Raw genomic sequence first — 72,089 nt, 5'->3', positions numbered from 1 at the left:
TCTGGAGCAGGGATTCCTACAATTAGGAATCAATCCTCAAACTATAGCTGCTAAAAGCAACAAAGCCAGATTCAGAACTTTCTCTGATCTACTACAATACCAACCACAAGACCAGAACAACACACATCCTCTGGTTCTCACCTACAGCCCCCAGCTGTAGGTGGGGTACATCATTATGACCTTGGGCACCTTGGCCACATCATTAATAACCTCCAAGCCCTCCTGGAAAATGACAAGCATCTAAAAGTATCCATGGGGGCAGAGCCAACCCTATGTGTGTGTGGGTCCCGGGGCATATCAGCCTGTGCGGCAGGGGGGTGGTGATGGTGAGCAACTGAAGAGAGGAGAAAGCGGTGTGCGGAGTGGTGGCGTTCTCGGCACATGCCTGTACAGCACTGTCCGTGAGGCCCCCCAAAGTGCGGGGCCCAGGGCAGTTGCCCCAATTTATCCCCCCCAAGGGATGACTCTGTATGGGGGACAAACCCGTCCTGGCTTACAGTAAGCTCCCCCAACATCAAATGGCAGCTCTCAAACAAAAGACTAACTAAGATCTATTCTCACAGAGGTGCCAAACCTTTCAATGGACTCAGATGCAAGATGTGCCTCCTCATCAATACAAATTTCATCATCACTGGACCAAATAACACAGATTATAATACCCAAGATTAATTCATCTACACCTCTATCATCATCATATATGCCATCATCTGCTTAAAATGTCTCCCTGCTGTCTATATTGAACAGATCCCTGCATGTAAGAATGAATACATTGCTTGCAAAGTTCTTAGGCATAGCTTGCCCACTTAGCTTGCAGCAAAGCAAGCCTTTGTAGCTGTTACATAAGTATTGGTGAAATGGTATAGAGAAAAAAAATGGAAAGCAAACACCAGACATGATCACAGCAACAGTGTAACAGAGATGCCATTAGAATCACATTTGATTAATGTAACCTACCAGTTAGTCACTGCTTATATGTCAGTGTCCCTGTCACAAATAGGATCTTTTAAGAAATTAATTAGAAAGCAAAATGTGTTACAACCTAACCCATATGAACTTACCATTTTTTTCCCATAAGCAGTAATGATTTAAACCAACAGCTGTCCTGTGTTTGCTGTAACTGACCAAAACAATTATTTCTTCAAACACTTGAATGTGTATTTTTTCCCCTTAGGTTGTTCCAGTCACAGCCTCAACAAATTGCATTTACTGTTAATCTAGTGTAAATAATTAAAACAGTCATTTAATGCAGTGAAATCAAACTTAGCAGCCCACGGCTGCTTATCTGTCCATGCTACTCAAGAAAGTTTGGTATGAAAGGCTGGGGACTTTAATGCAGAGCAAGAGAAGGGGACTAAACTGGGCTCTAAAGGAGTAATCTAAATAAAAGTGGAGAAAAACAAGAGGCAGCAAACATAACTCAGTTTCCCTCTTCTGGTTTGGCTAAATTAATAATTAGCTGGGGAGGGAGTCTAAGTCTTCTATGAACAGGGTGACCTTCTGTAGTCCAGTCCTGGCTGGTTAGTCAAATGTCACAGAGCAGAGTCCATCAGGGACAGGAAGCAGCATGGTGCACAAGACAGGTGGGCAGGCAGGCACTACTGCTGCTGGGTAGGAGCAAGGGAGACAGACTACACTTGCTCAGTCCATCCACCTTGCTTCTGCCCACAAGCAGCAGTGTCTGCCCACCCACCTGCCTGGTACACCATGCAACTTCATGTCCCTACTGGACTCTGCACTGGGATTTTTGATCAAGCAGTTGGGACCAGACTACAAAAGCTGGGCCTGTGCTGGTTTGCTCAGGATGTACAGTCACCCTATTTATGAATGATCTGCCACAATCAGATCTGTGGCACAAACACATGCTAGTAGTGCACTCAGTGACATGACTAACTTCTATCATTCAAATCTCATCCTCTTTCATCCTGTTGCCAGGAAAAGAGCTGCCTGTGCAATGTAGCATTCATTGATTTTTAAGCTTTTTGCTATTGTAGTTTTACAATGTACACTCTCTATTTTTTCTTCATTCATAAAGGCAGGCTAAAAGACACGTGCCTTGCAGTTGGAGCAGACCATGGTGAAGTTTATGATGGACTTCAGCTCCCATGGACATTTTTCATCCATTCTCCAGTTATTGATTGGGCCCAATTTTCTGTAAAAAAATTTCTTGAATACAATTTCTTTAAATGTTTGGGATCCAAAAATACTTGATTTTCCTTCTCAAGTAATTATAGCTGTTCTGAACAACTCGATCCAAGCACTAACTAACAAAGCAGTCTAGCTATGATTAGTCAGATGACATCATGTGAAATTGTTCCTATTCCAATTGGTCAAGCATACAAGCATTCTTGGTGAAAACACTCAAATTACAAGTGTTCCTGGAAATCAAACTGTAAATGCAACAATGAACTGTGATTTATCCAAATCACTCTGCTAGAAATTTAATTATACAAATGTTCATGAAAAGCCAAGACAAAAAAAAGTTATGAATATGACTGAAAAAAATTCAAGAAGGTATTAACTGGCAGTCCAGTTTGATTAAGTCCAAATGTTAAAAGGCTGATGCCCAAACTATATTTTATGGCTACTTATATATGCTTACTAAAGAACTGGATCCAATGCTCATTCAAATCAGTGGAAAAGCTCCCAGTGACCTCAGAGATGTTGTATATGCTCCCAATAGCAAAAGCTGGAAGGAGGAAAAAAATAGGGATGATCTTAATATAAAGTTATCCATGCTCACTAAAGTATGTGTCCATGACTGAGCAAAGGATCTCCCAATGGTGTTATTCTCTGGAAATAAGACAAAGGCAAGGGCCCAAGAAAAAATCCTCACAAATGCAGAGAGATCACATGCTGATTGAACAGGTATCAGGCAATGTTGTAGGAGACTGGGATTCAGCTGCTGAATTGCTACAAGGCATTAGGAAAGTTTTTGCATCTCCATTTATCTTTCCCTCTCATACTTGCCTGCCTTTCTCTCAAGGCAGGAATAGTTTGTACATCACCTACCGCAACTGAGATCCAGTCTTAACTGGAGACCTTTAGGTATTACTTTAATATGGGGAATGATAGCAATGTTGATTTCTCTCTTACATCTCTTAGGTATTTTCCTTCTGCAAAAGCCATGATAGTGCATTACTCAGTTTCTCCCCTCTGATTACTTTGTTGCTCTTGTATAAGCCACATAGAAAAGGCATCCTACAGCTCTTAAACAGACTAAGAAGCCATGACCATTCAGAAGAAAACAAGGTTTGCATTGTAACCTTAAATTCTCTTCTGCATCCATGTACCACATGGCACATGTGAGATTCTTGTAGACAGTGTTAAAAAAAATAAAAAAAAATGAGATGCAGCAGAAGCCCCAGGGGGAGAGGAGGAAGGGTTTCGTGCTGAAATTGCAACACAGTTTCATACTCTGACGTCTTAACTTGCTTTGTGTGTGACTTCAAGAATGCAGCCTTTCCCAGCTAAATAAAACATTACAGGCCAGCATGGGAGAGGATGTTGGTAGTGTCATCATGAATCATGGAATAGATGTAGTATGTGTTCATTAAACTTCCATATAACAATCCAAGGGGAGATGGATATCATCACCCTTGCTCTTACCAGGTAGTACACTGATAGCCAGCATTCTTGGCTTCAGATGAGATTACTCAAAGAGCCTGGTGTTACTCAGCTAGAGCAGGATGGCAGAGTCAGATACCTCAACCCTTTGTTTAAACACATTCAGCTAAAAGGAGAGATGTTCTTTTACAGAAGGCAATGCTAGTTGATCAGGATTCAGTTCCTGGATTTGCCATATGGCTTCTTCTATGACCTTTGGCCAGTTACAGAACCTTTCTGAACCTCAGTTCCCCTTTTTGTAATCTAGGATTAATGATCCTCCCCCCCAGACTTTTTTTTTATCTCATCTACTTATGCCTAGTTCATACACACAATTTTTATTCCTGTACAACTAGTTTGGTCAGGATTAGGACTTGAACCAGGATAGTTGAAGTGGTACAATCCATAATATGGATGCTGACTTACTGACATAAGAGTGCCCAGTTTCACTGGGGCTCAGAGCCTTACTATAACACAAAAATCTGGTCATCATTCGCAAAGGAGGCTGGTCCTTGAAAAATGGCCTACTCAATTAAAAAAGACGCTTGTTTATGAAAATATAGGCACCCCCGGGGGTTACAAGAAATAATGGCCACAAGCTAGCAGAGAGCAGATTTAGACTGGACATTAGGAAGAACTTCTTCACAGTTCGAGTGGCCAGGGTCTGGAACGGGCTCCCAAGGGAGGTGGTGCTCTTCCCTACCCTGGGGGTCTTCAAGAGGAGGTTAGATGAGTATCTAGCTTCCTGCTTATGCAGGGGGTTGGACTCGATGATCTATTGAGGTCCCTTCCGACCCTAACATCTATGAATCTATGAATCTATACATTTTGTGAAAATAAATGTTAAGAGAATCTAAAAATGTAACAAGTAAAAAAATGACTTTTTAAAGTTTCAGTTTCCTGAGAAAAGCTCTAGCGGTGCTTATTGGTGATCTCAGTTGGTGGAATCCATTTTGCAGAATGCAGGAATTGGCAAGGTTGACATGTGTCCAACCACATATTCTGTCTGGTCTCCCTTAAGAATTCACTAATTTGGTAAGCACACCTGGGAATATTTAATAGCCTTTCCAAAAGAAAGAAAAAACCAAAACCAAAACAAAGCACGACAAAAAAAAGAGTTATAATTTTTTTTCTTCCTCCTTTGGCAGAACTGAATGGGGAAAAAATAGCAGTCTATTACAGTGCCTAACTAGCCTCATAGTTAGAAAGTTCTTCCTAAAATACAACCTAAATTTGCCTTTTTGAAATTTCATCCCGTCCTCTGTGGATGTTGATCACCTTTGTTCCCCTTTTGATCACCTTTGTTATTTCCCTTATAAATAAGCCTTTTTTCTATGTGATGTTTTCTTTTCTAAATCTTCCCTTCTCTAGAATAAATAACCCCATTTCCTCCAGCCTTTCCTCATTGTTCATGTTTTCTAAAACTCTGATAATTTTGTTTATGGCCCTCTGGGTTCTTTCTGATTTGTCCATATTTTTTAAAGTGTGGCATAAAAAAAACTGAACACACAGCTCCAGGTAAGTTTTCAACAGTGCTGAAAAGAATTAACTAATTTTCCATGGCTTGCATAACACACTCCTGTAACATCTCATGTTTCCAGTTTTATCAAAGTGATTTTGAACCAAAATTTCATTCTGTAAAGTGCATTTCAGTGGTTCTCAATCAGGGCGCCATAGCACCTTGGGTACCGTGAAATCCTTTCAAGGGTGCCATGGTGTGCCACACGGTGGTAGCACTGTTAGTTTTACAAACATGGTTCAAAGGATAAACTCAGAGATTTCAAATATCCATCTATAGTTGTGGTCTTTCTGAGATCTTTGCAAAAAACAATTGCTTTATTATCTTTCTGTAGGCAAACAAAAAAGAAAAAGAAAAAGAAAGCGTTAATACTAAGAGCTGGCATTTTTCAAGGGGTCCCTCGAGTCTGTCCAGAGATGTCTTGAGTCTAAGAAGGTTGTGAACCACTGGTTTATACCATTCCCACCCATCTTATGGTCTTCTGAAAATTTAATAATTCCTTCTCCAAGTCATTAATGAAAATATATTCAACATCCTTGACCCTAGAGAGACTCCTGTAGAAACACACTTGACACCTCCTTTCAGTCTGCCATTGAGCCACTGATGCTCTTTGAGCACAATTATCCAACTGTTCTTGTGCCCACCTTATAGTAGTTTCACTGGGACTATGTTTTCTTAGCTATGGAAACTTTGTTACAGAAAAAAGTCAGAGTGGTTAGGCATGATTTACTCTTGAGTAGGCCTGGTCAATTATTTCAGCTAGAGAGCAACTTAATGAATTTTGGTAAGCTGCTGAGGGCTGCACAAATAAAATCTTTTAGAAAATATCAACCATAGATAAAAACAAATCATACACTAAAAATCAAACATCTACTATAACGTATTTTAATTTTATTAAAAATAATTTCTGTTCTGATTTATATTTTTTTAGTAGTGTATATAAAGGTGATTGCATAATAGCTACAATAAAATCTTACCCTTGTACATTGTTTGTAAGGGTGTGTGGGGACTAGAGGGTGTATAGGGTATACGTGTGGAGGGCATTGGTGAGTTGTGTGTGGTTGGGGGGGGCTGTAGGTGTGGAGGTATGGGAGTTGGGGGCGGTGATTTGGGTGTGTGTGCATGTGCTAGGTTCTGGAAGCCAGGTGGAGAAGGGAAAAGGAAGGGAGGTGTCAGTTGGTGTGTGCAGCAGAGCTTGACCAAGTAGTTCAGGTGCAGGTACAGTCTGCACCCCCCCCCTTCTGGCCTTTGGATACCCCTGTGGTATTCTGCGTGCAGTCAAACCCAACCCACTCCCACAGCAAGCTTCTTCTGCTGTCAGTCGTCCTCCATCCACACAGACCTTGTGGAAGAACTCTCCCTGGGCTTGTAGATGTTATGCAGCACACAGGCTGCAACAATGACCCAGGGGATGTTGGACTCTGTGACTTCAAGGCAGGCAGTGAGGGTGTGCTAGTGTCTCTTAAGCATGCCTTGCAGGGGTCCAGTTGACTGGTATAGGGCTGCATGAGCCAGGGGAAGAGTGGGAAGATGGGGTGCCCAATGAGCAGGGGCAGGACTGCCACCACATCCAGCTAGAGGTAAAGCATCCCAGGTCCAAAGTGCCCATTCTGTACCAGGGCTGGCAGGGCAGAGTTACAGAACACATGGGCATTGTGGACACTACTTGCCCAGCCAGCACTTACATTGGCGAATGTGCTGCAGTGGTCAATGACAGCCTGGAGCACGATGAAGTGGAAGCCCCATTGGCTACAGAAGGGACGGTTGCCATGGGATGGGCAGGTGATGGGGATGTGGGTCATGTCAAGAGCCCCATCCAGGGTGCAGAACCCTGCCACCACCTCCACAGGGCCATGCACCCAAAGTACAGTGGGCCCCAGCCTGTCCTGGAGGATTCCACAGAACTCCAAGATGGCCTCCTCAGAGGTTGCCTTACCCAGGCCGAAGAGGTGGCTGACATAGCGGAGACTGCCAGGCATGGTCAGCTTGAGCAGGGTGATGTGTGCCCATGGGGAGGGGCTGCTGCAGGGTGGTGACTTGCCACTCCAGATGTGGGCACAGCTGCTTGAGGAGCTCCTGGAAGGTGGCCTAGTTTATCTAGAATTACTCCAGCCACTGCTCATTGTCCCAAGTTCTCTGGACAATGTGCAGCCACCAGTCCTGGCTGGCCCGTTGCAGCCAGAGGCAGTGTGGCTGGAGGCCCAGGAGTGCATGGACAGCACTGGTAGTGGCATCCAGTTGTGCATTGATGATGTCCCTTTAGGAGTCCATGCAGCAGGATAAAGTCCAGGTGGCAGCAGTGCAGTGGCAGGGGGCCTGAGACACTGCAGTGAGCCTGGCTAGATAGCTGGGTGGTGCAGGGTGGGGGCAAGGGCTGAGACTGACCTAAGCTAGGCAGCGGTCGCTGCAGCAGCACAGCACGGTGAACAAGATGGCCAGCAGGAACCCAAGGTGCTGGACATTGCTCCTGAGGGTGGAACAGCCATGGCATGGTGCACACAGGCATTGATGAAAGAGCCACACCATGGTTGCACAGAGCTCTGCAGGGTGCTCTGGGCCAGGAAAGCTGATGGGCAGGGAGCAGGGAGTGGGGCTGCCTTTTAAAGATGGCTGCCAACCACAGGCAGGTGTGGCTGAAGCCTCCAGCTGCCCCTGGCTGCTGCAGGGAAAAGTGCAGGACTGGAAGGGGTGGAGGGGAGAAGAAGACTGTGGCCATAAGCAGGAAGTCTGCTCCCAAATCTCCGCACATGTAGACACCTGCCCAGCATGGGTTTACTCCAGAGTAAATCCATCCCACAGCATTTGCATATGTGGACACATTCCCTATTTGCAACTTTACTCGCTGATGGTAAATTCTTGATTTTTAAAGAACTTGACAAGGAAACAGTGAATTTAATCAAATTAAGTTATCCAATTCTGATGGATCATGCGGGGGTGTCCGAATTCTGTGTATGATCTGTTTCCCCTTGTCTCTTGTGAAAATCTACTTTTTTTTCTTCAAGTTTCTCTCTTCTTAAGAGTCTAACTGTATTTGTAGTAACTTGGCTTTGGTAGTGACTTTACATACAGTTTGATTAATTAAACAGGGAAGCAGCACGTAGTGGGTGAATCATGATTTGATTCTATCCTAGAAAAACTTCAGAGACTACATTTTCTTATCTTAACTTGCTTTGCAGAAATATATCCATTATTAAGTAAATGATTGGAATAAACCTCCAAATACCACAGGAAAAGCTTTTGGGCTTCCCTGTTTAGTCTTTTATGTAGATTAAAATGAGTTGGTGCATTTGTAACATAGTTCTTTTTATTCCATATTTTATCATCTAGTTGGTAGCAGAAAGATAAAGACCTAGATCCTGCAGAGCCTTTTTTTTTTTTAAATGGACCTAGTTTCATGTTCATTTACAGAAAATGTATTACCTTTCTAGTTAAAACCCCCCCACAAATAAAAACAAATTCATTATTATACAAATTAATTAATTGCATGAAAAATAGAAGAGGAATATAGGGGTTATTTAGCTATGAAGAATTTGCTTTGTATAGTAATTCACATGGCACCGATTTTCAGTATCTCCCATATTTTACTTTGCATTACTTCCTGAAATACTAATAATTTAAAACACTGGGTGTTCATAATTTCATAACTTAACACTTAACTGAAATTCATTTTGCATTGGACAGAATAATGTACACAATGAAATACCAGAGGGGGTGATTCTGCCTTATCCTTTTTTAGTACAAAATAAATAAAATATTTAATGAAATGGGAATTGAGAGGCACAGGAAACTGTCCACAGAGGCACAGGAAATTCTGCTATCCTTTTTTTCCCTAAAGAATTCTAGTCTGTGCTTGTTGTTAGTATTATTGCTTATTCTTATTAATCTAATATAGAAAAAACTGCAAAGAAGATTAGGATCTCAATGTGGTAGGAGGTGCATAAACATACGAGAGAGACATTCCTAGTTATTTAAATAACCTGGACATCTTTATGTAAATGGGGCCCGATGCATTCCAGAGTACTCCTGGAATTGGCTGGGGTAACTGCAAAACCCTTTACATTTTAAGAAAAAGGTCAGATGAGGTTCCAGAGGATCAGAAAAGGGAAAATCTATTGCCTTTCTTTTGAAAAAGTAAACAAAAATGACCAAGGGAATTATAGATCAGGCAACTGCAGGCATAAGTTTTTGGAAAGATAGTGGAGTATATCAGGAAACACTTGATTTGCAAACACTTAGAAGAAAACAATCATGGGTAGGTGCTATAGAGCCTGGGCCCACTTTGGGCTGATGTCTTCCCTGCGTATTCCATCTGGCTAAGAAGGAGCTGACATTACTGCCCACCATTTTCTTGCCCACCACAACTTGGATTTTTCTGTTATGGGGTTGGTTCCATGGGGAGATCACAAAGAAATTCTTCCTATAGGCCTAGAGCGGAGCTCTACCTTGCTTACACGCCACCCTTACTACATCCTGGATGTTGGTTCCGATCAATTTCTTCTGGGGACAGACCCCGTCGCTCTAGCCAATTAAGAGCCGTGAAAGGAGAGTTCATGTTTTAATGTCCCCAAAACTGAGGCCCAGGGTCAGTCTCAAAGACAAATAAGTATTCTGTTGGGCCACTTTGCCCTACCTGCCCCTTCAAGTCAGGGCCTTTACTGTCCCTGCCATAAAAATCTGGAAGTCAAATTAAATCCTAAACGAGAGAAATGGAAACAAACAAACAAACAAAAGAAACAGTCCCTTCAAGGCCCTATAACCCCGCTTGCAGTCTTCAAAGGATCAACCCTCTGAATCCCCCTACACCTCCCTGGTACCTACTTGGTGGTGGCTCCAACTGGCTTAAAGATGAACAATCCCCATGTTCCAGCAGCAGTGCTCCCCTGTGTGGTGGCCCTCTGACCACCACCTCTTGCCAAGCTCCTTTGTACTGCTGATGGCTGCAGGCAGGTGCTGGCAGGAGAGTCCTATGGTGTCTCTGCTTCCCACACTCAGCTCTCTCATCAGCTGCTCCTTTCTGAGACTGGAAGTATCCTTCTGTGCTTGCCAGCCACCAATCCTGAGGGAGCATTTGCTTTGGAAACACGGCGCACTGCTCTGTGCTCCAGCAGAGATCCTTCCATCTCATGTGGCGAGTACAGGGAAATTATTCCTCTCCCTAGGTTCCCCTTCAGCCCCAATTTGTTCCTCTTCACAATAACGAAGTGATAAGGAACATCAAACATGGATTTCTCAAAAGCAGGGGTGGGCAAAATATGGCACAGTGGCCAGACCTGACCTGCCAACTGACTGAATCGAGCCCATGGGTGGATGTCTGCTAATTGATTGCATGTGGCTAATGGCTGACCTATGGCACTCCATATGGGGCTGAGCCCTGCCCAATTCCACCTAGGGCAGCCTGTGCCACACTCCAGCCCATACCTGTTGGCCCAGCCAGCATGCAGAGCTTCCTGGAAGGGTTGTCCTCAGTGCAGCTGCAGCCACCTGCGTAGTGCTCAGCTCCCCCTACCTCCAGTGGCTCCTTCTCCTCCTCCAGCCCCTGCTGCAGCACTCTGGGTCATGGGAGAGCTGTGTCTAGGTGGCACCTGACCCAGTACATGGGGCTCCAGCTCCATCTCTCAGCCACCTTCCAACCACTCCATCCACAGGTGGCTGCTCATCACAGGACGGAAGTGGCTGTGGAAGTGTGAAGCAAACTGCTCTATTGCAGCAGAGGATGGCTGACAGTGGGAGGAGGCCTGTGCAGTAAAGCATCTTGTGTAGACATGCCTTGGGTGGATAATTTAACAAGAGTTACTAAGAAACATTTAAAAATTGTTGTAGAGCAGTTGCTTACATTTATATCTAAATAGTGTTCATGGGGTCTACTCAGAATAAAATTAAATATCCACAACTTAATATATTAACAGAGTTGTTCAAAGATTTTCCTTAAAAACATTGTTCCCATAGAACAGAAGTGTATTGCAACAAGTGTCTAGTATTTTCCATAGACAAGTTCTACTTTTCAACATAACTCCAAAACAACAAACTATAATGCACTGATCTGAAAATGTCACAGTGAGACTGCATTTCACATTCTTCATACATGCAGTTCACTTCTATGGGGTAAATTTCCTACAATGTGCCATATCCAGGCACTTCTCTGATGTTCTGTGCTGTCTCAGAAAGCAGGAGACCAGGGGACAGCATGGAAGATGTAACCCAGTCGTCAAATATGGGCTATAGAGGAGAAAATAGGCATGAGACTCCCAAGCTGCCACTTCCATTAAGCACTGTATAAACGTCCAGGCATTTCCTTTTTAAAAAAAAGAGCTTAAAGTTTTTTGGCAGAATCGTCATTACGAGACGAGGAATGAGAACTAAGAAAGTTAATTCTTAAAAATGAACTCTATAATAACATTTTAGAAAACAAAAATTCCACCTTCAGCAACTAGAGGGGACAAGAAGAAAAGTGGATCATCAGTAACCTTACTATAAGATCAACCTCTATTTGTTTCCAACATCATTAATTTTTCCTTTCAGGTAAGCTTCACCCACTGAATCTTTCATTTTCCATTTTCTTCACTCTTGTATTTTCCTTCCTTTTCTGCTTTTTCTTCCCCTTTCTCTTTTTGCCCAAGCCCCTCTCCCCCCCTCCCCCAGAGTTAACTAAGCAGCATGGCTGAAATTATCTCCTCGCCTCTGCTACCTGGGCTTCCTTAAGTGATCCTTTCATTTGATCTCCTTTCTTTCATCTGACTGAAGATAGCCTTACTGGCAGGTAATTTCCTGGGCTTATCTTTGCTAATGGAATTATATTAGCCATTTTTCAGGATGTTAGTTCTTTCTTGAACTAGTGCTCCAATTACTCTCTGGATTTGAGGCCCGATACAAAACCAACTGAACTTAGAGAGCCTGGCATCATTCCCCTCAATCATTGGGAGCCTCACTAAAGAATCAGTGAATTATTTTTTCTTATTTAAAGGTAAGAAAGCAAATCAGGGATTTGAACTTGAAAGTCTCACTTCTCAAATGAATGCCCTAAACACCAAGTTACTGGCAAATCTAGGGTGGGTATGTCTCTCTCTTACCTCTATCTTGCATTTTGACTAGAAATTCCGTCCAGAACTTAGAAATTTACTTTAAGAACAAATTATCAAAGCGTATACATTCCTACAAAAAAGTTCTAGTCAGAAAATTCTGAAACAAACTTAACTAAAAAATTTCAAATTAGTTTTACTGAGACCACCACTTTTAGAGATTCAGATATTCCTTGGCCCTGTGAGAGTCCTCTACCTGAATTGTCTCCCATGCCTGTGACACATTTTGCAAGCCATATCATGGCGAGGGCCAAAACCCAAAAATCAATAGCATGAAGTGCAAGCTGGTTATTTCCCTTTAAATACATGCTCTATGCTCCATTCCTGGATCATATTTGCTATAATTGGTGCTTGTGGATCAGATATTTTAGCTCTGCAGCAACAACATTTTTCCATTAACCCTCCCCACACCCCCCAAAAAAAAATTAGAAAAAACTTCCCAGGGCAATCAATCATTCACTATCAACATTATTGAATAATGATTTGTTTGTGTAAATAATTACACCATGCTAAATGATCACTAGTCATTAGGGACACAGTGCGAGCCATTTAAATAGCATGAGGGAGAGGCAAAAAAACCCCAAACCAAAACAAAAAACGGCAGCATAAAGGTATCAGAATTAGTTCTAATATTTAAACACATATTGAAAAAATAATAGTCACATTAGGGCACCACCCTTCTGGCTTCTTTAAATCTTGTAACTTGGGTCCCTCTAACAATAGTGTATTTCAGTGGGTAAACACACCTCTAAATACCATTCCTTTTAACTGCTAAGTCTCTAGTTACACAGAATTCTCTTTTCCTTGTTTTGTACACTAGCACTGTTAGGACTATCTTAAAAGTCTCTCCAGCAGGTTATGGCATGTCTGCTGTCTGTATTTTCTGCAGAACGTATGGCTGTTTGCATGACTGTGCTGCTCCTTAAAATAAATGAGAGACCCTCTGTCAAGGAAGATAAGATTAAAGTGATATTATAGATATGACAGGAATCAAAATAAATGGTGGCATTCCCCTAAAAAAGCTTTGCTGTTAAAACCTGTCAAGAAGCATAATAAGTATAGTGAAAGTAAATTAATACAACCTTGTAAAAATGTTATATTTTGATAACAGAAAGGTTGGCAAAACCACCAGCCACCAACCACCATTTATCATCACCTGCCTACCTGCTTGTTTCTGAAGCATCTCACAAAGCAGCGCTCAGTGTGCAAGAGTTCCTTCTTTCTAAACTGCATTCTGTGAAAGAAAATTCTGCAAATAACTGGAAAGATAAACCTATTATAAGGCATTAGCAAATAGATGGCTGAATATACATTTTTTCCACTTTGTAAAGTCTCATTATTTATATGAATCTACAGTGTGAGCTTAATTTATTCCTAGATATGAAAAAGAATAGACTAAAAAGAGGTAAACATGTCCATTCCTATATTTGCTAGATAGTTTCAACACATGCACACATCTTTCAGTGGCCTATTTGGGACTTATGCTAGACCAGATTCTCTATTCTGATGAAGCAGAATTGCATTATTGACTTTTGAGTTTTTTGCTTTGGGCCAGATTCTAAACAAATAAATCTATAGTGGGCTACTGAAGTGCACAGATCTCTAAGAGTTCATGGACTGAACACTGAAACAAATGCAGAGATGACATAAATGGCAACCTCAGTTACTCAAAGGGAAATGACCATGAGAAGGTACACATATACCTAGTTTTATTTTCCTTCATTTACTCTTCTACTGGTTGTTTTGCAAGCTATGATTCAGAAAGGAAAGTGCTTCCATCTGCATGTTGACTCCTATACTCCTGTGAACTATGCTAACATTTAAGAACACACACCTAACTTTCAGCTGGAACTTCCGTGTTCCTATTCAGCCTACACTTACTATAACAAGGGGCCTTCCTGAGGCCCATCTACCGACAGCTCTGCCCACCTATTCTGGGCCGACTGCCTGCCTTCTTGCCAGCCACACCTTGTTGTTAATTAATTAATGATCTTAATTAGGTGGCAGGTTGCCCATTTCTTGCCCTGATGCCTGGGGGCACTATCTGTGGCTCCATTCCTCCCCTACACAGCAGCCCAAGCCTCACAGATGGCATCCACAGTTGTTAACATCACTGGCCCCACTGTGGGCCCCGGAATCCTCCAGTCTGAATTCTAACTGGATCCCTCCACTCAGGTGGCTTGCTCCACTTTCATTCTAGACTACCTAGCTCCCTGAGCTGTTTCCCCTCACGGGTGTGGTCCCTTTGGGACCTTTGGCTACACTGGCCCTGGCCTCACCTCTAGGCCAGCCAGAACCCCAGGCCCTCAGCTCTGGGTGCCCCTCATGGTGGGCCCCTGGCCCTTTGACCTTTCCAGCCCTGGCCCCAGAGCTGACCAGTCAGGGGATTTCAAGACAGGTTTCCAAGTCTATAACCCCAATTTCTGTCTGGGGTCTACCCTCCAGACCCTACTAGGGGGTAACCCACCCAGTTGTGGGAGCTGGGGTTATTAAGGCACCCCAACCCACCTTTCACCAGGGTGGTAACTGGCCTGGCATTTCCTGGAAGCTCCCATGCCATTGGGAGTCCCACCAGGCCACTCACTCCCAGCAGGGTGCAATTTTAAGTCATGCCCAGGACCAGGATCCCCCAAGCCATCCCCTACAGCTCCTCCCTTACCTCCAGGATGTTCCAAATAGCCTTGCAGCCAGGCAATGTAGTGCCTAACCTGCTAGCAGCGAACCAATCTGTTTATATAGGCAGCCAGGGATCTAAAATGGCTGGCACAATCAAGTATCTGCTGGCTGCTTGGCTGGGCCCTTAAAGTGGCAGGCACAAACAGTGTCCTGCCACACTTACATTAAGAGTCAATTAGGCATGGAATTAAGAACTTTGCTAAATAAGGATGGATTTAAGCAAATCCTTAAAAAGTTAAGGATGCACAGAGTTTGAGAAAGTCTAGCTATGGTTTGTTCCTATAAATACTCAATCACTTTAATTTGAGTTTGTGTCCCCAATGTGTTTATTTTGTGCAAATGACCTGCAGAATTAATTCTACAAGTGGAATGCCTACGGAGCCTGGTAATAGAATTTCTTATGTTCACATTAATCTGAACTTGATTAGATTATCAGCCAAATCAGAATTTTATTTTCAGGCCCATAGAAGGAGGCATGTGAGGGCATAGGCTGTAACAGGACTTTTTGGCCGCATCCAGATAAGCACAGCTGTGTGGTATGTGGTGCCATAGACACATCTGTGGTGCCACACACCACACATTAAGGTGTTCTCTGCACTGCAAAGTAGCAGCATGGGGGTGGTGGGGGGAGAGGGGTTGACCCTGGGAGATCCTGGGGTCTAAAAAAACACACAGAAAAAGGGGGGGGGGCAGTGCATGTGAGGGCAGCACATGTGGCACCCAAAACCAAAGCATAGCCAGTTAGAGCCATGTTCCAGCTGCTGGCCAGGTTCTGAGCAGCAGGATTGCCATGGCTGCAGCTCCCTGAGGCCTCCAGGACCCCAACTAAGGCTGCTGGGACTAGTGCAGTGCTGGCCCTAGCTTCGCTTACACCACCTGGGATAATATGTTGTGCTCCAGAGAGCAAGTTCTCCTTGTCCCTGGGGAAACAAAAATCCAGGCTTGTGTGGACATGTCCCATGTGGTTATCTAGTTGATGTTTGTCAGAGCATAAAACATGCAAACCACTGGCTTCCTTGAGAAATGCAGTTACTAACTACTAAGCTATCTTATATTTCATTTTCTTAGACCTACTCCATGGGCTGCTATCATGTAAATCATATAATCTGAGCTAATTATGTCATTATATTCAGAATATATTCTAATATTTTAAAATCCTAAATCTGTCTCTGTCTGGCTGTCTGGCCATTATGCTTTATTCATGCTCTGATTGGCTGACAAACAACCAATCAGAGTGTGAACAAGTGTTTCAACAGGAGCTGGAATTGTGCTGGAGTGCCACCATGATGGTAGGGACACAAGGGATGGAGGAGGCGGGGGCAACAGAGCAGATGGAATATGGAAGGTGAGGCCAGCAGTGCTAGCCTCACCTCTCCTGCCCTGCTCCCTGCAGGTGGCAAGGATGCAGCATGAGGGAGCAAGGCCACCAGAGCTGGCCTTGCCCCCATCCTTACTCCTTGCAGGTGACAGCAATGGTGGCATAGCAGGGGACAGGCCATGGCTTTGACCTCAGCCTGCCTCTCCCCCCTTCCATCATCACTGCCTGCAGGACCCACCACAGGATGATGCAGCAGCGGTGGAGGGACGAGTGGGCCCAACGTGGGTTGGGGAAATAGGTGCACCAGGGTGGCAGTGGGAGAGGAGGAGTGGACCCGGGCCCCACGTGGGGTGGGGGGAGGAGGACTGAGCCCAAATCGCAGTAGAAGCCAGCCCCCTACAGAGTGGGGACTAGTGGGCCCAGGCCAACCTGGAGGTGATGGGGGAATGGGAGGAGCGAGCTCAAAGCCGACAGGGGGGAAACAGGTGGGGTGGGGAAGGAGTGGCCCTGGGCCTGAGGGGGGGAAAAGACTACTGCCACTGCCACATTGGGCTGTTGCCGCATCAGACCAGGCCTGCTGCTACCCCCTAACACTGAGGTGGGCTGGCTTCTACCCTGACTTGGGCTCAGGCCACCTCCCCTCTCAGGCCTGGGCCCACTCCTCCACCACCCCTCCTCCTCCCCCGCATCAGCTACAAGCCCACTCCTCCCATTCCCCTGCTGCCGCTGGGTCAGCCCAGGCCTGATGCTCCCCCCACTGTGGCAAGCCAGTTTCTTCCTACCCTTGGGCCCAGTCCTCCCCCGCATTGGGCCCAGGGCTACTCGTCCCCTACTCATGCCTCTGTGGTGGGCAGGGGGGGAGTGGGCCCAGACCCCAAGCAGCAAGAGGTAAAGGGGAAGTGGGCCCAGACAGGGGTGGGGCATGGGGCTCCATTCCAGCATGATTCCCCTCCCCCCGCCGCCATCATTCCTGACAGGCAATTGGCTAGTTTATATATAAATGTCCTTTTGGCATCTACTATTCAGTTACTGAAATGATTCTAAGTTTTGTGGATTCTGCTAATAGTTACTAAGCACATCAGCTAAGAGTGGTACCATAGTGTAACAGGGTCTCAGAAAAGAACCCTGTTACTTAGAACGTTGGGTCAAGCTGACCCAACGGTGAACCCAGCTAGGTTGGGGGAGTTACACACCTGGAACATGACGAGGGTGATTAGCCTGCTGAGGGAGGCATAAAACAGGTGGTGGAAGATAGCCTGATTGCCTTCGGGCACCAGAAGAAGATATGAGGAGCGATGAGGTTCTACAGAGAAAGAAGAAAGACTTACCAATGATCTGGGATGGACGCCAGAAGGAGTGAAGCCCTGAGGTATGCAGAAAGTGGTGGTGAGGAGGATCATCCTGCCAGGAATCCTGTTGGGCAGTGGACCCCTGAGAGATACAGCAGGGCAGTAGCAAAAGAGTTTTGCTTACCGGTAACTCCTCTGTGTTGGTGAGTGCGGGCAAAAGTGCAGCCACCAGGCAGTGGATCCAGTAGGACTTCTAAGAAGAAATGATCATGCCCCTTAGTGAAGGAACAGGGGTAACTGGGGTCATCCCCAGGTCTGAGGACCATTAGGATTGAGAAAAACTCAGGACAATATAACAAATTGTGAGAGAGAGCAGTTAGAGGCTGCTCTTGGGGTCGTGCACTCGTGGAGAAAGAGGAGCACAGAGAGCGTTTTGCTGCTAATGAGGTCATTAGCGGTGAAGAACCTTTATTACGCATCAGGGCTGAGCATTTCCTGCCTGTAACTTTGATTAACTTAGTCAGTAAAATAATTGGCAAAGACGTTGTCATTTCCCCACTGTTAAGTTAGAAATAAACGTATGCTGTGAGCAATTGACATTAGGGTGACATTATTCTGTCCCAGAACCATGAAAAATCCATAACGTCCTTTCTTTTCTCTTTCATCCAAGTCATGGCAAGCGAGTCTAAAGGAGAGATGGGGATAAGATTGACTATCCTGCTCACAAAGTGGTGCATTGGCCAGGAAGGCTGTCCACTGTCCCGGGGATAAACTTCAACCAATATTGGCAGCATGGAATCCATGGATATTCAAGTGCCAACTGACTGGCAGCAGGCACACAATATTACCTTGTGAATTTTACAAGGACAACAAGCTTAGTTAGAGAAGACGGTGCGAGTATGTACCCAAGAAGCAGAAGCATGGATTCAAGTCTTCTCCCACCTGCAAGACTGATGTAAGACAATTGAGGTACAACAGACAGCTCTTGGGAGAGAATGTGATGGAGCTAGGTTACCTCTCATGTCTCCAGACGATGATGTGGAAGCCTATATAGAGGCATTTGAAAGAACGGCAATAGCTGCGAAATGGGACCCAGGAAGCTGGGCAGCACAGATAGGACCTCTTCTTATAGGTCCAGCACAAGCTGCATATAGAGCCCTTATCAGGGTGAAAGCCAGGGATTACCGAAAGGTAAAGGCCACGATACTCTACTGATCAGAAATTTAATCTGAAACATACTGGCAAAGTTTTAGGCTTGTAAGGGTCCTTCCTGAAGGGGCCTGGCCACGTCTACTAGCCCAGATGCTAAGAGACCTCGCTGAATGATGGCTACAACCTGAGACTCGGACCCTCCAAAAAGTAATCGATCTGATAGTTCTAGAACAATTTCTGACAGATCTAAACAGCAGCTCCCAGAGATGGGTATGACACCATCAGCCTAAGGCTGTGGAAGAGGCCCTACGACTCGTTGAAGACTATGCTGCGGCAGAAGGGGAAGGAGAAGCTCCCAAGAGAGACTGACCAGGATGTCTGGCACTGGGAACTCTGCAAGGAACACCCAGTCGAGGCAGGGTGAGAATATTCAAAATCACGAAGAGAACTGCAGACCTGGGACTCCAAAGAAGTGGCGTGCTATAGATGCGTGGAAAAAGGACACATCCCCCGATTTTGTCCATGGAGAAACCAGACTGAAACCCCAACTGATACTACACATGATGAGAAAATGGATTGCGGTTTTGGAAAACATAGGGGCCCAGGCCATCAAAATAAACCGGTAGTCAAGGTAAAAATTGGAGATACCATCATACCAGCAGTAGTTGATACTGGTTGCTCACAGTCAGTGGTTTGGGCAGGCCTTTTTCCCTCTCATCTAGGGAGTCTGGAGAGTCCAGTGAGTATAGTCTGTATCCATGGAGCTTCATATACCTACGAATGCAAGAGTCCAGCTTGCCATACTCGGTTGCATCGACAAGATTGTGGCGGGTGTAGCTGAAATCTTGCCCTGCCTCATGCTGCTGGGAGTAGATTGGTCTTATCTTGAGGAAGTCATTGCTCAAGTCATTACCAAGAAAGGGGGAGAGTGGGACTGAGTCTCTGGAATGGTCTGCTTTGGGGATCCAATAGAAGGGGAGCAAGATAACCTAGATGTGGAACAACTCATAGGCAAGGGATATATTTGGGATGAGCAAAGACAAGAACCCCTGTTTCAGAATATCTGGCAGTCTCAACTGGCAAGAGATGAAGCAAAGGTAGTGGATCTCCGAAAGCCAGACAAAGTCCGAGGTAAGGATATGAGGTAAGGAGAGGTATCCCCTATCGGGTAGAGAACTGAGAAGATGGGGAGGAGAGAAGTCAAATATTTGTCCCCCATAAGTATTGGGAGACCCTGCAATAAGTCACCCATACGCTTCCCATGGGAGGGCATCTAGGACGGGATTAGACGGAGGCACATCTGAAATGTTGTGTCTTCTGGCCCGGCTTGTCTAAAATGGTAGAGAAATTCTGTGCAGAATGCCCAGAAGATGGGGGGGGGGGGTGTGAATCCAGGAAAGCTACCCCTGATATCAATGCCGCTGGCAGGACACCCCTTTGATCAGATTGCCCTGGATGTGGCAGGACCGTTTCCCTGAAGCAGAACAGGGTATCAATTTATTTTAGTAATTATTGATTATGCTACCTGCTTCCCTCAAGCAATACCACTGAGATCAGTAATGGCTATGGCCATAGTCAGGGCTCTCCTGAAGTGGATCGCATGGGTGGGCATTCCCTGTGAAATCCCTATGGAACAAGGAAAGAATTTTATGTCCAAAATCTTAAAAGGGGTCTGCTGAGTTTTAAAGATTAAACAACTGCATACCTCCACCTACCACCCCCAAACTGATGGCCTCGTGGAGCGATTTAATCGCACCTTGAAAGGGATGATTCGGGCCTGCATTCAGGGAGATCCTCAGGCGTGGGATGTCCTGATACCTCCACTGCTTTTCTCAATAAGGGAAGCCCCACAAGCCTCCATGGGGTATGCCCCATTTGAATTAATTTATGGTCATAGCCCGTGGGGGCTTCTTGACCTTATATGAGACAGATGGAAAGGAGGGGATGATGATCCGACTTTACCACAAGTAGTGATTGATTTTTGGGAACAATTGTGAAGGGCCCAGGAGATAGCCCAACAAAACTTGAGCCAATGCCAGGAAAAACAAAAACAGCATTATGACACTCAGACCACTGAGAGGGAACTCCAATTTGGAGACTGGGTGTCAGTATTATTACCGGATAACTCCCACAAGATCTTGGCTTGATGGCAAGGACCCTTTCAGGTCACAAGACAAACAGGTCCAGTCAATAATGAAGTACTCCAGACCACACCCACTCGGAGAAGGTAGATATACCATGTCAACCTACTCCTGAATTGGCGCCAGCAATACGGATGGCTGATGAGAGAGGTGAATGAAATAGATGATGGGGAAATAGAGATACCTCAGAGCCCCACAGGGTTGCACAGAGAGCCAGAAATTGATAACCAATTAGACATCAAGCAATGAGAAGATCTGAAGGCCCTGATTCTAGAATTCCAGGAGGTGTTCTGAGAGGCACCTGGCATAGCAAAGGGTATCAATCACCAGATCTTGACATCACCGGGGCGGGTGATACACGATTACTGGAGGAGGTTACCCCGTCATCTCTGGCTGGCAGTAAAACAAGAGATCTATCAGATGAAGAAATTAGAAATTTACTGAAGAATCCCGAAGCCCGTGGAGAAGCCCAAAACGGGAAAAGCCCATGGTGGTAGTGCCAAAAATGGATAGTTCTATATGCTTATGTATTGACTACCACAAGATAAACAAAATTGCAACTTTCGATGCCTTTCCACTGCCACAAGTCAATGATATGTTGGAGAAAGTTGGTCAAGCCCAATACATATCCACCCTAGATCTGACCAAGGGCTATTGGCAGATCCCTATGGCAGCTGCAGATAAAGAAAAAACAGCCTTTGGCACTCCATGGGGCTTATTCCAGTTTAAATGGATGCCATTTGGGCTCCATTGGGGCAGCTGCTTCATTCCAGTGATTAATGGACGGGATATTAACATCACATCAGGGGTATGCAGCAGCCTATATTGATGATATTATCATTTTCTCACAAGATTGGGGGAGACATTGTCAACACCTGAGTCAAATACTGATGGAACTGAAACAAGCTGGACTCACGGCCAATCCCAGGAAGTGCACACTCAGGAAAAGGGAGACTCAATAGCTAGGCTTTCTAGTTGGTCAAGGTATCATAAAACCGGTGGCAGATAAAATGATAGCCATACAACAACATCCTTTGCCGAAAACACTTAAACAACTATGCTCGTTCCTGGGATTCACTAATTATTATTGAAGATTTATCCCTGGGTTCTCAGAAAAGGCAGCTCCTTTAACAGACTTAACCAAGGGTCATCAGAACCCGATACAGTGGAACACAGAAGCACTTTGCACCTTTGAACAAATTAAAGAAGCCTTGTGTCAACATTCATTACTATATACCCCAGATTTTCAGAAGAAGTTCCATCTATAGACAGGCATGTCATGAATAGCCCTAGGGGTGATCCTCTTCCAAAAAGAGGCGGATAAGAAAAGACCCATAGGTTTTGCCAGTAAGCAACTCAGTCCCATGGAGACTCACTACTCTACAATTGAGCGAGAGTGTTTAACTATTCGATGGGGAATAGAATTATTCCATTATTATCTCCTGGGGAGGGAATTTGTATTGATCACTGATCATGCCCCGCTATGCTGGTTAAGGACGGCTAGGCTGGATAATGCCATGCTAATTAATGGACCTTGGCCTTACAACCATTTTATTTTACAGTAAGACATCGTGCAAGGAGACGAAGTGAGAATGTTGACTTCCTCTCCTGCCCAGACGACAAATTAAACTGCACCAAGACTTACCTGCAGGAAGTTGCACAAAGACACCGGCTTCTGAAGGAATCTTTTCTTTTCTTGTCTGTTTATTTTTTTCTCTTCTTCTTGTTTTTGTAGTTTTGGTTACGTTGAGTGTTACTCTTATGAATACCTATCCTAACGGGGGATTATTGAATTTAGGGGGGAGGTCTGTAACAGGGTCTCAGACAAGAGCCCTGTTACTTAGAAGATCGGGTCAAGCTGACCCAACGGTGAACCCGGCCAGGTGGGGGGGGAGTTACACACCTGGAACATAATGAGGGTGATTAGCCTGCTGAGGGAAGCATAAAACAGGCAGCAGGAGGCAGCCTGATTGCCTTCAGGCACCAGAAGAAGACGTGAGGAGCAATGAAGTTCCACGGAGAAAGAAGAAAGACTTACTGATGATCTGGGACAAATGCCAGGAAGAGTGAAGCCCTGAGGTATGTGGCAAGTTGGTGGTGAGGAGGATCACCCTGCCAGGAATCCTGTTGGGTGGTAGATCCCTGAGAGATACAGCATGGCAGTAGCAAAAGTGTTTTGCTTACCGGTAACTCTGCTGTGCTGGTGAGTGAGGGGAAAAGCAGCGGATCCGCCAGGACTTCTAAAAAAAAGGATCGTGCCCCCTAGTGGAGGAATGGGGGTAATTGGGGCCATCCCCAGGTCTGAGGACTATTAGGATTGAGGAAAACTCAGGACAATATAACAAATTGTTAGAGAGAGCAGTTAGAGGCTGCTCTTGGGGTCGTGCACTCATGGAAAATGGGGAGCACAGAGACCGTTTTGCCGCTAATGAGATAATTAGCGGTGAAGAACCCTTATTAAGCATCAGGGCTGAGCATTTCCTGCTTGTAACTTTGATTAACTTAGCCAATAAAGTAATTGACGAAGACGTTGTCATTTCACCAGTGTTAAGTTAGAAATAAACGTATGCTGTGAGCAATTGACATCAGGGTGACATTATTCTGTCCCAGAACCATGAAAAAACCATAATGTCCTTTCTTTTCTCTTTCATCCAAGTTATGGCAGGCAAGTCTAAAGGAGAGATGGGGATAAGATTGAGTATCCCACTCACACACACGTTCAACTTAACACTCAGGGCCTTATCCCATCTTTACCAGCAACAGTTGCAAATCATTGGAATGTAGTGATCTATTAAAGTTAGTATGTGTTAGAAGATTACCTTCACCTGAAAGGGAACAATTTTGGAATACCACAAGGCCACTTACCTTGTATTAAAATACTTAAATGCACCTCTGCTTGTGTTTTTAAGTGAACTTAATAAGCAGCGAGTTGAATGTGTGACACCACCCTTACTTAGTGTAGTTACAAAGGTAAGATGAAACATTTTGGGCATTTATACATGTGCTCTGGGAGTGGAGGGAGCACTTTAAATAGATCAGCTCCAAGAGTCACTCTAATTAAAGCACCCAGAGCCTCATGTGTATCGCCATCCCCACATTGAAAAATGGTGGTGGCGGCACTTTAACTAAAGCTTGTCGAATGAGCTTTAGTAAAAGTGTCCCCACCACCATTTTTCAGCATGGGGATGCTGATACACATGACACTGGAGTCTGCTGGAGCATAGTAATTATCGTGCTTCAGCAGGCTCGATTTAATTGAGTCTTCTCCAATGTACTGTAATTATAGCACATTGGACCAACCTTGCTGCATGTGTATAGGCACTTTTCAGATGCTTACTTAATCTGAATCTTTATTATTATGGTTTATTTGAAAGTTAATTTGTCATCAGCCTACATACACACTTTGTGGATCTTCCCTTCTATTTTAAAGGCATTTACATTTTTCTGAATTGGATGTAAAATTTGAAATGTCTACAGCACTGGCAAAAGACAGAAATTGTGAGACATTACACAAAGAGAAAAAGAGAAGCAAGGCAGGACACATGCTGGAAGAATTATTCTGGGAATGAGATTTATTGATTTTCTCTGTTATGAAATAATACAAAAATGTCAGTCATAAGTATCAGGCCATTTTTCACACAAGACAAGAAGTAGCGTGCATCCTAGTCAGCAGTTCCTTCCATGAGTGTTTAGTCAGTGTCAGGTCATCAGGAGACCCTTTGTTGTTATTCTAGCTAACAAAGACTGCCAAGTACAGTCTAGGAGTTAGAGAGCCAGGAAGAATTACTTGCGCCCAGTAGCTTGAATGAAAAAAACTGTTATAATCATTAAAGTGGACACCTCCTTACCATAGGAATATTACTGAAGAAGATGGCTTAAAAAGTGGGTTAGATCCACTTCTGATATGTAGATGTTTCTTCAAGAACACAGCGAGTCTGAGAAATTGAATAGGCATGTGTTTAGATGGAAATGCCCAATAAGATAACTGCGCTTAGGATACAATTCTATGTGGAGACTTTCAAAGACTATCCCTGGCTTTGGCATAAACTACAGGTATCTGTCTTCTAATCCCCTTGGGTCCACATGTCATACATGCTACATCAGGCAAGCCACAGGCCACTGGGCTAAACAGATGCTCTACTCCTCCATTGGTCCACGTATTCCACTACTGCACTGGCACCTCCTCCCCAGCTGCACCATGTGAGCATGATTCCCTCCTTCTGCTGCTACATGCATCTTCACAAGCACCACCTCTATGCTGCTGCACTGGGTACTTCCTCTCTCACTGTTGCCCCATGTGGGCTTGATCTCTGCCCCTTGCCATGACCCTGTCCTCCCCCCTCCACCCCCCAGCCTGGACACACCCTTAGCTCCCTACACTGTATCACATTGCCTGATCCCCCAGATCAAGGGTAGGAAACAGAAGGTGGAGGAGGGAGGGAAAGCCTTGACTCTGCCTGCTGTTGCAGCTAGAGCAATGGGGGAACAGTGACCAGATAAAATCCCAGGGAGCACAACGTAACCTCTCACAGGCCACATACAGCACATGACCCACTAGTTGAACATCCCTAGTATAGCTGTATGGAAATCTATGGCAGCCCAACACAATGACTGATCCAGGCAAATTCTTCTCTAGGCCCTTCAGAAATGTGCAGAGCTTCTCTAAATTGTAACCATGGGCATAGGGATTGAAATTAGATCCTGACTGCTCAGCCCTACTTGGTTTCTTAACACATATAAGGGTTTTATGTAGAACGTAAGAGCTTCCTGTGTGTCAATGGAAGAAACATATTTTCCATTGAGACCTAAATCACCTTTGAATTTATACACAGAATGAAGATTTTTCTTTCAATAAGGAAACACAGGATCCCTTGTTATGCAGGTTACATTAGCTTCTGGAAAAAAAAACCCTCATGATTTAATGGATTATTTAATAAAATAAAAACTCCAACAAATCAGTACTCTGTTAGAAAGAGGTTCTTTAGGAAGATCTGGATTACAGAAGAAAGGTCATAAATCCAGCATTTCCTAAGGCATCTAGGTTTAGTAGAATTTTGTTAACACTTGTCTCATAAGATAAACTGTGCAATCATGACTGAAAAGCTCATGCACTCTGGGTCATAAATTAAGATTCTGTGGTTTTCTAAGTCTCATGATGATACTCAGTCATGCAAATTAATGGTATCCTTTATTAAGGAGAAATAACAGCTTGATAAAGAATATATTTGAAAAGTTGTAAGTCAAAGAAAGTGAGAAAAATATCAACAGAACTTGGGAAAACTTGAAAAAAAGGTGCTGAAGCTGCAGTGAAAGCCTTGGGGAAAAAAGCAAAGGAAGAAGACATTTATTTAACAATATAAACAAGAAAGTTCTAGAGAACAGGAAAGCAATAAAGGAAAAATGGCTTGTTAATCAAGAGAAATATTGACAATATGGTGAGAGTTGTGAAACTGAGAAATACCAAAATTATCCATAATCATAAAATCATAGCACCATGTCTTCGAGGTAGGCCTTGCCAACAGTTGATGGACATCCTAAGAAGATAGCTGAAGATTCTTAAAGTAGGACAGGATTGGAATGAGGTCACTCATGCTAGATGAGAATAGAGGTGCATCATCAAGGAGGCCAAAGCACAAGTGCTGGTCAGCCACTGAAAGTAAGAAAGAACGGGATTAACTATATTAAATACATTAAAATGGGAGTAATCTTTTTCCTCAAGTACCTATGCAACATTTGGGATTCATACAAATCCCATTCTAGAAGCACTAAACAGTTAACAGAAGGACCAAGATCTTTAAAATTGCAATGCCTACAGTTAGCCAAATACTCCTAAGTGAGCAGCCTGATTTTTAACAAGGACCTGGTAGCTCACGGGTTGGCCAGAATTAGGTGCATCTTGTTCACAGCCAGATCAGGGGTATTATAGCCAGAGCTATTTGCAATGCCTTTAGGTAACATAGACTAACCACTTTCTATTATAAATTTCCTAATTTGTTATTTATGGCTTTGCCATTTTTACTGTCTGGGGTAAGTTTTCCATTTTCATGTTCTTCCTGCAGTTCAGCTTTTACTGAGAATGAGTTTATGGAAAAATAGCAGTTGCATTTGGGAACTCTAGCATCACCAGTACTCAGATTAGGAAACTGCAAATTGGTTGGTGGAGAGGTTTGGAGTTGAAGATGTCCTGTTTGATATCTCTATGTAAATATATTTGTATACATTTAAAACTTTTGAAAAAATACTTTGGAAGCATAAGTTTCAAATTTAGACATTCAATTGCCTTTTTATGTAAATTTATATGGTTAGTTATTTGTGTTTTTTAAAGCTTCCAGGACCCCATTGTGCTGGGTGCTGTACACATACAGTAAAAAAAAAGTATGGTCCCCATCCTAAAAAGCTTACAATCCAAGCATAAGGCAAGAGGCAATGGATAGACACAGATTTGCAGTAGGCTACAAATTCAGACACAAAACTACTGAAGCAGGCTAGGCAGTGGTTCAGAGCACGAAAGATTAGCTACTGTAAAACTTTTTCTAGCCATCATAGCAAAAAGTGTTTTAATTATGGATCAGAAAGAAAACAGTGTAACATGTTTGCAAAATGCCTCTGCAGATCTTCAAGTGGAAGGAGGCATGAAAGTGATTTTTCTGAAGTTTTAGCAAGAAGGAAGTATCAAGTGGCATCTTTAGGCTGTTCGTAAACAAGAATCCACCTCTTGGTAATAATGAAGAAATTATAGGTTAATTGGGAGTAAATCCTAAAAAGCCTTAAAGAAAAGGCCAGCTGACAATGTATAAAATACTGTAAAAGAGTGAACTAATTAAAGGGTGGAAAGAGTAAAATGCTATGGTGAAAGTGACAGATTAGGGATACAAATAGATACCAACAAAAAGAACAAAACTGCATTTGTTAAGGCCAGGGGAAAGGATGCTATAGTAATCAAAAGGTGAGATGACAGAAGCCCGGACAAGAGGTTTAGCTGTGTGGACTGATGGAAGAGATGACATTTTAGAAATTTTTGTGGACCAAATCAAGATTTAAGTGTAGCTATTTGACCCAAAAAGCAGATGCCTACAATTCTCATGCCTTGTAACCACTGAATGCCACCCCCGAAAAGCCAGTTTGATAGCATGACTTTGTTTTCAATACTGACTTGCTTTGAGCCTCTACATTTTAAATGAAATATCTTAAAAGTCTGTCTTCACTCACTGAAAAATAAGAAATTAATTGATTTTTTGGTGATCAAACTGAATGCTAAAATATGTACCAACCACTTTCAAAGAAGGATTAAGTGTTCATTAAACTAATTGGGTTTAATATGTTTTGGAACATGAAGGTTAATGATTAGTTCAAAGATATAATGGGTAATAAAATATGTTTATTAAATATCTCACACTGAGGAGGATCCATATGTTATGGAGCTGATAGAGGGAGAACCCCTGCCAGAAACAAACATCAAAGGGTGACATTTCCTCTTAGCTTATTTCCCTTCCTCATGATTTGCCCAGGGCTACCTACTTGATAAAATTAATTTGGGAAAAATCATGCTGAATTGCTGAGAGGATAGGTAAATTCACCTCTCAAATATTGGTGTAAAAATGAGCATCCTCCATTCATTTGGGTCATCAGAACTTGTGAATTCATGTTCTTACCTCCTTCTCCTCTCTTCAGCTTTTGCTTCCCTCAGAAACCCTGATAACAGCTCCTCTTTTGTTATCAAGCTGCTACCACTGGGTCACAAATAAAAAAAAAAAAAAATGTTAAGGTGACATCAACCAAGAGTTGCAGCAACTGCCAACCCAGACTTCTTACTCTAAACTGGGGCGGGCAATTATTATGGGCGAAAGACTGCTTACCAAGTTTTGGCAAGCTGTCCCTTTGCCCCTGGAAGTACTCCTTTGGGGAAAAGGGTTTGCCATCTTAGGGGGGGAAAAAAAAAATTATATACTAAAAATCAAACACCCATAATAATATATTTTAAATAATATAAAAAGTATTTTTGTCCTGATTTGTGGGCATTTGTGGTGTATATGCAGAAGTGATTGCATATGGGGGTTTGTGGGGATGTGTGGATGTGTGTGTATGGGTATGGATGTGGCTATGGGAGCTATGTAGTGCAGAGTGGCCAGGTAGAAAAGTGGGGAAAGTGGCAGGGGGGAGTGGAAGTGTGCAAGAGTGTGGGGCCTGCACCAATGTCCCAGGGCCAGCGCTGGTGGGGCCCAGAGCAGGGAGGTAGGAGTGCGGGGCATGGGCTGGCAGGGGTCTCTGTAGCCAGACTGGGCTGCACCAGCAGGGAGAGGTGGCAGCTGGCTTGTCTCCATAGAGACCCTGCCGGACAGGACCCCGCTCTCCTGCCACCCTGCCCCCCGTCCTCACGCCGCCGTCCCGGGGGCCCTGCTGGTGCTGGCCCCAGGACACCGGCACAGGCTCTGCACTCCCACCCGGCTGCTGCTGGCTCCTGCACATCCATTCACTCCCAGTGCCCAACCCCAGCCCCACGGTACAGGTGGGGAGCAGCATGCACAACCCTGACCCGACGCTCGCCTGCAATGAGCTAGTGCTCAGTGCGGGGGATAAGCTCCCCACCCTGTGGCCTGCATCCCATGCTGCAGCCACTTGCAACTCATGCAGGGCTGTTCTGCCTCTCTGCTGATCACCAGATCATTCCCCGCCACCACTCCCAGCCTGGGCCCTGTGACAGCTCTGGTTTCACCCATTGAGGCTGAGGCGCAGCAGCACAGAGGCTGCTCCATTGTTGCTGCACTGGGCAGCACAGAGGTGGTGGTGAAGCAGCTGCACAACAGCTTATCACAGCATGGGCTCCAGGCACACTGCCCAGCAGTAACGAGTGAGGGAGGAGGGCGCTTTTCTCTGCACCAAGCAGCAGCTTCTGGGCAACAAGCTGGTTCTCAGCATGGGGGAAGAGCAGCCATTCCCCTTCCCTGTGGCTGCTGCCCTGTGCTGCAGCTACTCAGAGCCCGCACAGGGCTTCCTGTGCCTGCTCTCCATTGCCACCACTGCCCCACGGGGTGGTGGTGATGCGGCAGATAGGCCCGACAGCCCCGTGCAGGCTGCAAGTGGCTGAATCAGGAAGCACTGGCCACAAAGCAGGGGAGGCCATCTTTCCCCCCATGCTGAGCACCAGCTCATTCCCTGCAGGCAAGTGTGAGGTCAGGGCTGTGCACTGCTCCCTGTCTGTACCACGTGCCTGGGATAGGGGCACTGGGAGTGAATGGGCATGTGGGAACCAGTGGCAGCCAGGCAGAAGCATGGGGCCCATGCCGGTGTCCCAGGGCCAGTGCTGGCAGGGCCCAGAGCAGGGTGGCAGGAGTTCATGGTCCTGGCCAGCATGGGCTCCATGAAGCTGGGTTAGCACCTCCCCTCCCTGGTGGTGCAGCCAATTCCAGCTCCACAGATGCCAACCAGCCTGTGTCCTGAGCTCCTACCACCCTGCTCTGGGACCTGCTGGCACTGGCCCCAAGACACCGGCACAGGCCCCACGCTCCTGCTTGCTTCCACTCCCCTCTGACCCCTGCCCCCACTTTCCTGCATGCCTACCAGCTCCTGGCTACATGGCTGGACTGTGGGGCTCAGCAGGAGCTGGCTCAGCCCTAAGGACTGGGGCGATCCCCATGGTCCTCCCCTGTTTCCCCCTACCCCCCTTCTTACCTGAATTCCCATGCTGCTGCTGCCATGAACAGCCCCATGGTCCCAAGCTAGAAGCCCCTCGGGGCTTCCAGCTGGGGGGGCGGGGCCAGGAAGGCCCTGGTGTTGCAGGAGCCTGCTGGGGCTTCCCCTGGGTCCTACTGTTCATGGCTCTTGTCATCTGTAACAGGAACCAGTGGCAGATAAATATTAAATTTTCTACTTTTTTAGGGTCCCCGCAGGCCAGATAAGCATGGCCTGATGGGCTGGAAGCAGCCTGCAGGCCGTATTTTGCTGACCCCTGGAAGTCAAGTGAGAGAAGCAGTGCCAGTTCACACGGTACCTCCCATGCAAGCTCATTGGCAGTACTTTGATAAAATAAGCAAGCCTATGACCACAAGGAGTCTGAGACTAGAATGCCTCTCCCCTGAGGAACAGCTGAAATGATCAAGTGTAGTTACATAAACCAAGTTGGAGATGGTGCAAACTTGTAGCCAATTAGACACTCCATGGCAGGTCGCTTCCTGGTTGTACCCTACACCAAATGAGAGGTAGCCTACCCTGCTTTCATTAAGGGACAAGCTTACTTGCATTTGCCCTGAAATAACTATGTAAATTGATACTTAATGCTTAGCAGCTGTAACCTTATAAATTCACCTCTTAGCTCACCTCAGAGTAACCTGTGCCATGTAAACTATCCCTATGGGTAGAAACATCCTTTTAATGGGAGCACAAATGTCAAGCAAATAGATGTAACTACCTTTGGTCACATCACATCACTAGTGCAACAAAAATAAATTGTGTTGATATGGAGCAACAAGGAATCCAGAGGACACATTGCCTCTTGTCTCACATTGGGCAGGGGACCTGATGCAGGACAAAGGACAAGGTTTGTGTTGCCCAATAAAGCAAATCAAGTGTGGTGGAATATCAGCAAATCTGCTTAGGTTGGGTGATGTTTGTTTTCTACTCCAAGTATAGTCATTAGGGCTGTGCAAAATTTCACCACCTGTTTCAATTCAACAGTTTTGATTCATTTGCAGCTCAAAACAGTGAAACTGAATTGAAACAAAGGGTGTTGAAACAGCCTCAAAACAAAATGAGGCTATTTGAAATGATTCAAAAGTTTTTAAACGTTTTGAGTTTTGAAGCAGCCAGTAGCCAGGTGGTGGGAGGCAGGAGAATCAGGGCTGTCCTCCCAGCAGCTCTGCAACCCCATGTAGCTCAGCCTGGAGCACAGCCCTGGCTCTCCTCGCCTCCTGCAGCAGGGTCGCCAGAAGCTGATCACAGTACAGGGGAAGGGAAGCCGGGTCCTACCACCTGGAACCTGGGAGCTGGGAAAGGGAATTGAGCCCAATCGCTCAGTTCCCCTCCCCAGCCCTACGATCAGGCTGGGGAAGACCACTCAGCCCAGTTGAGCTGAGTTCCTTTCCCCAGCCCGATCGTAGCATTGGGGAGGGGAACTGAGTGATTGGGCTCAATTCCTATCCCTAGTCTCAGGCAGCAGGACCTATCTTCCCTCCCACATCTGGCATGCAAATCGGGGGGCCCCACAGCCCCAGGAGGACTGGCATAGCCCCCGCAGCCCTCCCAGGGTTGCGGACCCCCATCTGCCTGCTGGATGCGAGAGGCTGTTTCAAGCTTCCCCATTATACTGTATGCGTGAAACTTTGAAACAGCATTGAAACAGCATCACTGTTTCAACTAAATGAAATGGAACAGCAGTTTCAAATCAAAATTAAATTCAAAATGAAACGCTGTTCCATTGAAACCTCAAAACTCAAGTGGAAATGGAATGGTGCTGTTTCGCACAGCCCTAATAGCTATGTGAATGATAAGTGCTATTCACAGATACCTGAGCTAACCATGACTGAGCTAGCACAGGTATCAGGACCCATATAGCTAACCAGAGTGCAGTACTACATTAATGTAATTTAGCCCTGCTGAGAAAGTCTGTTAGCATGGCCAAAGTGCCATGCTGTATGTTTATACTACTTCCAGTAACCAAACCGATCTACTCATAGGTCACTCAGGTGACCCTGTTTTCTGTAGACATATCCTTGGTGCAAATTACAGCCTCCTAGCATAGGAATACAAATCTACACTAAGAAAAAAGGGCACAGCAGTTAGCATCACAATTGGTGAGACCAGAACTCAATCACCTGTTTTTCAACTTGACATACTTTCCTTTAAACTGCAAGGTATTTTGGGGGGAACAAGTCTCTCAAACTAAATCCATGAGATTTTTCAGATAGGTGTCACTCAAGAAACCCTTTGCAGTCAAACTCTTCTTTTGAGTCTTGCATCACCTTCCAAAAACCTACCAAGCCAACTATAACTTACTGCTTCCTACTCCCCACTTCACAAGATCACAGGACACTCATCAATAAATTATGGATAGTGCTATTAGTGAGGACACGTAATCTTTAAAATTTCTGAGTAAGTTCTGCCAGGCAGGTTTGAGTCTAGCCATTCACGCATAAAATGGAGGATTTGCTTTATATCAGCCTGACTCTTTATATAATTGCATGAGACACATGAGAATAGGGCTAGGTAATATTGATGATATTCTGCATAGCAGCAGACAAGAGTTTAGAACTAACCTTAGAAAGAAATCTCTTTTTGTTATCCTTTGGCATTTGCTCAGCTCAGTTAATTTCAGTGCATTAGCTAGTTTCACTTATTTAAAAACAAAATGAAAGCCTATGGGACATCAGAAAGAAGGAAATTCATAAAAGGGATTATGGAGTCTTGCACTTCTCAGTCATTGACACAAATCAACAGCGGAGCAAATAATCTGTAGACAATAACTCACTCTATGAATTTTTTGCCTCAGTAATTTTTTCTATGAACAGTTAGGTTTTATTACATTTATTTACTATTCACTTGCATTCACCCAATATTTTCAGTGAACAAATCTAGACCTATATGCAAGCAGGTTTCCATGAACAGTTAAAACATACACAGATTAGGATATGTTAGTTAATTCTGACTGGGTGCATTACTTCTTCATTGGATGTGCACAGTACCTAGGTTGCATGTTTATGGTCTCAAAATTTGCTGTTCTGCATATTCTCTAATAGAATTTACTTCTTGTTTGGTTTCCATGAACATTCCCCACAGCAAATGCCTTTGCTATTGTATTATGGAAAGGGGCACAAGCGCAAAAGAAGCCAATTCCTTTTTATTTGATTATTTGTGGTTGTTATGTCGAGCTTTTCACTCAGCTTCATCCCAAGATAGCAGTGAAAGTTATGACCCAATGGCTGTACAGTGATGTGTGGAATAAATCAGTGTTTTCAGAATCGTTTCTGACAGAGAAGAGCTCACACTGCTGACCAATTGGTACATTATATGCTGAAGTCCTTCCAAAAAATGCTGAAATCTTTTTTCTAATTTTCTTCTCTCTTCTCTTTGTTCAAGGCGTACTTCTTTTACCCTACTGATTTTTTGCCTTTTCTTTCCACTTCTGCCCCCATATGCTCATTATGCCCTGCTCTGTGTTCATCTACTAAGTACCCCTATTGAAGTCTTGAAGTCACCTCTTCAATTAATGTCTCCTCCATACTCTGCATCAATAATCCTCCCCCACCTACCTATTCTGACCTGCTGCCATCTGTTTGTCTCTGAGTATAAGCTCCCTGGCCAGTAAGTACATCTTTCTATAAACTAAACAGCATCTCATCTTACACAGCTGCTCGGGGGAAGAGTTGGATGACTATGTAATAAGACTTTCCTTTTGACCTTCACACATAGGCACTTTAGATCTTTGATTCTCTACCGTAAGGCCAAACAGATGCCCTGTACCTGTAAATACCCACCTCACAAAGCACATGGCTAGGTAACGGATAGCTACCTTTGCTTCGGGCTTTTAAAGTGATGGCATGATTAATAGCAGCGGACCAGTGCCAATCCAAGGAGCAAAGGTACATCTCAGACACAGTCTTTTACTGCTTCTTGATTAATGCAGTTGTAGACACCACACTCTTCCACACACAGAACATATGTTAAAACAACATTATAGTCTTGTATGTATAAATGTACAGTTCTATATCTATACTGTCTAACAGAAAAAAATGATGATAGGATAGGGGGTCAGAACTATACATACTTGACTAGACTTTAGGCTTGCTTTTTGGTTCTTCTTCCATATATACTATGCCTCTATATAATTTAGCTTTCTTATCCCTTAATGAACGGTTTTCCTTCAGTTTAAGATATTGCTTCTTTTCCTCCCTCACTCCCTTCTTTAGTTTTTCTTAAACAGTTGTTTTTTCTTGTACTTATCTCTGCAAGCATGTCATCGGTGCTAATGCTGCTTCAAAATACATTTGCTTTTCTAAATTTCTGCAAAAACTGCCCTCCTGCCATGAAAATGGGGTTATTTTTAACTTGTAGTCGTGTTGCTATGTGCCTCATACACCACTGAAATGGCACTTCAGTTTCTCTGTTCATTCACCGTCAAACTTCAGCTTAATGCAATATTGCCTAAGAGACTAGTGATAGAAGAGAGTAATGTGATCAAATCCATTAGAGGGGAATGAAAAAAAAGCAATTCAACAAAGAGCGGCGATATAAAGTTAACATAACTAAGTCATCTTTATGTCACTTCTGGAATGTCCTCCCAGCCTCTTGTTATCACATGTATATACAATAATGGCTTCTGTCTTGATAGTCTGATGTTAGTGCCAATGTCGACTATGTGATTTTGCAACCTTCATGTTGTTTAATAAGCTTTAGCATAAGTGAAAGCTCTTCTAGAAATTGCTAAATAACATACAGGAGAAAACATGTTAACTTTTTGTTTTTTTGCTTTCTGCCCCCCCAACCTTTTTTCATCAAGGATGAACTTGGCAGTTCATGAACCAGCACTTCCAAACTGCTGTGATTTAAAGAAGTTAAGGTAGGAAATAGTTTCCCACCCCATACCCTAAACATACAACTTCACCCATGGAATCATAAATGCTCTCCTTTTTTCTTTTACATTTAGTACATACTAAAATGTCTTCCTGATTCAGGAACCTATTCTAATTTATATGTTAACATGAGCCAGAATTTGGCAAGTCATCATTATTGTTGTCTTAAACATTTCTTATATAGCAAGAGAATTGCAAATAAATAGACCTTATTATTAATCTCTTTTATTATTTTAGAAGTCATTCTGTTTTAACCTTTGCGATAATATCCTTTCTATAAAAGCCTGACTTCAGGAGTCTGTTGATATTTAGCAGCCTTGTTTTATAAAATATGCCACCTACTGAAGGTGTTTTTCACTCAAGGTGAGTGCAAAAACATCTTTAAAAATTGTCAAGCAAGTAGAAGAAAAGCTTGAAAGGCTTCAGTATATTTAAAAAAATAATATTCTCTCTTCTATAATAAATATTCTATCATCAATGAGTTTCAATAAAACTTTGATCTACATAATTTAATATTAACATCCTTTTTAAGCAGAATTTTTAACTTCTAACAGTATAGCTAGATGCATTTGAGGATTGGAAAAATCAATAGAATGAATGCAGAGTCTGTGCTTTTCTGGTTCAAAAACCTCATTTTCCAGCTGCAGTGCTGGTAAATGAACAGGTGTGACAGAAACCCAGAATAGGCTGTTAAGAGGCATACAATTCATAATTTTACATATGCTGAGGATCTGGACCTACATTAAATGCATATGCCAAGAAAACAAAAACAAAAACAAAAAAACCCAAAGAAATACCTAGGTAAAAGAAGGTTTTTACCAGGCTTTGCTTTGTGTGTCTCTGTGGCCATGTCTACAGGAGACACTTACTGCGCAGTAGCTTGTAACTACTGTGCAGTAGCTTGTTAGTACTGCACAGTAACATCACGGGGCACCTACTGTGATGCGACACTACTTTACAGTAGTAATACGCTTCACCCAGAAGCCATGTAGGGACGTGATTGTGTAATAATGCCAGTTACTGCTCAGTCACTTAGTACTTGGTTATGCAAGCAACAACTGTGCAGTCAGTGTCTCAGGTAGATGCGGCCAGTGTATACGTGCCAGTGTTGTAGTAAACTGTCATTCTCTGTCTGGAATGAGTTTTGCAATTAAAAGCTAAAATAAGATTAAATACTATACTGGAGTATTTGATGATACTATCCAATCCTTGCAATAACACACCACAAATCTTATTCAGTGCTTGATATCTATAAAAAATATAGTCAATTACTGATAGAATTTTGCAAAAAGCAGAATATGCTTAACACCAACTAAACCAATGAGAATGCAGGATCTCTCATATTTTACCTACCAAGGACTTTGAGCTTATGGAAGAAAAAGCATAGATAATCATAGAAAAATTGGGCTGGAAGGGACCTTATGGAACTATCTACTCCTACACCTGGTTCAAGGTGGGATCATCCTTTTCTAACCACCAAAAACAGATATTTGTGTAACCTACACTTAAGAACTTCCAGTGATAGAAGCCACTGCCACTGCTCTCTAGTACACTAAATACATTTCAATACTTTTTCTATTGTAATGCTTATCAACTCTCCCTCCATGTTCTCTCTTCCAGACTACATACTTCCAGTTTGTCCCATTCTTTCTTCATAAGCTATGTTTTCTACTTATTTTTTTGTTGTCCTGCTCTGGATTATTTGTAATACATTGACATTTTTCGTGAAAGTTGGTGCTCAAAGCTGGACACAGTACTCCAGGGCTAGGGACAGACATTACACATAAACTGGTTTAAGTGATCAGAAACTGGTTTAAACCTGGAGCAGATGTTCAGTGTACATAAAACAGTATGAAAATGTCTGAAACTGGTTAGAGATAAACCTTGTTGAATGTAGTATCAGACTTAACTGATTTGGCTCAAACTGGTTTATGCAATGTCTATCCCAGACCCCTTGCTGGTTTTATATATATATACACACACACACACACACACATACATATACATATACATATATATGCAGTGAGAGTGATCTTTTGTTTCAATTGTGGAGGAACATGGATTTTGGGGTATTTTAAAGAATTAATTTGGGATTTTTTTTCAGATATTTTGCAGTTTTTAAATAGGGAACACCAGGATTCCTGCTAGAGAGGCAAGTGGCAGGACCCAGGCAGAAGAGCCTGCTCAGGGCTGGCACCTGGGACCCAGCTGGAGGTGGCTGACCTCCTGGCCACATGGGGCCAGGAGGGTATGCTTTGACAATTCAAAGCAGGCCACTAAATGGGAACATCTTCCGGGTGATAGCTGCCCAGGTGGCTGGGCAGGGGCACACATGGCAGTAGTGCCTCACAAAGGCAACTACGCAGCCACAGCCCACTGGCAGCTGGCCCAGAGGGTCAGGTGCCTCTACTGGCTATGCAGTGTCCATCTGTGTTGCAGGTGGTAGCAGGTCACAGCCAGGGACCAGTTCTACTGCCAGACTGATGCAGTGGGTAGAGGGTGCAGGCAACTCTCAGGGCTGCTTCAGCAGTGCAGCTAGCACAAGGGGTCGTGTTCCCAGAAGCTGCAGAGAACAAGTAGTCCTGAGCTGCTTGCCAGGGCAGCTTTTTATACTGCATGGGGCCAGCACAGGTGCTAGCCCCAGGCTCTAGCTCCCACTGGCTACAGATCCCGGAGGAGGCAGGCAGGGTTATTTTGCCTCCAGTGGCATAATTTGCCCCACACCAAAGTGCATGTCCAGGAATGTGTGCTGAGGCAAAAAGCCTTGTCTCAAAGTTTCACTGCTTCTATTTGAGCTCCTGCAAACACACATGCTTGCATGTGTGGACGTGCCCTAAGAGGCAAACATTACAATTTATGGTGAAGATTTAGCTGCAACTCCAAACACTCAGAAGATAGCAGACCAATGCTAATGGCCCAGCTGGCAAACATATTTTGTCTGAGAGGATAGCACTCTGACTAAACTACATTAGAAACAATAGGTAAAGCCGCTCCTTTTTAATGGCAATGTGTACTGAAGGGATACTTTTGTTGTTTCATTATACGTGACACAAAACCTTGTTAAAAACCATAAAGCAAGCTACCATGTCTTTGCATTACTTCAACTGAAGAGCCCTATACACCATACACAAGCTTTAAAACCACATTGCATTTCTTCCCCAATACATTAATACTCTAACCTTTTATGAGTGGAACTTTTACTGACTTCCAGTCATGTACCCACTTAAAATTAGTTTCTCTGTACCTCTGTGCCAACCTCTAGGCACAAAACTTCAGGGGGAGAAAGTCACCTCAGAACACTTACATGGACTGTCTCAGACAATTAATCTAACTCCTTATAAACTTCCACTTTCCCATCACTGCTTCAGCACACACAAGAGATGGCATAATTTCTTATAGCTGAATCCAAACCCCCGTTACTCATCATGCTACCACGCTCAACAGCAATGAACTTTAGGCTCAACTTTTTAAAGACTTTCCTGAATTAGTTGTTTCTTCTTGAACTCTACTGGGGTAATTCGGGATAAACACTGGTCCCAGCTACCTTCATAGCATGGCCGTCTATGTTCTTCTTAGGACTGAACTTTCTCTCCTCCAGAAAACAATACACCTGCCACTGACACTGTTGGCAATATTGATTTTTTTTTTCTTTGCTTTACGTTTTTTAACTTTCATTGCCAACAGCATTGTACACACTTTGTTTGTTTGTTTGTTTGTTTTTTTAATTCTGGGACTCATGTACACATGTAAATGGTTTCTTCTGTATTGTAAAAAAAGAATCTTGGCTATGTGCTACTACTAGTGACATGGCAACAATGTAACGAACTTCTTGGATTGCTCACATGAGCTTAAAACAACTAAAGGCAGTGGTGTTTAAACTCTGTCCTGTGAGCCGAATCTGACCTGTCTTGCTCTCCACAGGACGAGAAATTTGGTGGTAGGAGAGTGGTGGCAGGAGAGTGGTGGCAGCGTTATTTGCCATGGCTTCCAGAGCCATAACAATTAATGCTGCCACTGCTCCCACACTGTTGAATTTCCAGCCCTAAAAGGAGCCCTACATGTCAGATCACGCCGCAGGCAGAGCTGAGCCAGCTCACAGACTGGCCCACTCCACTCATGTGGCCTGCAGTTCCAGAAGATTGAGAACCACTAACTAAAAGCATCACGGATCACTAAATGACAGAAGGCAGCAACAGAATGCAAATCAACATGATTTTTTTTCTGCACATCAACCAGGAACACCTCATGTACCATAGTGCATGTTACTAATACCTTTTTTTAATTACTTACGCCTAGGTAATAGTCAATCTCCCACAGCTGAAAAAAGACCTTGGGTGAAATCTTGTTCCTCCCCTCCCTGGAAGTCAATGGAATCTTTGTTAATGAGTTCCCTTGTAGCAAGCATGAACTCTTGCACCAGTTATTAGTCCAATTCTTAGTTATATAATGAAAATAGTGAGTTACTGTGGTCATGTTAATTGACTTGCCAGGCTGCCTTAAGCAAATCACTTATCAGAGGGGCATGGTGAGAATTTATTAGTTATTCTTTATTCGCTGAACTGAATGTGAATTGCTAACAACTAATACTGATAAACCCCTTGCTTTCAATGCAGTGCTTCCTTTGATTATTGATGGGACAGATTTCATCACCTCTTTCCAAATCCATTATTGGCAGTTTACTGTGCTGCAGCATTATGCTTTCTTTGTTCATTCTTTGGAAAAGGAATTATGGTATAGACCTATTTTAATGTTGATTTCCTCAAATTGCAAGGGACAGGTATCAAACAGCTGATATGTTGCTATTCTTTTGCCACTACTGACTGCAACTGGCCTTTGAGCAATGAGAATAAGGCAGTTAGTATTTTTCTTTCAGGAAGTATATATAATTAAACTAGTACTAATAGACTGGTACAACAGTGAGAAAATACTACACACATACATCATTTCCCAAATCAAGCTACTGTGCATTGATAGCCCCCACCTAGCAAAGGAGCACATAACAGTGTCTGTGGTAGGAAATGCTACAAGTGATGGATATAGTATAAGAACCCAGGTACAACCAATGAAAGTGGTATCTATATTAATGACTGCAAGCAAACATCCAAGCATCTCATTATGAGTGAAAATTAATTGCCTACCTTTCTTTCAGTTTCTTTCAGCAATATATTCAGTTTCAGTTCTCCACAATGAACTGAAGAGAGGTAACACTTGATTTCCCTTTTGACAAGAACAACATGCTGCTGCAGATCAGGTATATTACATCATTTAAGCATGCAAAGGCAACTGCAGTCTTTTTTTTTTTTAATCATCAATTCATGTGACCAGACTCTGGAATAGACTCTCAGTGGGGGTAGTGCAAACACCTACCTTGGAGGTCCTCAAAAGGAGATGAGATGCACACCTTGCTTGGGTTATTTGGCCCCAGCAGTCATTTCTGCCCAGAGTAGGGGGGCTGGATTCGATGATCTCATGAGGTGCCTTCCAGCCCAAAACTTCTGTGAATCTGTGAATCCTAATGATTAAAAAATGTCCTAATTTCTCAGTCTGGCTGAGTTCACACTGCATGGTGCTTCAGGGGGAACCTTTGTGTAGCACGATAACCCAGGGATGTCAAACATATGGTCTGTGGGCCAGATGGGGAGTGGCCCGTGAGTCTGAACAGATCCACATGGGACCTGTCATATGCTGCACTGGACTGGAGTGGACATCATGCGTGGTGCAGTTCCCAGAGTGGGCACTGCGTGCACAGTCTGACTGGACAGGTGCTGTGTGCTGTGTGGTGCTATTCTGGCTGCTCCAGGATACATGTCTAAGGCTGGCTGGAACACATATCAGATGCGGTATGCTGAAGAAGGGAGAGAGGAGAGTGGAGAGGGTCCATGGCCTGATCTGGACTGAGGGCTAGCCCCATACTAGTGATTTACTCCACGGGGCTGGATGAGTTAGATACCCCTGTGCTGGCCCAAATATTTTCAGATGTCGAATTAAAGTGTTACATTTGGGATTTAATCATCTCCTCTTACCTTTTCTTCCTCCTCCCCTCCATCTTTACATCAGATGCTTTTACTAGACTATCCGTGACAGAAATCATCTTTAAAAATGGAATGTGACATCCAGGATGCAATTTACAAGGTCATACAAGACATTTCCAGATAAGCGTTAGCAATGTTTTGAAATAGGACATCTGACCCACTCTGAGGAATCTGGGTAAAACTTTGCCCCTTCCTTGAAGCTATGTATATAAAGCTGTTGGAAATGAAAGTTTAAAAAAAGAAAAGCAAAGAAAAAAATCAATATTGCCAACAGTGGCAGAGACAGGTGTATTGTTTTGTGGAGGACAGAAAGTCATGGCTCCAAAATATCCAGTCAGAACTTCAATATTTAAAATGTTTATCAAGAGATGCATCACTTCTCTGGGAACTGAATTATGTAGTTTACTTAGAGGGTTTTGGGAAGAGACACCAAATAGATTTATGGCTTTTCTGTTGAATATATACAATTAAAATGCAACCCAATAAAATATAAATTAAGTATAGCCAGCTTTCTAGTGCTTATGCTGCCAACAGAGAAAAGCACTTAAGCACACATTAATACCTTCTTGAGACAAAGCCTTTAATCTCAAGTCCAGGCCATACACAAAAGAAGGCAGTTGACTTATAAAAGCGTGATTAATTTAAATATGTTGGACCAGATTTTTAAGTATTGCTAATTAGTGTTGTTCCACTGAAGCCAATGGAATTCTAATGTGTATATGCCAAGTGACTCCAATATTTTCAACTTTGCAAATGTCTTGTGGAAAAAATGTCATATCTGGGAATTTCTGGGTACTAGCGGTTCACTCAGCACAAGATGTCAGTAACCCTAGATCATGTTAATAAGCACATATCATGCTCTAGTGATAGAACAGCATGAATACTCTCTGTGCCTCTCTCATCAAATAAACAGCATTCTATTATGGGTACTTCACCATGATTTGTTGAGTCAGTTGTGTCCCTTGCCTGTGATAAATTTAAATACTATTTTGATGTACTTATTTTTATATTCTGCAGTAATGACTGAAATCACATTTTCTTCAGGCAAAAAAAAAAAAAGGGTTTTAAAACAATCAATACAATCAAGCAATTTTATATTTAAAGTCATTATACAAATGAATTTAGTGCTTTTAGCAAACTTCCTGGTGGTTTATGATCAAAATCATTATACAAAATATTCTTAACCTGACAAATGCCAAGTTTTTAGTACCTTTTATTAAACAAGACACCATGGGAAAGCAGCAGCAGTCTAACATGAATAATAGTTATGGAAGTAGGGAAAGTCAGTGAGAGTATCAGCCCATAGGTTTGGCATAGTTAGTAACAGCTGGTTTCTGTAAAAAGCAATGACACACAAAGAAGTGATGAGGCTAACAACATATCCAGCATCATTGACTCCCCAACCCAACAGATCTGGCACCTTTTACAACTTGGTTGGCTGGGGGCAGCCTTTGGCATGAGGCCAAATAGGACTCTTCATAACTCTGGCGTCACAGAAAGATGCTGTAGCTCAGGGATGTCGAACTCATCCCAGGCCTTGGCCTGGATCTGTGGGGTTAGCACAGAGCAATCTGGGGGCTGGAAGGCAGGTGGATGCAGGGTGAGTGGGAATGTGTTATAGTGCTCACTCCCTCTTCCGCTTTCAATGGCCAGGTCCAGGAGGGCCCAGGGACCCCAAATTCTGTGCCAGACCCTTCCTCTCCCTGATCACACCCCTAACTTCTGTTAACCCAGTGGGTTCGACAGAATGGTGCTGTGGACCAGATCCAGCTTGCAGGCCATACATTTAGACACTCTTAACTATTCTGCCACAATGCTGCAGCAACTACTGAAGTAACAGCAACTATCATGGATTCTATTGCCATGTGGTCTTTCTGTTGATCCCTGGAGCTTTGTCTGACTTGTCAATATATGATGGGACTTAAAACCTGTTTTTTAGTGGGTGGGGTCAGGGAGGTGGCAGTTTTTATCAATAGTGTGAAGAAAGTGTTCACCAAATATTGTTCCCATTATTGTGAATATTGGAAATCCCTCTGAATTCAACTGGAACAGTACTAGATGCCTCAGGTGCCTTATAAGAGCCTCACAGTATTGTTGTCAGTGGTCCACTCAAGGAAATTTTTAAATATCCACCAATATTAAATTTGTGCAGAATGAAGCCACTTCTAGTAAGTATGATTGGAGGGCATTCAGCCCTGTGGAGGGTGAAGTCTTTAGCATGAAAATTGTGATGCAGGAAGTCAGATTTCCATTAATAACTACAGCATTTATAAGAGCCACTGCCAAACTTTGAAGTTTATGCTGCCTTGAGGTGAATGGGCCTAGGGGAAAGTGAATCTGGTACTACTTTTGTTTTGACATGGTCATTTAGCTGCCTATCCTTTCCTGCAAGAATGCAGCATAGAACATCTGCACATAGAACACATGCAGCATAGAACATCTAAATTTTCTTTGCAAAGAATGCATTTTTGTAAATGAAAATGCTTACATATCAATGCTACTAGGATATGCATATAAAATAGGGAAGAAAAAAGCATTCAATTTTTCAAGGTAAGTACATCATCTCATTCAGCAATAGGATTTTGCAGCTTGTCAATAATATGTGGCTTCAGACCACTGAGAGGCACCATGATTTTTGCAGCCCATCAGGTCCAGGGAAATGCTGAGAACACTACTAGGAACTTCAGATGGCCTTTATTTTTGACCAAAGCCTTCTACTCTGTCAGCTGTGAGGGTCTATGGTGGATCTTATTGCAGTTTGCCTGCCCAGTGAAATTTATCACCATCCTAAGGCTCCTTCATGACCAGATGGCTGCCTCCATCCTATGCAGTGGTTCTGCTATGGAGCCCTTTGCCATTCAAACTGGGATCAAGCAAAGCTGCTTCATCACACCAGTTCTGATTTCCATCATTCTTGTGGTCATCAAGATGCTTATTCATGACTGTCTGCCACATGGCATTGACATCAAGTACAGGATGGATGGAAACTTTTTCAATCTCTTCTGCCTCTGTGCTAAAACCAATTACTTTGGCCTCCATTGTGGAACTTCACTACGCCAATGATTGTGCTGTCATTGCACGCACTGAGGAGGAACTACAGATGACCTTTAACCGATTCTATCAAGCATACCAGTGTCTGGGACTGACCTTTAACATTGGAAAAATGAAGGTGTTTCACCAGCCTGCTTCAGGCCGGTCAGCTCCTCCAGCAAAGACCCTCATTGACAGTCAGGAGCTGAAGAATGTTAAACACTTACATACCTCGACAGCCATCTCTCAAAGAAGGCCAACATCAATGAGGAGATCCAGTATAAGATCTGATGTGCCAGATTTGCCTTCAGATGACTGAATCATCATGTGTTCAATGATCACAACATCAGAACTTAAGCAAAGCTCCTGCTATATAAGGCTGTGATAATCCCAACTCCTCTATGTCTGTGAAGCTTGGGTGACCTACAGGGACCACCTGAAAACCCTGGAACAACATCACCGGTACTACTTCCAGAAGATCCTGGGTATTAAGTTGGAGGATAATTACAAAAATGCCAGTGTCCTCACTGACACACACACCGCCAGGATGGAGGTGTTGATTATTCAACATCAGCTGCAGTGGACAGAGTACTGTGTACATTTCTGAAATACATTTACCAAAATAACTGCTGTACTTCAAACTCAGTCAAGGACAAAGGACACATGGGGGCCAGTGGATATGCAAGGACACCCTCAAAATGAACATTAAGGAGTGTGGAATAGACACCACAGATTGGGAAAAAACTAGCCCAGGACAGGCTACATGGTCATACCTTATGAGAGAACATGCATCTTATTTTGAGGAAAGACATCTTGTCCTGGAGTCAGAAAAATGACAGAAATGGAAGGAAAGGAAGCAAGACTGAGAAATCCGTTGTCCAATCCTTCCTTTAACCACCACCTGTGGCATTTGCCATAGTGTCTCTGGTTCTGGATTGGCCTTCTTAGCCATCAGTAGACTCATAGGTGTCCTAAACTACCCTGTAGTTGTCATGGGAGATCTAAACTACCCTTAAATTTGCTGGGAGGAGCATCTAGCCAAATCTAACTGCTCACATAGGTTCTTAACCTACATACAGTGCCTCCAGCTAATGCAGGAGGTATACGATCCCAGTAGGGGAAATGCCTTGCTGGACTTGGTGTTAACCACAGGGGATGACCTGGTGGGGAATCCGCAGGTACAAGGTAACCTAGGGGATAGTGACCATTGATTGATTGAATTCACTATACGGCCGAGAGTGGGTAAACTAACCAGCAGGGCTGAAGTGCTAGACTTCAGGAAGGCTAGCTTCAGTGTGCTCAGGAGATTAGGTAGTGAGGCATTAAAGCTCAAGTGCATTGGCAAAATGGGAGTCCAGGAAGGGTGGTTGTTCCTCAAGGGACCAATCCTATGGGTGCAGAAGGAGACAATCCCATTGTGCATAAATGGGGCAAAGGGGCCAAGAGGCCCTCTTGGCTGAACAGGGAAGTCCAGGAAAGCCTAAGGACAAAGAAAGAGGTATACAGGCTGTGGAAACAGGGGGTAGCTACCAAGGAGGCATATACCTCCCTGGCTCACACTTGCAGGAAATCAGTTAGGAAGGCCAAAGCAGGATTAGAATTTAGGCTGGTGACAAAAATTAAGGACAACAAAAAGTCCTTCTTCAGGTATATAGGGAGCAAAGGAAGGTGCAGGATAGCATAGGACCCCTACAGGACAAACTAGGGCAATTGGTGACAGAGAGGGGGGTCAAACCTGAGCTCTTCCTGAGTTCTTCAATGAGTTATTTGCATCTGTATTCCTAGACACAGACCAAGACAAATCTCCCAGTTGAATCACAGATGGACACAGGAGGGGCACTAGTCCACCAACTGTTAGCACAGACTTAGTGAAGAGGCACTTGGAGGGGCTGGATGGGTTCAAATCAGCGGGCCCAGATGAACTTCATCCAAGGGGGATGAAGGAATTGGCCAGTGTTATAGCAGAGCTGCTGGCATGGCTGTTCAAGAACTCATGGTGCTCTGGTCAGGTCCCAGGGCCAATGGAAAAGGGCCAGTGTGGTCCCTATTTTCAAGAAGGGGATGATGGAGGAACCAGGAAACTATAAGCCAGTTAGTCTTACCTCTACCCTTGGGAAAACTCTGGAAAAAAATCATTTAAGATCACATTTGTGGGAGCCCAGCAGGGGAAATAATGGTGAATGGAAACCAGCACAGATTAATTGCAGGTAGATCCTGCCTGACTAATCTTGTTTCTTTTTATGACCAGGTCACAAAATGCTTAGATGCAGGAGTCAAGGTAGATGTCATCTACCTAGACTTTAAGAAGGCCTTCAATACAGTATCTCATTCTGTTCTCATAAATAAATTGACAGGCTATGATGTAGATGATTACATGGTCAGGTGGGTGGCAAATTGGCTTAGGGGTAACACCCAGAGAGTGATGGTAGATGGGTTGATATCAACCTGGAAAGATGTGGGCAGTGGAGTCCCGCAAGGCTCGGTCCTTGGAATGGTGCTATTCAATGTATTCATCAGTGACTTGGATGATGGCGAGCTGCAACTCCCCCCCTGACTCTGCCCCTGCCACTTCCCTACCTGGTGCCTGGATAGACTTGGATGCTGGGGAAGCTGAGCCCCTGGAGGCTGCAGTAGTGACAGCAGCAGCTCTGCCCAAAAGCTGAACGCTGGCTGGGCTGGGTCTTTCCGTGCACAAGTGTGGGAGCAAGGCACAATAAGGCATGCTGCAGGGGAGGAAGAGGGGTATGTGTGGGCACTTCACTCCCACTCTTGTTGGTAGAAGGGCTGGGTGGGGTACAATTAGCCGGTGGGCACCTGTGGGCCAGATGAAATCACTTGGTGGGCCAGATCTGAACCATGGGCCCTATTTTGCCTACCCCTGTCCTAACCTTTTCTTTCACCACAGTTGGCTGCTCACCTCCTCCCCAAACTGTGTTGCCAGGTGCAGTAATCTGGGAGCTAATCTTGCCTTTGAAGATTGAGGTGAAAAAGGCATTGAAAGCCTTTTCTGTATCCTCTGTCACGAAGTTGCCTCCCCCATTCAGTAAGGGACCCACACTTTCCCTGATCCTCCTCTTGTTACTGACATACTTGTAAAAGTCCTTCTTGTTACCCTTCATGTCCCTTGCTAGCCACAACTCCAGTTGTGCTTTGCCTTCTTGACTCCATCCCTGCATGCCCAAGCAATATTTTCACAATCCTCTGTAGTTGTTTGTCCAAGTTTCCACTTTTTATACACTTCCTTTTTGTGATTTAGATTAGTGAAGAGTTCCCTGCTAAGCTAAGCTAGTTGCATGCCATATTTGCTAGTCTTCCTGCACATTGGGATGGTTTGTTCCAGCACTCTCAGTAAAGCTTCTTTAAAGTACAGGTTCAAATGCATGTCTGTCCATAATAACTTTCTGGAAAAATCTGACTTTTTTTCATTACAACATATCTTTTTAAAACCAGTGACAGTTATTGACTTAGAAGATTTGTCCTTACAAATTAGAATATTTATATAATTGCAGAGGCTATATTAATTTCACATTAAGTGGTAAGATACCCACATAAAATAGCAAGGTCCATTCTTGCAATTGAATCCATTGTATTTTTTTCAGGCAAATTTTTTTTTTTTTTTTTACAATCTCTGCAAATTAGCAGCACAGCAAATGACTACATTTGCGGTGCCTGCAATTTGCAGTGCCACAGATGGGTCTGCAGCATTGTATAACATATGTACATGCTCATTTGGATGTGCCCCAGAAATTCAGTGTACATAAACCACTTTCAAAAGGTCAAAACTAGTTTAAGATAAACCTGGACAGATGCAGTATCAGACTTAACTGATTTAGGTTTAATCAAGTTATTGAATTTCTGTTCCAGATCCCCTCCAGTTTCAAGGTAACTCATAGTCCCCCAGCATCCCAAGATGCTTTGCACCTGCTCTATAAACTGCCCTTGCAGGGTAGGTAGGCTAGCCTTGTTTGAAGCTGTCTGCTCCAGCCATTCAGGGATGCATGCTCTAGTGCTCCCCAGCTTCTGAGTTGGGCAACTGCAGGCATGTGGCTGCATTTCTGGAATCAAAAGTGAATGTCTATTCATTTGCTTATCAGTTCAATCTATGCAACCTAGGCTAACCTGCAGATTGAACTGATTTATTTTTGGGCTTTTTAGACTGTCTGTATTTAGCCAATAAGAGTAGATAGGAGTATCTTCTCACCTCTGTCCTATCAGAGAAATCTGGTGTCCTTCCAGTATGGTCTAAACTGAATCATAACAGCAACAGCTGAAGGGATAGATTTATGTGGAGCCCCAGCAGCAGCAATGTTAATCTCAGATATTAAAGCATAGCTCCAGAACCCAGGGAGTTAAATCCATTCACCTCCCGCTTACTGATAAGTTTGGGGGTTTGGTCACCTCTGGTGACTACAGATAAGCAGCTGGGCGGGGGGGGAAGTAAGCAGCAACAGCTTTAACAACCTGGTTTCCAGAGTAGTGCTGAGGCAGGGACTCCAGCAGCCACATGGATTAACATTGCTGTTTATGGGTCACTCAACCCATGGGAAACAGTGCAGTCTTGATCCAGCCCAAAAGGCCAAACAACTTTGACACCCGTCATCTAAATGATATGCTCACATATTCCTATGAAGTTAATATAGCCAAAACAAAATTAAAATGGACTTCTTCTGGTGGGGCAATGGGGACCATGTCTAACAAGGCTAAGCTCCTCAGAACTGGTGTAGAGTGATGTAAAAAAGAAGACATTGTGAATGCAGAGGAAAGCAGAGGTCTGGCATGCAACCTGAACAACCCGTAGGCTTCCTTAAATTCTCAGTTGAGTTACAAAGGAGTACCACGTGACAGACAACTCTAACTCTATCTGCAAGTTAGAAGGAGTAAATTTGAGTGTAATCTCATAGAGCCTTATACTCTGCATGCTTGGAAGCTTACTTCAGAATGAGACATTGTTATGCAAGATAAAGGGCAAAACCAGAATTTTCTGCAGCTTGAGTTCATGTTTGGGAGAAGACAAGTAGTACTACATAAAATTATGACACTAAAAGTCAAGTACATAGCAAATCACCATCTGTACAGTCTTGGGATGAGGCTATTGTGGATTGATGCTAATATTTAATGTAGGATTTCAGTACATCATTTGTTACATTCATGGCTGCAGCTCCTCTTCATATACTTGTGCTCAGATTTTGAAAGAGGTTAATTTGCAGTTCTACAAACTGTGTGCATTGTGCTTTCTTTCCTTGACATATGAACAAAAGACAAAGAGAATAGTTTGAGAAAAAAATGATTAGCACATTCCCTACAATAATCTGGAAGGAAAGCCACACAATCAGTGCTGGACTATTCACAGACAAATTCACATATTGTATGGCTGTGTCCAGAAGAGTGCAGCTATGTGATATGTGGCACTGCAGACATGTTTGTGGTGCCACATACTACACATTACATTGTTCTCCATGCTGCAAGGGAGCAGCTCAGATATCCAGGATATCCAGGGCTCAAAAAAAAACCCACAGGAAAAAAAAAGCAGAGTGGTGTACACGGTGGCACCATGCACCACCTAAAGCCAGAGCCTGGCCAGCTGGAGCCACACTCCACTGCTGTCCAGGCTCTGTACAGCAGGATCACCACTGCTACAGCCTCAGGAGACCCCCAGGACCCCAGGTAAGGCTGCTGGTGCCAGCCCAGCACTGGCCTTAGCCTCATCTACCCCACCTGGGGTAACTTGCCACACACCAGAGTGAGCATGGCATGGTCATTCCCTGGGGACAACTAGCAGCAGTGCACAAAGTGCACTGCTGCTAGTTGTCCGCAAGAACCAAATATCCACACACGTCTGGACACGGCTACTATGTACATTCTTCCAGTTTGCTCTACCGGCATTGCAGGACTTAAGAAAGTGCACTGAGGTTAGGAGCCACAATTTTCTTAGATTTCATAGACATCAGGGCTGGAAGGGACCTCGGAAGATCATCGAGTCCAGCCCCCTGCCCAAAGGGAAGGAAGTCAGCTGGGGTCATAAGATCCTAGCAAGATAAGCATCCAGTTTGCTCTTTAAGGTGTTCAATGTAGGTGCTTGAACCACCTCCGGTGGCAGGCTGTTCCAGGCCTTGGGGGCTCGGACAGTAAAGAAATTCTTCCTTATGTCCAGCCTGAAACGATCTTGAAGTAGTTTGTGACCATTCGACCTCATCATCCCTTGGGGCGCTCTGGTGAACAAATGTTCCCCCAGATGCTGGTGGTCACCCCTGATAAACTTGTAGGTGGCCATCAGATCACCCCTGAGCCTGCGCTTTTTCAGGCTAAAGAGCTCCAGGGCTCTCAGCCTGTCATCGTAGGGTCTGCTTCCCTGACCTCTGATCATGCACATGGCTCTTCTCTGGACTCTCTCAAGCTTCTCCACATCCTTTTTGAATTGTGGAGCCCAAAACTGGACGCAGTACTCCAGCTGCGGCCTCACTAAGGCCGAGTACAGGGGGAGAATGACGTCCCGGGATTTGCTGTAATTTAAAGTTTACAGCTGCGCATGCCAGGACCTGAGAACTGTAATGCTGAATTCAATTCTCAGCTAATTTAGTGAGGATATAATGGATTATCCAAAACTATGCACAGTTTCTATGGGCAGTTATTTGATGAGGATCGACATTTAAGGAACAATTACGGGGCCATTAAAAAAAAGCTCCTAAAACCATGTTTAAGTACTTAAGAGTCCCACATTTCAAGAGAAGACTCCTATTAGTTCCCATTGCCATCAATGGGATGTGCTGGCAATGCTCAACATTTTTCGAAAATCAGGACACTTGTTTTAAATATAAACCTTTATATTAAAAAAAAAGCTTTATCTTCACCTGATCATTATAATTCTAATAACGATCAGGATTTTAACTGTTACACACGATTCCTGGATATTCCCTGACAGATTTTAATATTCATGCACTGTGGTTTAAAAACAAATCTCTAGAGTAAAAGATGATTCAAGAGCTAATTTTATTGTGTGCAATATTCTTGTCTGTTAAAGACATCTGATATAAATTGCCTTAATTTAAAAACTACAACAAAAATCTATTAGACTTTCTTGTTAAATTAAACCTTCTCAAGAAGACTTGATTAATGTTATACTGCATTAATTAATTTGAAATCTGTTCTCTTTGCATTTAAAGAGCTATCTAAGCACCTTTCCTTCATTCCATTTTCAATCATATGGAATATACTAAACAAAATAATAATATATGTACGTACAGATATGGTACTTTAAGTTAAGACCTAAAACCTGTGCTCCTTTCTATAGTAATGGATAATGAAGAGCTCATAGTAATTTTTATGAGATAACTTGTCTTTATCTTTTCACCTCATCTGCCAAGGGCACTGGATAAGCATCTCACAACACCCCAAAGGTAGCAGCAGTTCATTGGTGTTGTGAGCCTATGGCCTCCTCCCAGCTTATCTGCATAGCCTGGCTTATTTGTGGCTGCCTGCCCAGTCCAGAAAGAAGCCGTAGTGACAGCAGTGCCCAGGTGGGCAGGTTCCCCTTCCCTGCCTGCTCTTCCATGACAGTGCTAAGTAAGCCAGAAGCTATGGGAGAGGGGGAGAGGGGGAGGCAAGTAGAGGGTGCCAGGGAGGGGAATGGAAGGCCTGATCTGGGTGATGACATCATCAGATGTGAAGCCTGCCGGGCACTCCAGCCATGAGCAGGGAGGTGTTGGGAAATACATGGAGTGCCCGGCTGGCTCCACATCTCCCCACTCACGGCCATGGAGTGCCAAGATGGGGGCAGGTAAGACTGAAGCAGCTCTAGCAGCCCTTAAGGGAAGCCACACATGGAGGCACCAGCTGGGAGCAGGGAGATGTGGAGCCAGCTGGGAACTCAGTGTTGTTAAGTCTAAGGAGGCAAGGGGAACCCATGCCTCCAGAGCTGTATTGGGGGGCAGGCTGTGGGCTTAGCTCCCTCCCTGCTTCCCTCCCATGGGGCTGCTGTAGCCCTGCAGGCAAGACCCAGCATGGCTGGGAACAGCGGGGCTGCACCAGGATGTCCTTGCACTCCCATCATGCCTCCTGCACCTGCTGCCGCTCTGAGTGACAGAGCCCTGCGCCGCTTCCTTCAGTGCAGCCTCACATGCAGGAGGTGCATTGCTGGGGCAGCGTTGAGTGAGCAGCCATTAGGAGATTCCTGCATGGCTCCTCTGTCCCCAGCCACACCGGCTCACAGGCAGGGGAGCAGGGCGGCAGACCTAGAAGAAGCTGGGTAGTGTAGATCAGAGATAATCCTGCCCTGTCATGACATAACCTTGAGCCTCTTGAGTGCTTAAAACCACTTTAAGGTGTTAATGTGCAACAGTCTGGGGGTTAAGAGCTCTAGGAGCTACCAAAAATTATCAAGCAATATGGCCCTTAGTTTAACATGATCTGGGTAACACAGACCAGAGATAAATCTACCCTGAAGTGGTGTAATTTTAAGCCATCTAAAGAATGCTTAAACCTAGTTTTGTGTGGTAATGTGTGGACAATCCAGGGGTTAAGATCTCAAGGAGCTGCCTAAAACTGACATGTTTCAGAGCCTTCACACATATGTGCACTCTCCAGCTCTCCTACTTATAGCTCATACCCCCAGCTTCTAGAAAGAGCTTGACTTCCCAGGAAAGGGGCTCTTTTAGCACCATCCAGAGATAGGAGTGCAATTAACCTCACCATGCCCAGCTCCTCTGTAAGCCAGCTATTAACCCCTTCCCTATGAGAATAAAACCCATCCAAAAAACAAACAGACAAACAAACAAAAAACCCACTTTCTATGGGAACAATCAAAAGAAACAACACAACCACATAATTATCACAATCGTGTAAACTGTAAACTGTTTTAGGATCACTGGAGATGGAAGATAAGCTAGTGGTGAAAGCAGTAGGCTCAGAGAAGTCAAGTAGATGGATTCAAATCCTGTGTAATCTTGGTAATTTCTAGATCCCGACTCCTTGTGGTGCCCAATGACTAGGGAGACAACGATCCAATTGCTCAGAGAGGGAACACTAGCACACATTGCTAGCAACAGCTTTATTCAAAATGGAGACAGCTTCAGGAGAACTCCCAAAAAACTGGGGAGCAACTACGAACATTAGTTCTTTCCATATTTATACACCTTGGTTCACGTTCATTAACATTTACTCCACCTTTGTCCCTCCTTTGTTCCACCCATATTCCCTCCTATCTCAAGCTTTGCCTCTGTCTACTGTTTGTTTCATTAGCATGGAATTGCCTATGCATTTCATTTATTTACATAACTTTTTGCTATGAGCACATGCCTAAAACCATGACCTCAGCTTCTTTCAGTCACTTGTGGTTTCTTGCTGATTTCTTCCCTGTCTCCAAGGTCTTGCTTCTGCTTATCTCCTAATGATAGCTGGTGGGCTACATCTTGTGCTTTTTACACAATATGTCATATGTCCTACACACTACTACATTATTAGGAAAATGCTTGCCTAAACATCTTGCAATGTTACTTTTAATATATTATTCTGCTTTGTGGTTAGCAGCTTTGCTGGGCCACAAGCTATAGCCTCATATTCAGCTGCAAATTCAATGTTCCCCAAGATCCAAATACTGTCACCCTAACAGGAAGGATAGAACAATATTTTACAGTGGTCTTGAAGTGCTCATTTTATACCTTAAGTAGGAATATAAAAACACTAAAGTTGGGTGTTTGACCAGTCAAATAAAGTTTGGTCAATTGACCGGTCAAATTTCAGTCAAAAATTGTTAAAATTGCTAACAGGTCCAAATAATACACAGAAAAAGCATATTTTTTTCCTTTAAGAAATGCATTAAAAATTTAAAAATCATACTTCTATCAAGAAAACTACAGAAAAAATGCAGGTTGGGGGGGTTTGTTTTGTTGGTAAAAATGCTATAATCTTTGACTGCTCAAAAAATATGCAGTCTATTGACTGGCTTGCCAACTCTAATAAATATTTCACATGAATAGGAAAACCCATATATCAAATGTAAATTCTACAGGTACATTCTACACATACTTGATCAGGCTTTCTGGAACATAAGGGTTTTTAAAATATATATATAAAAGTGCGAGTTTGAGAGTTCAGCATTCAAGTTCATTGCACATCTGGACACAATTGAAAATCTGATATTTTCTCAAAAACAAGAGCTAGTACTTGAATTGAGGTCATTGATCTCACCCAAGTGAGTGCCACAGCCATGGAAATATCCCAAAGATGTCAATTTCTTTTGCTCCTCCAGCCCCCTTATTGCTGGATCTAAGAAACGTTCATTATGAAAGTTACAATACAACCTAAGTGTTTCTATAAAGAACTCTGTTGTTGCTGGTAAATGCCAAGATGACACAACAACAATAAGAAAAATCATTCCTTTGAAAAAAATCCTAATCAGCTCTAATCCTGAGTATTTACATGAAATCCTATTCCCATAACATCTGAAGGCCTCAGTCTTGAACATATTTATTCCTGAAATGCTTTTGTGAGATACAGAAGTGGTGTTAACCATATTTTGCAAATAGGCTAACAGGACCCAGGATCTGAATGGCTTGTGCAAATTTACATAGTAGGGGTACTCAACCTCTGGCCCATGGGCCAGATCTAGTTTAAGACACCATTTCATCTAGCCTGCAGGACTCCATTGGGGTGGCACCACCCCCCTTCTGCCAAATCTCCAGAGCTATGGGGATCCCCAGGCCCTACATGTTGGATCCAGTGTCTAATACCAGCATGCAGGGCCAAGCGGGGGCAGCACTAGGTCCCCAGGATCCAATCCTAGTGTATTGGGGACAGAAGTGAGCGGTGCTAGGCCCCAGAAACCAATCCCAGTGGGAGGGGGAAGCACTGGATCCCAGAAGTTGCTACTGCCCCTACGCCCCCAGAACCTGGACACATGTGTACACTGATGATGAAGACTAACGGAAGGTATGATAACATTCTCTGGACTCAGCGAATCCTATTTTTCCAGCCATTCCTCCTGGGTCATGCTTCCTGGATCTCTGATCATTCTTGTTTTTCTTCTAAACTCTCTTCAATTGATCTACATCTTTGTTGAAGTGAGGTGCCCAAAACTGGATACAGTTCTCTAGCCAATGTCTTACCAATACCAAACAGTGTCTTCAGTTGTCTCACATGCAACCATCCCATTTATACTTACCAGTATGACATTTGTGTTTTTTTAAGCAACAACATGATATTCTTAACTTGTGTTTAGCTTGACACATTTCAACCCCCAAATACTTTTCTGCAATACTGCTCCATAGTTCATCATTCCTTACCTTCTCTTTGTAAAGTTAAGTTATTCCTAACTAAGCATAACATGTTGTACCCATCCCTATTAAATTTCATCTTCTTTGTTTCAGACCATTTCTCCAATTTGCTGTGATCATTTTGATATGATGTCTTCCAAAGTGCTTGCAACTCAGCCTAGCTTGATACATCTTCTGGTTAAAGAAGTGCAGTTTCTGTTCTGTTATTCAACTCATTAATGAAACTATTGGACTAGTACTAGCCCGAAGATAGACACCTGTAGAACCTAACCTAAATTATCCTTCTGGTTTGACAGTGAACCATCGTTAACTACTCTGAGCATGGTTTTCCATTGAAGCTAATGTAACATGAATGCAGAACTCATCTAGGATACTTTTTATCTAGCTTTCTCATACCAGGTAATGGCAATAGATTTAGAATATTAAAAAATCTATGGATTCCCCTTTATTAATCATACAATTGATGCCATTAATGAAAGATTTAGCAACTTAACTCTTTGATGACCCTTATTTTAAAATGTGTTCAACTTTGATAATCAGAAGTGTCCTGCATTTAGGGTACAATTGGAAAGCTGAGGTCTGTGATTCAGGAAAGCACTTAAGCATAAGAATAAGCCCTTTCCTGAACAAAGATGTTTTCCTGGGTCTCGGCCATCTGTAAAATTTTAAGTTGATAATCTGCTGGGAGCTGTAAAGCAAAATATATTGCCTGAACATGATGTTTCCATTACATTCAGTTGAATTAATCTCAATAAAACTCAGTTATATTTCTAACTCAACTGTAGATTCTTAAATTTGATTTACTCCATCTAATTCTATCTTAGGTGTGGATACATTATATAGCTGCTCATATACCTTAGCAAAGAACATGGTAGATAGAGAAGTAGAGTGAATAATAAATTGTATTATACCATGCTTCATAAAAACAAAATTAAGATCAAAGGGCCAGAAAGTTATTCAAAAGCAAAAAGTGGGTATGGGTGCTAAGCACCAGCTAATTTTTTTTGGTGAGTGCTTGAGCCCTGGAGCACCCATGGAGTCAGAGCCTATGAGAGAGAGAGAGAGAAGATTGGCATGGGGTGGGGACATTTAGGCTATAAATAGAGGGGTTGCAAGACTCACCCTTTTGTATCAATTTAAGGGCATCTGTGCATATAATTTGTTGCTTACCATTGGGCAGTTTTTCTGAGCTGGACTGGTTGTTATATAGACCTGCTAGTGTACTGTCCTAAAAGACAATAAACCTATCTGAGCTTTCACCACTGATCCTGAATGTGTGTAATTCTTTCTGCATCATGCCCAAGAAGCAGGAGGCTGGTTGAAGGCCACAGTCTCTGAGACCACCCTGACCCAAGCAATGTGAACACCAAGAGGGCTGAAGAACATTGAGAAGTTTTCAAAATTTATTTTTGCTCATGCCAGATTTAATAGGAGTCTTAGTTTGGCAGTGCTTCAGTTAGAGAGTCAACTGACAGTGTGGCTAAACTAAGAAGAGTACATTTTCAAACACAAACATGGCAACATTATCAGGGCTATGAAATCACCATACACAAATGCAATGTTAGTGCTGCAAGTTTGACAATATGGTATGCATATTCCTAGATTTGTCCCAGCAACTCAGGCTAGGAGTCCTTAAATCATAAGTGTATTGTGTATACTTACTTAATTTCTTTCTTTGTACCAGTTACCACTATGCTACGTAATTGTGCCAAAAGGCTGTTTTCCATAAACACAGAGCAAATCAGAGATGTAGCAGGGTAGCTCCCCACCCTGGGCACAGGGCAGCACCATCTACCACAGTGCTGATCGTGGTGGTGCAGGTAGCCACTGCTGTTGTGGTGGCCAGGGGTGACACGTAGGGGGTGCATTCAGGTGCATGTGCACCCCCTGAGCCTGGTGGTGCATCCCCTGCAAAAAGGTGCCTGCAAGCAGTTGCCACTCACCACCCCACTGCTGACACCACCGGCGGCGTCTGTGGGTAGTCCACAATCCCCACTGGCCACTGCTGACACTGCTGGTGGCAGCTGTGGGTGGTCACCAACCTTTGGTCAGTGTTCGCCCCGCAGCCCCCCCGCTGACAGTGCCGGTGGTGTCTGAGGGAGCTCCCCCACTTACCACTGCCACACTCCCACCACTGTGCTCCCACCGCTGCTGAGCCCCTGCCAGCTGCCGGGGCATGAGCTGTTCATAGTGGTCGCTATTTTTGCATCCTTCCTCCCCAAAAGGTGGTGCTCAGGGCAGACAGAACAGCATTGGTTGTTTTCATTTCCAGCTGGCTACTTCCAGAAGTTTGAGTACATTTATAATATAGGAGAGAAGACAAAAGTTATTTTTTTCTTTAATTCAAGACATGGGAATGCCATCTGTAGTCCAGTGGAATGATGCATAGAACATGATATTTTATGACAAGAAAAAAAAGAAAGAAAAAATCTGTTCATTAAGCTAAGTGCACAAAGAGTTGTGGAAGAGAGGTCACCAAATTGTCTTTTGAAAACTGCTAAATGTCCCTGTATTATAGTATGGAAACTATGATTGTTAAATTCAAAGGTGTTAACACTTAGATATGCCCATCATCTTCATCTTTTCAGTCCATATTTTGGAATTTCCCTTTGGTCTGAAGAGGCAACTGAAACAAAATCTGCTGTTATAAATCTAGTGTTTTATCCCAAATTTATCAATATCAATCGCTGGAGTTTTTCAACAGAAATCAGAGAGTTTTGGTCACTATTTTCCTTCTGTTCATTTTGAAGCATTATTTCTGCAGCCAAAATGAATTTACCTAGGTGTCACTGTAAAGGCCTACTCTCACTGGACCTTCAGGAAGAAGAATATCTATTTTATAAACTTTGGCTCTGAAGTTATTCATACTGATCCTTGGCTATTTGATATATTACGCTAGTGTAGTGGTTCTCAATTTTTTAGGGCATACCTTGGAAAAAGCTAGTTCTTAGATTCCACTCATTTTTGCATATAGAAAACTAGAGAAATGATTTCACTGCAAACAACTGAGAAAGACCACAACAAGCCAGAATATTTTTGATACAATGACATCCTATTATGAAATCGCTGGGTTTATCCTGTGAGTCATGTGTAATAAGTGTTTGCATATCTAACGATGCTAATATTGCATGTCTCGAGGATCTCATGGACCCCCAGGGTACTGCAGCACACTAGTTGAGACATTGTAGAGCATGTCTACATTGGTTTCCTGTTGTTCTCAATACCACTACCCAGAACTAAGCCTCACCCACCATTTCCCACTGCATACACTCCAATCCAGGAACTGAGATAAGGATGCACTGGATTGTTTGTTCCTGCTGCTCTTGCAGTCTCTGTCTCTGGTCCTCTTAGGAATTGTAGCTGTGGGCACTTTTAAAGTCATCCTCACCATATTTCTGGATTTGGAACATGCAGATCAAAGGCAGATGGGCAGGGTTTTTCTTCTCCTCATGTCTCTATACTACATTTGATCATTTTGTTACATGAGCTTGTTTTCATTTATTGTACTTTGCAAAAACTTTCATGTACGTGTGCCTTCAGGCAGCAGGCACTGAAGCAGGTGTTGCATAGTCTGAGGCTGTGTGCCACAGGCACAAGTGGTTGAACCAATGGTACAGCCCTGCTTCTTTATTAGTTCCTTGGAATGTCTGACTCCCATACATAGGCAGTTGAGACATTGCCACCTTTGCCATGGTTTGCCAGACCCTGGTGGTAAAGACCTGGCTGCTGGAATTAATTTTTATTTTTTTTACTGTCAGTTATTTGTTTCAACTTCTCATCCCATATCTGTAGTTGTGTCTCCTTGGATATGGCATAGAGAGGTTGGGTGTGTGACTTCAAATGTATGTCTGCTGTGAGATGGTCATCCAGTGGGTGTCTCACATCTTCAGTTTGTCTCAATCATTCTATCCTGTTGGCCACTGTTCTTCTGATGTCAGGGAGAGTGGTTCCAACCAGTGGGTACACATTGTTTAGGGTGGTAGGCTTCAGACATCTTGTGATGCATCATCAGTTATCATTCAGGAGAGGGTCAAGGTGCATAGCATGCATTAGTCTCTCCCACTCAGGGCATGCATACTCAGCAGAGGAGAAGCTGAGAGCCAAAGCCCTGGTTTGGATGGCTGAGGGACTAGCTCCCCATTTTGAGTTGGTGAGTTTATATAAACTGTCATTATGAGTCCTCATGTTTGCTTCTGTCTACATGATGCATTCTTTGTATGAGAGGGTTTGATCAAGCGTGACTCCAAGGTAAGCCGGATTTGGACAGTAAGATAGCACAATCGCCAACCATTCAGTGTTGAGCTGGTTGTTGGCCTCATGATTTTTTTAGATGAAAAACTTGTGTTTATGCTGGGCTGGCATGTAATTGATTGTCAGTGTAGTATGACATTAAGCCGACTGGTGCCTCACTTAAGAATTTTTCAACGTGGTTAAAGCCAGTGTTGTGGGCTGTTACGCCCAGGTCATCTGCATAGATGAAACATTTTGTTTCTAGATAGATTACTGCTATATGAATGACCAGGCAATCAAAGTACACTTCCTTGGGGGAGGTCATTAATGTGTCTCCTCCATCTGCTTTCTTTCCCATCCTGTTTGACAAAAAAAAATCTGTTTTTAAGCAGGGTTTGTATCAGCTTTGTAAGGTGTAGAACTTCTATCATTTCCAGGGTCTTGTGGCGTGGGGGGGTGTTTAACTTTATTGTCGGTGGCTGTTAGATTGATGAACGCAGCTGATTCGGCGTCTTTCAAAACCATCCTCAGTATGTTGAGTTAGATTAAACAGCTGGCTGGCTCATTGTTGCTTTTCCAGGGCAAAAGCTGTGCTGTTCAGGGAGTACATGTTTATCCATGTATAGGGCAAGATGGTTTAAAATTAGTTGTTCATAACAATATGTATGTGTGGCATAGCAGAGAGACAGGTCTGAATCTCTTGGGTCTGATGGATCTTTCTCTGGTTTTAGAAGTGCCACTACCTGAGCATGTCACCATATCTTCAGAATTTTTTGACAGGCTGTGCATGACTTGTATAGACATAGGAGCCACTCTCAAATCTGGGGTCTGAATTTCTTGATTTGTCTGGTATGTCATCAAGGCTGACTGCTTTTCCGGTCTTCAGTACATTAATACCAGCATTTAACTCTGTCATTTGAGAAGGGGTTTGTAAAACCCAGGTCTTTGGGGTGCTTGTACCTTTCCAGTCTGAAGTTTTTTGTTTATTTTTTGTTTTTTGGGCTTTTTCCATTGAGAAGTATCTGGTGAGCAATTTGGTTAGTGGTGGCATTATGATGTTAGTCATTGGTCATTGCTTAGTTTACTTATTGTCACCCAAGCCTTTTTACTATTATGCATCATATCAATTGACTCAGTCAAGGTCTGCCAGGATTTCCTGCACTCTTCTGTGATGGCTAACATGAGCTTCTCACCTATAGTGACATTGTTTGTGGAAAAAGAGTCTAGTTCATAAAGTTGCCTGTAGTCTTTTATAGGCCACTGGTTTGGGGAGTAAGGCCTGGGATGTAATTGCTGCAGCAACCCCATGGGATGTTCTTCCTTGCAGATTTCTGTACATCTTTTATGAATTGGTCCTAGTTCTCAGATAGTGCTTTGATGGTTTTGACTGTGATATCAAGGTATTCTGAAAAGTCTTTTCATTTTGCCTTTTTAAGGTTGAAATATTAGCAAAATGGCACTGTTATAGGTGTTACTGCAGCTTTGATCTGAATGCCAGTTGGTCAATGTTGGGAATGTACTAATGTGGAGGGCGGGGTGAGGAGGAGATTGGGTCTAATACAGTTTTATTACTTATCCCAGCAATGGTGTTGCTCATGAATCTAAGGTCTGGGTTGTTTCCTTGTTTCCTGTGGCCCCTGTTGAATGATTTAGGTAGCTTTGGGTCATGGATCAAACTCAGCTGGTATGCATCCAACCAATCTTCTACTGCTTTGCCATCTTTATTGGTCTGATTATAGCCCCACTGTGTTCTGTGACTATTAAAATCACCAATGATCACCTGTGGTTTATTCTGAGTGATTTCTGGTATATCTGTAAAGGCAAAATTCATGTTAGGTAGTTGGTAGACTGAAGTGATTGTGATTCCATTGAGTTTGATGGTCAAGGCTTCAATATTGTTTTCTTCAATCTTTGCTGTAGAAGTTATGACCATTCCAATTGTAGCAAATATGACACTTCCAAATTACTTGTGTGGTCTTCAAATCACCATAGTAATTTCAATTACCATAGTCATTCTAGGTATTGAAGGACAGTTATTATAACTGTCACACACTTTGTGTGTCTCGTTCAATCATAAGACAGTGTACTGGACTTTCTTACATAGATTTACAATCAGTTCTTTTTTCACCATTGAAAACCCTTCAAGGTTCGTGGACAGTACTGTCAATGTTGGCCCTAAGGAGGGCTCATGTCTACTTCGGTCACACGGCATTATGATTGGTTATAGTTGGCCAATCTGTAGCATCAAAATTATGGTTTGGATTGTTAGCATAATTTGCAGGTATTACTAGGCATTACCTGACAGGGGTCGTGATATGAATGCTTCTCCTATGGCCCCTCCACATTTTTCAGTGACTGCCTCAAGAGCACCATAGAGCTAGTGGAGACATATCCCCTAATAGGCATCTTCAGGTTGTAGCTGCAAAGGAAAGAATGAACAATTGTGTCTTTTGTTTTTCTAATACATGCTGTTCCCTGAATGAACACCAGGCACTTACTTAAAGTAGATGATTTCTTCTCCACCCATATAGAAAAATGGCTAGAAAAGAAACCCAATTCCATTTAAGAGATGATAAGCTTTCAGACAGAATGAGTTGGAGTCATTTCAGAGGTACCCAGTGTATATAATCACAGATATCTGTCTTGTAAAAATTATGTCAAGAAACATGTCTGGTAAACAAGGATCACCGTTACATTAAATTTTCTGAGATTTATTGAATGCAGTAATGAATTAAATATGGAAAGGAGAAATAAAGGTTCTATGACAAAATAAGTGCACCTTAAAATTACAGCAACCTCAAAATGATGTCAGGCATAAGCCTCATGGTGAGAAGCTCTAGGGAAAAAGAGAGCCCTGTACAGGCTACTAAGTAGAAGTACTGCCAGTAACACCTTCATTAATAAGGGATCCCTATACACAATTCCACTGGCAGCACTCAAGAGGCTGTAGTTACTAGCATGAACTTGGATTTTGGTAGTAATAAGTTCCCAGAGGCAGGCAATAACTCCAAACTTGGAGCAGAAAGTTTACTTCTAAGCAGTTATGAATTAGCTTATGGCCTCTTGATTCCTCTTCCAGAGACAGAGGACAACAGCAGGGAGGCCTTGGCTAAAAGGGTGCAGACAGAAGTGCAGCTATCTGGTGTTACTGAGAACGCTTTGCAGGAAGCATTCTGAGTTACGGTGATCTCCTGGAACAAACAGAAGTTCACCGTTGGTTCTGAGAGGGGTGGGAGGGGAGGAATCTAGCTGTTGGCTGCCCCTAGCAACAAATTTATCCCTGCTAGGCTGCAAATTTTTCAGAATGGGAGGGGGAAAGGGAGTGGAGGGAGCTCATTCTAGGGGTTCCCCAGGCAGAACTGGAGGGTGTGATTGGTGAAATCAGAGCCCCATCCCCTTGAGGGCACTCCAATGCACGTGCCCTCCCCTCCAGCAGGGGCCAAAAAACCCTCAGTTCAAACTCCTTCCATTCCCTTTCCTCCTTCCTATTCTGAAAACAGCAACAGGCTGGAAGGCAGCACAGACAGAAGTTACAGTAGAAGCTGTGTTCTGAAATGTCATCATCTGACCCCCTCACGCAATGCGGGGTCAGATTTTCATCCAATCAGCCATTTTTTAAGATGTCTGCAGCTATGCACTTTTATTTGGTCATGGCTATAAACTGCTTTCTGTAGCCAGATCGGGCAAAAATTGTCATTTCTGTCTGCGCCCTAAAAGACGTATCTGGGCAATCCCTCCAAATAGGACCAGCAGGTAGACATACTGGGTTGCTGCTGAATGCTGATCCAAATTATGAGGTGTTGTGTGGTTGTATAGAATGGTGCAACCAAGGGACATTCTTACCGGTTGGTGGAAAGATAGTTAGATTGCCAAAGCTTCTAGAAGGTGGCAGAGGTTAGCAAATGCATTTTTCTGTGCATTTTGTTGCAGTGTTTTCCCTGCTGTGTGTGACAAGTGTTCCATTTTACCCTACATACCCTACAACCCCAAGAGGAAGTTCTGTCTCTTGCAGGTCCTTAGGCAGGAGGCATTTAGTTTAGTCACACGGAGACATTTTTCATCAAAAGGAACAGTAGATATATTGAACACGCTTCACTTTCCTAATATTAATCTGCTGAACAGTGTGGTTACATTAAAAAAAAACAGCCTTACTCTTAGGAAGCCACTTCAGAAAAGGAGACCAGAAGAAATATATTCTATAGGCAATAAATAAGGACTGTAAAAGTTTTAGCACTGCACTTAAAAATCATGGTCACAGGAAATCTGTTTGCTGTTATGAAACTGTATTTTGATATATCTGGCGCGCAGAGTGCAGAAGAGTACATATATGCATACCATCCACACAGAAATATGCTTTTAAGTGTGTGTGTGTGCATGTGCATCCACATGTATACATATAAATAATCCCCTTTCCACCCCCTGAATACTAGGTGTTTCAGTCACTCTACTTAAATCTCTCACACTTGATTTACAAACACTATGTTCCCAATTCCCAAAAGGGGCTTAGATAAACTACTGTGATACAAATCATGTAGAGAGAGGTATTTTCATTTTTGTAATCATCAAAGAGTGTTAAAACATGAACTCAGGGAAGTGATGTTCTATCAGGAACACAACAAAGAAAAACAGTTCAAAAGTTAGCCAAAATAATAAGTCCTTTACCTATAGTCCAACCACTACTGTAAATGCTAGTTTAAAACAGCAAGATAAGGTTCAAAATAATTTAAAATGATATACTTGGGGAGAGGGAAAACCTGGCAGATAGTCTTTCATTGTTTAAAGATACTATATTGTAGCACACATGGACAGATGATTTTAGCCAATTTCTGAGACTCAACTTCCAGGAATGTAGTTTTCCTAAAAACTACCATATGCTTACCTAAACTAATATACAGGTTCCCTGAGATGTGGTTGACAGATCTGTTGCCTCTGAAAATGTGAATTTTCAGAGAAACAGGATATAGTAACTATTGCTTATTGAAAATTACAGCAGGTGTAAATCGGCAAAAATCCATAGCAAAGTCACAGCCATTTACTTTAATATAGGATTGGTTTAGAGTGTGCAACTGAAGTAATGCAGATTTTTTATTCTTTGTTCTATTTAATGACTTCCCAATTAAGAAAGAATTTGTACAAAACAGGAACATGCATTTAAGCTAATATGCATTTAATTCAAGTCAGCATTAAATTAGTTATCAAGGTGGAAGAGATATCAGGTAATACTTCATATTGGGCGAGTCTACATAATATGCTTCATATTGGGTGAGTCTACACAATATGCTTTACTGCACATTAGACTAATCAGTAAACTATCACTGTCTGCACGTACACTGGACATACTGCACATTAAATTAGTCTAATGCATCATTTGTTTGTACCAACAAATACAGGTACTAGAAAATCAGTGCATTAGGTAATGTACAGTAGTGCATGTGTAAATGATAACCAGGAGAAATTTTGCTCCCAGTCAGCCCAGGCAGCAGGGAGTCACTGCTGCCTGACTAAGACCTCATGTTGGGAGAGCTTTTTTGGCTTCAGGGCCAACTGGCTCCAACCCCATGTATATTGGGACTGGTCTCCATGTGCACGAGTCCAGGAGAACTGTGCTGGCTGTAGGGTCAGCTGGCTCCTGGCCCCATCCCCATCAGTCCTGGATGGGGACAAGGTGGGAGACAGCTGCCCCTGCAGCCAGCACAGGTTTCCTGGCCCTGCTCACATTGGAACCAGCTCTTGTGGCTGCTGCTAACCCTCATGTTTGCAAGGGGGGCTGGACTTCTGCCTGGCTGGTGAAGGGAGGCAGAGCAGGCTGCTTCTGCTGAGCACAAATCCATGCCTGCCAGGGCACATGTGTATACACTTTCCTGAGTTTACTGTACCTTATGTGTTTCTGAGCACAGTTTACTGCACTGACTTACTGCACAGTAATGTAAATGAAGACATACCCATTGTTATATATGTAGTCAGCCAGTGGACAAAAAGGCAGAATAGATTTTTTTAGTGGATCAAAAAAGACTGTATCTTTCCTTGGCTGGTGAAAGTCTGCATAAGTGTCTTCAATAGAAATACGCTAGTTGTGAATTTGCCATGTACAGCTCTACATCCTTCCCCTGGCTAATCCCTGAGGGCACTGACAGATGTGCAGCTCCCTGATCTAACTCATGGTGCTTCACAGAATGTGCCATGAGTTAGACCAACCGTCCTGATCCAACAGGCATTCGCTGTTGGGTCAGGAGAGGAGGGGATTGACCTCCTCGTTGGAGTGAATCCAGTCAAGGAGCTGTATGCATGTAGCATCTCTCCCCTAGCTCTGCCTCTCCCTCCAGCTTTGGTGCTGTCTGCACAGTGGAAAGTGGGGAGAAGGGAGGGGAGGGAGCTTGGGCTGGGGTTTGTCCAGCCTGTGTTGGAGTGGGGGGGTGTGAATTGGAGTCTTTTGAGGAGGGGAGAATGGGCAAACCCCAGTGTGAGCTCCATTTCTTCCCTTATCCCGTCCTCTCATTGTGCAGATAGCACTGGGGTGGGGTTGGACTGTGTCAGTCCAGGCACTAGAGCTAAAAGAAGTTAATGAAGGTGTTCTGCTTCAGAGCACCTTCATCTGAAATCTCATATAATGATAATTAGTTTGTTTTGTAATAAGGGGCTTTTAAAGCACTCTGCAGCCATGCACTTTTGTCACACCTTGAATCACAGCATTTCTGTCTGCACCCTGAATAACATTTCACAGTGTCATTGTGCTGCCAAAAGTCTCACAATAGATTAAGTAAAATACAAAATATCCTGGATACAGGAACTATGTGATGTGAGAATCTTGGTTTTATTGTATTTTCCTTATACAGTAAAATCCATTCCACTAACCAGCACTGCTGTGCCACCACCATCCACCACTCCATGCTGCCACATGCAACTACCCCACGCTGCCACTGCATCACCACCACCATATACAAACTGTGTGCAACCCCCCACCCCGTGTCATCGTGTACAAACCCCTCCCTCAGGCTCTGGTATTTTTAGATAACTGACATTTTTACATTACCGGCACCTGGCATTCCCACTCATGCTGAATAATGGAGATTTTATTGTATTCAAATTCCTTTCTAGCTCAGAGTTGTGGGTTAATGCTTAAGAGCCCTGACAGACATTCACTTCAGGATGTGATGGGAACTAATCCTCAATACCAGCAAATATGCATCCTGCCATGCCATATGCATGGCAGGACATGTGATTTTGGAACTAGAGATTAGATCCCAGTTGCACCTTATTTGCTGTTGCAGGGGGAGAACAAATTTATAAGCCAGGGGCTCCCCCTGTACCAGCAAGATGAAACTAAATAGCTGATTGTCAGTTGGGGCTAGGAATCAAATCAGGCCACAGCCACAGCCAACAATCATCTTAATGCACATAGATAGCAGTCTACCTACATCATGACTGAAGAGTCCAAAATTCATGGCTGGATTGTGGTGCTGGACACTATTTTTGTGGTCTTTCTGTGGCTTGTCGCCCCATGGCACTGATTGGCTGAGAAACTTCAGCACTCCCAGCGCTTGCCACTGATTGGCCAAAAGGCTGAAACTGTGGCATAATTACTCTAATAAACCTGTAGAAGCCATTAACTACCATGTTATTAAGTAATAAGCATCCAATTAAACTTAAATTAAAAAGCCTTATGAAATTAAAATAATGTACACCATGAATTGTAACTAATACCATTACCAGAATTTATTATTGATGTAAAAAGGAGTTTAGCAATACTCAGTGCTAACCTTGAGACAGGCAATTCACATTAGCTGTTAAATGCTAGCATGCAGCATCCAGCGGCAGTTGTTGCTGACATTCTCTGTCTCTGTGGGGTGAACACTTGTCCATAAATCAAGATCACATGCTTAGCATCCACTGAGTTTGCTGGAAAGTTAAAGCATCATTTTGCCAGAGCATACAGATGTGGAAACCAATCAGAAATAGATTCCAAAACCCAGGCACAGGCATCTGGCACTCTGAGAAAGTTTGTATAAACAGCACATTCCTTGTTATGCTCTTTCTGCCCTCCAGGGATTGATTTCAATACATGATAGTCAAAACTCAGAAAAAGCACCTGATTGGGGTTAAAAAATGTGAACAGCACTAAGGAAGGAGACAGCCAGTTGTCTGAACTGCAGTGGTAATGATGGGCTGTACCTGCAGTACTAATTCAACTTCACAGTTATTGCCTGGAAATAGGTGCCTTCTCTGCTAGTTTTCATGATGACAGCTTGACAGTTCTTGTGATGCCATGTCTTTGACACAGGTTATCAAATCCATTAGCTTGTGTGCCTGGTGGATCACAGTCTGCCAGCCTTCAAACCACATTAGAAGATCCATGAACCAGGTGGTATTTTCCATCCCAAACTTCCCTTTATGTTGAAAGTTTCCCTGTTCCAGGAGATTGCATAGCTTAAGCATGCGCTGTGTGTTGATTGTGATTTCCAGCTCCATGGACAGAAATTGTTGGTAGTACTGCATATTCTTGGCGTGGTAATGGACCACGCCGAACCAGAAATTCCATCTTGTGAGCACAGGCTCTGGTGGCAGGACCACAGGTGCATGTGGGTCCCTACTTTGGTGAGGGACTCCCTGTACTGGACTTACAGTCTGGACAGTCCTTGACAGGTTTCTTAAAGGAGGAAACCAGGCTATCCACATCAGGGAACGGTGTGTGCCAGATGTTACTTACTAAAGACAGAATGCGCCCATTGCAGGTGACACGAATTTGATTTGGGCATCATTCCACAGAGCATATCAGAGAAAGCCTTGAACATATACATGGCATTGTTGGACAGAAATGCTGAGGTCTTGTTAATTCTAAGCCACAGTTAACAATTGCCTTCACTACAGCCCAAGCCATGGTAGAAAAATTGATAGATGTGAGGTAGATTGGCTCTGTTTGAAAAACAGGCAGGTCCCAGTCTGTCCAGCTCTCAGGTACAAATAAAATGTTGAAGACAATTATCTTGAGGGTTGGTAGTTTCATCAGCCACAATGGAGATGGATTCATACACTGCCAATGCAGACTTTGTTGACTGTACATGTGAAGCAATCACTGCAGGGAGATATTTTCAGTGAAGCTTGTTTGCACATGGAAAACATCCAACATTTGGCATGTTTGTGTTCAGATGCTTTACTAACCTTCTGGTGAGAAAGTTTTTCTTAACATCTGTCCCAGGGACGCCAGGGCTATAGGGGAACCCCAGGGCAAAATAGAAGGGGAAGAAAGCCCCTACTTACCATTCACAGGGGCCGGAGGCAGCAGAGGAGCTGGAAAACCACCCGCATGGTTCATTAGCTGCGCTCATATTCAGCTGGGACCGGGTGGCATCAGCGAGAGACACCACCCGGCAGAAATAAAGGGCAGCCCTGAGGGCGCAGGCAGGGGGCAGATGACCAGAGAGCCCGCAAGGGAACCCGAGGCCAGGAGCACACACCCACAGGGTCTGCATGCCCGAGACAGCGAGGGCAGCTGCAGCTGAAGAAGTGGTGAGAGTCACAACAGCAGAGAACCCAGCAAGGGAGCCGGTCGAGAAGCTGGCAGAGGAGCCGGCAAAGGGGCCTGCAGAGGAGCTGGAGGAGAAGCCGACAGCGAAGCCAGTGGAGGAGCTGGCAGGGAAGACAACAAGAACGGAGGAGACAGCGGGAGCGACAAAAGCGGAAGGAGTATCGAAAGCGGTGAAGGCAGTGAGCGTGGAGAAAGCTGGAACAGCTACGGGGGAACCCGGAGCTGAGGGACGGTGAGGAGCAAAGGTGACAGAAGAGAGACTGGAAGAAACCCTATTGGGAATAGCTGCAGTAGAGGCGGCGGGAAGTCCTGAATCGGGAAGGCCAGTGGAGTTAGGGGGCCAGCGGAGAGGCCCACAGTGCCTCCAAGAGGAGCCAGCTGGGGCTTTAGGACCTCAGGGGACTATAGCTACATCCCCGGATAGAAGCTGTGCCTAGGGGACAACCACCCGGACCTTGGGACACCGAGGCACTGGGGAATCACAGGGTTCCATGGGCTGGGGGCTCACTACTTTCCTCATAGGCTCCTTCTTGCCTGACGATTGCACCTCCCCGGCTGTCACGGTGGTGGGGTTTTCACGTGGTGGCATGGCAGGTGCTGGAATAGGGGTAAGGGTCGGCAGGTATCAAGGGCCTCTTAGCCTTCACGCCGGAGCCCAGCCCAGGACACCCGCTGCTGTAGGACAATGGGAAGTCCAAGAGAAGAAACCAGGAGGGGCCAGTAATAAAGTTAGACTTGGAGACCCGCAGCAGAAGGTGGCGTTTGGCCGGGGTGTAGGGGAGGTCGGAGCCCTGTGAATGCCCGCTGAGGGGCGTGACGACCCTGGAGGCTTCCTCAAAGGGGACCCCCTCCACTGAGGATCCATCAAAAGTCGTGGCAGGTGAGTTAAGGGGGTCTTCTGATGTCATCCGAGGTACCCTCTGGGGTCCACATGCAGGCCCGGGACAAACCAGGTCAACTGCCCGGGCAAAAGCTGCTTGAGAACGCCTAATAGAGCAAAGGCGGGCACAACATCCAACTAAAATTAGTTAAATTAAATTAAAAATTAATTAAAAACATTATTTTTAAGACAACTACCATGTAATATTTGGGTACTTAATCATGATCTTATAGCGTTTGGGGGCACATCCAGACGAGCATGCACATGCAGTATGTAGCAGCACAGACCTGTCTGCGGTGCTGCACACCACACCCAGGTAAGTGTTCCCCATGCTGTTCATTTGCAACATGGCAGGGGAGACTTGACACTAAGAGATCCTGGTGTCGAAAAAGTACAAACAAACACAAAAACCATAGCAGAATAAAATGTGGTGGTGCATGTGGCAGCAGTGTGCACTGCCCAAAACTGGAGCCTAGCCAGCTGGAGCCACACTCCCTGCTGCTGGCTCACCACCTCTGGAGCCACAGGTAAAGCTGCTGGGCCATCCCAAGTGCTGGCTCTAGTCTCCTATACCCCACCTGGGGCAATGTGTCATGTGCCAGTGCACATGTCCATGGGCATTCCCTGGGGACAAGTAGCAGCAGCACATATTATGCCACTGCTTTTTCTCCCTGAGGAAACATGTGTGCCTGCATGTCTGGATCCAGCCTTGGATTGTATTACCATATTCCTAGTGATGCCAAATTTTTAATGGATGATTTTGTGCTGGAATAAACAAATTAAATAATCCCTAGAATATCTAACCACTCTTTTTGGAAACTGTCAGGTTAGCATCACTAACAGTGTTTTTCTCTTGTACTAGTCACACATATTTTTACTTCTTATTTTGGTTTTATTTCAAAAGAATAGATGGGTTTGGTCAGCTCTTGGGCTTACAACAGCATTAAAAACAAAATCAAGCAAACAAACAAAAAACACTTTTAAGGCATTTCACTGATGTAGCATAGCAGGGACATATTTGCAATCTTTTGGCTTTTGCACATGAGAGCTCCAACTTTGTATTCACTCCCGAGAGGATGAGTGCCTCTTAGAGCTCTAGCTAAAGGACCTTGTCTCTTCTGTTACAGCATAGTAGCTTATGCTTTTAGCTCTGGAGATCTATAGTTAGTCCCCAGCAGGTTGGCCAAGACAACTGCTTTTATACTTCTGCACTTTTTAAAAATAAAATTATTCAAATTATGTAGGGACAGAATCCAGACTATTTACTAACATTGTCTTACACGACAAAGGATCAAGGCTATATGCGAGCTATTCTTTCTCTCAATCAAAATACAGCCATTGATGAATAGAAGAAATGTTTATCATCATCAATTCTATCAGAAGAGAATACATTTCCTCTGAAACCATCAAAGAAAAAAAAAGTTTCAGGACTGGATGTGCTACAAAATTCAATGCTGTGAGATTTAAATAAGCCACTATTAATTCATAGACCTCAATATACATGGAAAATTTTTGTTGCTCTCCAGCAGTTCATTACATACATTCCATTCAGACATTCCTTACTCAGTATTAGCTGTCAAACTAGTACTTTGACTAATTTCTTTAGCCTTTTTAAAGCATAGTCCAAATGAATAAAATCAAATAAAGTGAATTAAATTAAAATGTTTATATACATTCTCTAGCACTCAAAAGCAGATTCTATTGTTGTGACAGATATCTATTTCAGCAAATTCATTTGAATACAATCACATTGTAAAATATTTTCTATGAACCTCTACTTTCTCATTAGGTT

The 72,089-nt window shown here is 43.7% G+C and overlaps 2 long non-coding RNA genes across 2 annotated transcripts; one reads left to right on the top strand and one right to left on the bottom strand.

Moving 5' to 3' along the window:
• Positions 1-25,897: 25,897 nt before the first annotated feature.
• Positions 25,898-30,481, bottom strand: LOC102387059. Its single transcript, XR_322860.1, has 3 exons — positions 30,444-30,481; positions 28,427-28,504; positions 25,898-26,424 (listed from the first exon to the last, which is right to left on the bottom strand). It is a non-coding gene; the product is annotated as an uncharacterized LOC102387059 (long non-coding RNA).
• Positions 30,482-31,242: 761 nt separating this feature from the next.
• LOC102386881 lies at positions 31,243-56,019 on the top strand. The gene is made up of 4 exons (XR_322859.1): positions 31,243-31,308; positions 35,263-35,322; positions 40,485-40,586; positions 55,758-56,019. It is a non-coding gene; the product is annotated as an uncharacterized LOC102386881 (long non-coding RNA).
• The last annotated feature ends 16,070 nt before the right edge of the window (positions 56,020-72,089 follow it).

The sequence above is a fragment of the Alligator sinensis genome, unplaced genomic scaffold, assembly GCF_000455745.1.
Source record: "Alligator sinensis unplaced genomic scaffold, ASM45574v1 scaffold560_1, whole genome shotgun sequence".
NCBI classification, from domain to species: domain Eukaryota; kingdom Metazoa; phylum Chordata; order Crocodylia; family Alligatoridae; genus Alligator; species Alligator sinensis.
The sequence above is the reverse complement of the archived record's forward strand: the minus strand, read 5'-3'. Positions and strand labels throughout refer to the sequence as shown.